This window comes from Coenobita brevimanus, chromosome 13 (assembly GCF_032717465.1).
Source record: "Coenobita brevimanus isolate Jiangsu-jjx chromosome 13, ASM3271746v2, whole genome shotgun sequence".
Lineage (NCBI taxonomy): Eukaryota > Metazoa > Arthropoda > Malacostraca > Decapoda > Coenobitidae > Coenobita > Coenobita brevimanus.
Window position 1 is genome coordinate 53,681,244 of NC_136966.1, and position 72,089 is coordinate 53,753,332.

At 42.1% G+C, this 72,089-nt stretch overlaps 1 protein-coding gene across 1 annotated transcript; it reads right to left on the reverse strand.

The window, feature by feature from the left end:
- Positions 1 to 34,611: 34,611 nt before the first annotated feature.
- Positions 34,612 to 56,574, reverse strand: LOC145415806 (uncharacterized). The gene is made up of 5 exons (XM_080285018.1): positions 56,512 to 56,574; positions 52,029 to 52,091; positions 49,676 to 49,998; positions 43,457 to 43,622; positions 34,612 to 34,715 (listed from the first exon to the last, which is right to left on the reverse strand). The coding sequence occupies exons 2-5, from the start codon at positions 52,087 to 52,089 to the stop codon at positions 34,612 to 34,614; spliced, it is 654 nt and encodes a 217-aa protein (XP_080141144.1). The 5' UTR covers positions 52,090 to 52,091; positions 56,512 to 56,574.
- Between the last annotated feature and the right edge of the window lie 15,515 nt (positions 56,575 to 72,089).

The following is a 72,089-nucleotide window of genomic DNA, read 5'->3' on the forward strand; positions in this document are numbered from 1 at the left end:
TGTGTGGCACAAGGTGTGGCCGGAGTGTGTGCACTCCTTCAGGGGGTTCCTGGCAGTTGAAAGCGTCTGTCAAAACATTCGCAACCTCTCTCATGAGGCTGGCTTCGAAGATGTGGATGAGGAGGATTTCCAAGATGTCCTGGACGGCCACAGCTATTGACAGAGAGCTCATTGAACTCAGGGAACGAGTGGTGGAAACACAGGAGGGTGATGAGGATGGCGGCAAGGACGGGCACATTCGTGTCCAGGACATAAACACTTTGAAGGAGCTCCATGCAATTATGGACAAGCATAAATTTCACAAGGATTAGGACCTGAATCTAGCAGTGTATGGAGTTGAGCAGCACCTGAGGGTGTACAGGGAGCTGCTGCTATCTAAGAAAAAGGCAGCATGCCAGACCACCACCACCTCCATCTCCCTTTCAAAGTGCACTGAGGAAGAGCCAGTGCCATCAGCAAGTGGCCTTCAAGAGGAATGTCGTGCATCACCTGCCTCTGTTATGTCTCTCTTCAGTGCAATTTGACACACCTGTATGCTACTCCACCACACTGCCACGCTTTCCCTCTCACCCACACCACCATGGTCTCCTTAACCCACATTGCTCTGTCCTTCCTCATCCTCACCACATCAATTAGCCCATCACTCATCACCTGCTGAGGTCCTGGAATGATCATACAGGTTCTCCGGCTGTCCCCTTGCCTGGGAGGGGATCCTTGGTGATGACTCAGAATGGCATAGGACAAGCTTCAGGTGGGTGGCAGAGGTATTTTTGGTCATTTTAGGCTTCATGGTCATGGTCACCCTCCCTAACCTCATTGAACCCATGCTATGTCTGCCTTGTTATGCGATAAATCGTTATGCGATAGGTCTTCACTTGATGCAACCCTTTCACATAACGAGGCTGCACTGTAACATGTTGGACAGTACCATTGTGTGTATTTTTTGTGCTACCTGGTCTTATTAATAATGCTAGATTGCAATTTTACATCCTTACTTGTCATTGTTAACAGTGTTCTAGGGAGTCACGTGCCTTAGATTAGTCTTGTCTGATCTAAATAATTTTCCCCATTCAGTTTATTATTTGTCCAGCTTGGCAGTGTTGTCTGTCTAATTACCATACTGGATCCGTCGTCACGGTATAAAGAACATACTAATCAAGTTTCCAGAGGTTGTAATCCGCACATCAGAAACCTGTACTCTTTTAGACAGCTGCTGAATAGACGTTGCCTCATAACAATTGGCCCATGATACATCATATTATTTATATAGGTTCCAGTATGCATGCATTGGCCTTGGTTATCTGATGGTGGCTGTCCATGCTGCTCAGTCTCTGGCAACCTTCCTCTTCAGTCCCTTATTGTTGATACACTAATTGACCTTGTTCCAGGTCTTTCTCAGTTTGCCTCTCACATCTGTATCCCCTGTGTGCCCCACCTCTCACCTTCTGCACCTAGTAGCTATCCTCCCTCTTCTCAGCATACCCAAACCATCTCAGTTTACCCTGCATCATCACAACACCAATACATTCCTAGCCCATCCTTCCTCTCAACTCTTCACTCGCAATTCTAGCCCCTCCAGTCCTCACATTCAAGGATGCACTACATATCCATCTAATTATTGTCATTTCTGTACATTGGAGTCTACAGATATCATCTTCATTTATAGCCCAGGTCTCACTATGTTACATTATAATACTCCTAACATGCTGCATCCAAAGATTGCTTAGCACAGAGGGAGAGCTGTCTCAGTGCTAGGAGAGACAAAATCTCCCTGATTCTAACTGGCCACTCCTCGATCTCAAACATTCTCATTGCCCTCATTACCACTTCCCAATCTCAAACATTCTCATTGTCCTCATCACCACTTCCCAAGGAACTCTGTCAGTGGCCTTGCCCAGTTCAACTAATTCCGTACAAAGTGCAGCTCCCTTTTCTTTCCCATGTGTTTTCCCAGAAACTGTCTTACAGTGAATACGGCATCAGTGGTCCCCTTGCCTGGCATAAATCCAAACTGCACCTTCATTTCCATAATCCTGCCTTCTAGGACTCTCCATTACCTTCATTATCTGGACCAAAAGTTTTATGCCTCTATAACTTCCTCTTTCCAGGGCATCACTCTTCCCCTTATGCACAGTTACAGTCACACTCTTCTGCCAGTCATCTGGGACAACACACTAATATATAGTCAAATTGATAAAATCAGTAACTAAACCCACTTGTGTATCTCCTGAGGCCATCAACATTTCAGCAGTCTTCCCAGACACACCCACTGCATTATCCAACTGCATGCTACCTGTTGCCCTGCTCACAGTAGCAGCATCAATCAAAGGCCACTGGCCAAACACTAGATCCACTGACTCTAAACCTTCCCTGTTCCAGAGAAACTCCTCATTCAACAGTCAGTTATAATGCTCTCTCCAGGCACCTTTAGTATCCGTACTGTCAGCCACTACTTTTGTTTCACACACTTCTCACTTGTGGTATCCTTATTTCCCTCTTCTTCCTATTTTCCACCTTAAATACCATTTTCTACCTTTCAGCACTCTTTCAGTTATCCAGTAAAAGTTTCAGAGCCTCAGATTTTGCCTTGTATGCTTCCATTGTAGCCCTTTGGCAGACAAGTATTCTTCTCTGTTAGCATCCCTTTTCCATTCTTGAAAAAGTCTTCTTTTCTCTTTAATTGCAGCAACTACACCCTCATCTCACCATATTACCTTGTGTCTTGGAGGGCTCCTTGTCATTCCAAACACTGAATCAATAACCCTCATGAGATCTTTGTTGTGTGCTGTACTGTTCAACACTTATATCAACAGCTCCCTGTTCAACCACCACTCACCTTATCTTGCTATGGAAGGCATCCCTTACTACTTGGTTTTTCATACATACATGCATACATACTTACATCATCTAATCCTGTATTGCCCAATAAGGAGCATAGGAGCCCAGGGCTAGGCAAGTTGATCCTGACAATTATGATGAGAGTGACCAGCCTTGCTCATCCCAGAGTGGCATTACGTAAGCAATAAACCCCAACCACCCGTTGGATATAAACCTGCACTGGCCCAGTCCAGTTGGAGTGCCATAATTACCCACTAAACCACCAGGCTTCATAATTTTGTTTTATGGTTACCACCCACCATGGGAAATGGTTTCCTGGTGTATAGGAAATGATTTGTCATGTCACTCAGTGTAGAGTCACCCGTAGACAGAAGGAAGAGGAGAGAAAGAAGGAAAGAAGGACATATGAAGAAGGAGGGAAAGAAGGAAGAAAGAGAGGAAAGGGCAGTCACCCAAGAGCAGTACTGCATGGAGTGAGTGGATGATGAGCACCTTGACTGTTGTTCAACTTCCGTATTTTCCTCCTGGGTGAATAGATCTACTTCTCCACCCACACCTTAAGCACTGTGTCATGTGTCGGTAATTGTTGTGGCATGCAGTCTTTGCTCCCTATAACTTTTACATCATTCACCAACCTCCCATCAGCCTTTCTGATCAGGAAATAGTCAATCTGGTTACTATTTCCCCTAGACAGGTATGTAATCAGCCTACTAATTCTTTTCTTAAAATGCATGTTGCACACAGTCATGTTCATTGCCTCCCCAAATTCAGGTATCCTTTCCCCTTCTGCATCCCCCATGTACCCCTTCATATCGTTGAGGTGCTTCACCCACATGACCATTTAAATCCCCACCCAAAGCTACAATTTTATCATCTCCCATACCACAAACCACACGTATCGTCATCCCAGAATTCCTGTTTTTCTACATCATCCAAGTCATCCTTTAGATTGTATGCCAATATAACTGAAATAGTTTGCCAAACAATTTTTTCACAGCTATAGTCCTTTCATTTACTCTCATTACATTCTTGATACATTACACTCATTTCTTCTCAAGCAGCACACCCACACCATCATATCCATGTACACTTCCCTGCCAAAATAGCTTATACCTGCTGTCTCTCCCAGCAATCATTCTAGCTGACCCTACCCTGAACCGAACTTCCTGTATGCAACCAACATGTACCGGCCGCCTGCCCAGCCTCTGCTACTTCCCCTGCTCTTCCCTTCAAACTGTCTACATTTCACTATGCTGCTATGAACCCCTTGGCTGCTTTGATTTCCACAGGCTTGCTATTATTGCCTTTTCTTCTCATTTTTGCCATAAGTCGCATAAATAAAGGAGGAGACAGATCACAGGCCTTGCCCACCTGCATAGTCCAAAGTCCAGACATGGGACCTAGGACCCATAGACCATCAGCCATGGCCAGTAGCCTCAGGGCAACCTGCCAGCACAGCTACAGGGACACACTCCAAGTACGCCTGGGCACTGTAAGTGCCCTGCCATTACACACCCCGTGGCAGGACAACCTCTTGGGATGCTACTGCAAGGTTTGGGTTCCTCTCTGTTCGACAGAAGCAGCAGCCTGGGAGCCTTAATGCCCTGTACTCTCTGGCACAGATCCAAGCCCCATCCCATCCTGGTCCCAAAACTGCTTTGGATGAGCCCACGCCATGCCTTCCCTGAGGTCCGTCACTCAGTAGCAAGGACAAAGTCTTCTGGCCACATGCCCTTGTATGTGTCAGCCCTTGTGATGGAGTGAGGTACATTGTGTGGTATGTAAAATGCATGTAGAGTATTTCATGAGATAGTTGGAGAAAAGTGTTTGGGAGAGTATGCTGGCCTATTGTGTTAGTGTTACACTGAAAAGAGTCAGCGAAGGGCAATGGCTAAGATATCATGATGGCTAGTGAAACAGGGGCTCCAACTGTCCTTATAACCGGCAGCGAGGGTCATCTTTGGCCTTTCCCTAAGAACCCTGCCCACCTCATTTCTAACTGAGTTGCACTGATTGCCAGTAAAGGCTAAAATAGAATTTAAGCTGTGTCATATTACTTTCAAGGTTTGTAAGTTTGGCCAAGCAAAATTTCTGCTGAACTGTTAAAACTTCAGTTGGCATGCCCAGGTGTGATGCTAAGAAATGAAGATGATTCCTTGTGCCTTGATAAACCTGCAGCTGTTTGTCAGTCATCTTTCTCTGATAGGCCTTTCTCCCATGTGGCCCCTAGGTTGCATACCGTAATGGATTGCCATTATTCATGAGGCAATTGATTTCTCTTGAAACTTTTAAAGGGTAGGTCAAAGTCTTTCTCTTTTCAAGATACTCTGATTTGGGAAGAGATGTTGAGATGGACAATTGCAAGGTGTACCGTAATTGTTGCTACTTTTATTTTTCTTCTTCTTTCTGATGAAATCTGTATTGTAAATGAGTAATGTCACAATTCGTGCAATTGTAAAAGTTTGAATATATCAAGCACTAGTGAATTCTGTACGAAGAACTGGCTCTTTTAAGAAACAAAAGATCAGATTATTATTATTATTATTATTATTATCACTTGTGGTAGGTGGGGGCGCTCACCATCCACTCACTCGATGTAGTGCTGCCCTCGGGTGTCTGCCCTTTCCTCTCTTCCATCCTTCTTTCCTTCCATCCTCTTCTGTCTTGCTTTTCTTCATTCTTTACTTGTCCATCTGCCTACGGGTGACTTTACACTCCCTCTTTTGTCTTTCTTTCCCTCATTCTCTCCTTTTCCTTCTGCCTGTGGGTGACCCTACACTGAGTGACAAGCCAAATGGTTTCCTGAACCGATTGAGGTTTATATCCAAGGGAGGGTTGGGGTTGATTGCTCATGTAATGCCACCCAGGGATGAAAGAGGCTGGTCACTCTCATCTTTAATGTCGAGACCAACTGCCTAGCCCCAGGCTCTTACACCCCTCCTGGGGCAGTGTAGGATTGGGTGATGGATGAATGGATGGATTATCATCAACATCATTATATGTGGGGACATTCACCATCCACTCACTTGATGTAGTGTTGCTCTGGGTGTCTGCTCATTCCTCTCTTCCATTCTTTCTCTTCTGCATTTCATTCTTTCCTCTTCTGTGTTTCACTCTTTCCTTTTTCTTCTGCCTACAGGTGACTTTGCACTCCCTCTTCTGCCTTTCTTTCCTTCAATCTTTCCTCTTCCTTCTGCATGTGGATGACTCAACACTGAATAACAATCCAAATTATTTCCTGTACACTAGGAAACCATTTACTAAGCTGGGTGGTAACCTTATAACCAAATTATGGTGCCTGGTAGTTTAGTGGGTAATTAAGGTGCTCCAGTCGGATTGAGCCTGTGTAGGTTTATATCCAAGAGGTGATTGGGGTTTATTGCTCACGTAGTGCCACACAGGGATGAGTGAGGTCGGTCACTCTCTTCTTAAATTTCAGGACCAACTTGCTTAGGCCCGAGTTCCTACGCTCCTCATGAGGCAACAAAGGATTGGATGATGGATGGATTATTATTATTATTATTTTTATTATTATAATTTCGATTATATTATTATTATTATTCTATCTATCTATCTATTGCCAGACGCCTCAATCCCGTGGGGTGGCCACAAACATATCGCCTCCACGTCGTCCTGTCCCCTGCCATTTCACTGCCCTGCTCCCAGCTAACACCCCACTCTCTCATATACCTCTCCACCCCATCCCTCCAACTCATCCTCGGCCTCCCCCTCCCTCTTACCCCCTCCACCTCACTCACATACACTCTTTTCGTCAGTCTTTCACCCTCCATCCTCTCCACATGGCCAAACCACCTCAGTGTGTTCCTCATAACACTTCCTATCACATCCACATCCACACCACAACGCTCCTTTATATCCTCTTTCGTCAGCCTGTCTCTCCATGTGACTCCACAGGCTCCTCTTAAATAACTCATTTCCACTGCTCTCACTCTTGACTTGTGTCCTTCCAACAATGTCCAAGCTTCACTTCCATACGTTAGAGTTGGTATCACAATACTGTCATGTAGTAACTTTTTCACTTCCATGCTCACTTCCCTGTTTCATATCACTGCTTTCAAAGAAACAGCAACCTTTCTTCCCTGCTGTACCCTTTCAAGCACTTCACCTTCCAAACCTCCATCCTTACTCATCACACTACCCAAGTACTTAAACGTACTCACATTTTCCAATCCCTCACCATCCAACCTCGCTCTACAATCACTGACTTCACCTCTCTCAAAGACCATCACTTTACTCTTCCCTACATTCACCTTTAGATTCCATTTCTTGCACACTCTCCCAAACTCATCCACCAAGCCTTGCAGCTCCCCTTCGTCTTCAGTCAACAACACAGTATCATCTGCAAACAACAGTACAGGGAGTTTCCAAACACTATCCTCTCTCATCAGGGCCACTCCAACATCCACTGCCCTACCTTGTACCTCTTTTATTACCCCATCCATGAACAGATTGAACAACCATGGAGACATGACACATCCCTGTTTCAATCCAACTTTCAAAGAGAAAAATTCACTTAGTTCACCATCCACACGCACTGCAGCCTTCGCACCATCGTACATACTCTTCACAGCATTCAACAACTTCCCATCTACTCCATATATTCTTAACACTTTCCACAATCCTTGTCTATCCACCCTGTCATGCTTTCTCCAAATCCATGAAAGCCGCATACAACTTCTTTCCCTTCTCTAGAAACTTTTCCACTAAAGATCTAAGAATGAATATCTGATCTACACAACCTCTTCCCTTCCTAAAGCCTCCCTGTTCTTCTCCAACTAATTACTCTGTTCTTTCTCTAACTTTGTCAATAAGTATCCTGCCATACACTTTTCCTATTATACTAAGAAGACAAATGCCCCTATGATTACCACACACTTCTTTTTCCCCTTTTCCTTTATACAAGGGAATAATTATACCTGACTTCCAATCCTCCAGGACTCTACCTTCCTCCCAGGCCAATCTGCACATCTTCCACATCCATTCTACTACTATCTCTCCCCCATGCTTCAGCTTTTCACCACACACTCCATCAATTCCTGGGGCTTTCCCCAATTTAACTTTCTTCATTGCTTCCACAACTTCTATCCTACTGATTTCTTCCTGTCTTCTCACCTCCCTCCTTCTCCCAGCCATTCCCCAGCCACTTATACCCGCATTACTTCCATCCTGTATGTTCAGCAATTCCTTAAAGTGTTCTCTCCATCTGCTCACTTTTTCTCCCATCTCCACTAGTAATCTACCATTTTTATCTTTCACTCCCCTGCTAACCTCACTTCCATCCTGTCTTACTCTCTTCACCTCTTTCCAGAACATATTCTTACAGTCCCTTCACTTTACACTCAAATTCCTTCCAAATTCCTCATCCACTCTCTTCTTGCTCTCTCTTACTAATCTTTTCACCTCTCTCTTTCTTTCTACATACAACTCTCTCTTCCGCCTCTCAACCTCTTCCATGCCCCTACTTCTCATCCACTCATTGTAAGCATTCTTCTTTTGTGCCGCAGTGTGTCTCACCTCTTCATTCCACCACACTGTTCCTTGCACCCCCCTCCGTCTTCTCTTCTTCCCACACACCACATCACATGCTGCACATATTTCTTCTGTAAATATCCTGCACACACCTTCCACGTCCCCCATCTGCTCCAATTCATATTTGCCCAATCGTTCCTCCACTTCTCTCTTATACTCTGCCTTTTTCTCATCCTCTTGTAACCTTTCCACTCTCCTTGCAACTACTCCTTCCTCTCGTCTTTCCCTTCCTTCTATTCCTCCATCTTATTTGTATCCTAATTCTGGCCACCACCAAGTAGTGGTCAGAAAGTCCACTCCCCCAACCTCTATAAGCTCTTGCATCCATTACACATCTTCGCATCCTTTCATCCGCACACACATAATCAATCATTGCCTTCCTTTCGTTCAGTTCACCACCCACCCTTCTCATCACTCGCCATGTATACCTGTGGATCATCTTATGCCTGAAGAGGGTATTGGCTGTCACCAACCCCATCCCAGCACAAATGTCCACTAACGCACTGCCATTCTCATCTGTCGCAGCAGGCACACCCCACTCACCAACTATTCCATCCACCTTCACATTCCCTACTTTACCATTCATATCGCCGATCAAAAACACTCTCTCATTCCTTCCAAACTTTTCCATGCACACTTCCACATTACAGTATTATTATTATTATTATTATTATTTTTATTACTTTAATATTATTACCTTCATACCCACAGAAGCTTCTTTACATTATTAGAGGAAATAATTAATTGCTGTGTAGTTTTTTGTTGTTTTGGTGAATCTTCTCAGTCACCAGGATGGAGTTGGGTTTCAAGATATACTGTTTTAGTATGTTTGAAGTGATGGCTTGGCTGGAGAGTTATGCTTTGTTGCCATGTCCATGCAGTGACACTTCTCCCAAGAATAAAAACATACTTGTACAAGTAGTCTTCATTATATATCAGGGATGCATCCAAAAGATCATTATTACTGTAGTTCCTTATATTTGGTGATATAAAGTGTGAGAAGTGGCAGTCATCTTGGTACAGCCAGGTCTCGTTATGCAACTATTGGTTATTTGATAAATCACCAGAACGATAATTGTAAAGTTATATCCTTTTTTGGCATAATGTTAAAAAATTGGTAGCGATTTCGCTAAAATATTTTTGATGGTCCCCTCCAAGAATCTTGTGGGGACGCCGTGATGCACACAAGCCAAGATGGCCCCCTAGCGTTTTCATTCACTGTGATTGTCTGCCTTTTGTTCTGTCTTGTGCATGAAAGACCACAGAAACACTATTGCTATTGCCAGAAAACAGTGCAGATGCATAACAAACAGTGCAGTGTGCAATATTAAGTGAAGTGACACCTTTTCTGTTTGAAATACTAGTACTTGTGACTTGGAAATCATGTCAGCCTTTTGTACCCACCTTCTCCACAATGGGCCTCCAGTCAACTGACTGAGGCTAGATGGCTACCCAGTGTGTAAATTGGCTGTGATCATCTGCCTTTTGCTTCATTTTGTGCATGAAAGGTCACTGAAACACCATTGCTATCACCAGATAACAGTGTAAGTGCTTAACCCCTAAAGACTGCAGATCTCCCATCCTGACTCTTCCCCCAGCTCCATTTCGGGTCTGATTATTCAACTTTCACCGTAGTAAATTGTGGTGTTATAGATTTCAGGAGCTTGAATTTACACACCTGAAAGTAAATATTTTACTCATATGTCTTATGGCTACTGCACTATCAACCGTCAAAGATAAAAAAAAAAAGTCACCCCTCGCGTAAGAATGAAAATAGGAAAATATATAATTTTTCCCAAATAACCTTACAGAAGTCACTAAAATCAGTATGAATTATGGGCATAGGCATGAAACAAGTAGAAGTAATGAGCATGAAGGTAAAAGAAAAAAATCATGCGAGATAAATCTATATCTATCTATCTATTGCCAGACGCCTCAATCCCGTTTGAGGTGGCCACAAACAAATCGCCTCCAAGTCGCCCTCTCCCCCGCCATTTCACTGCCTTGCTGTCAGCTCACACCTCCCTCTCTCGTGTACCTCTCCACCCCATCCCTCCATCTCATCCTCGGCCTCCCCCTCCCTCTTCCCCCCTCCACCTCACTCACATACACTCTCTTCGTCAGTCTTTCACCCTCCATCCTCTCCACATGGCCAAACCACCTCAGTGTGTTCCTCATAACGCTTCCTATCACATCCACATCCACACCACAACGCTCCTTTGTATCCTCATTCTTCAGCCTGTCTCTCCATGTGACTCCACAGGCTCCTCTTAAATAACTCATTTCCACTGCTCTCACTCTTGACTTGTGTCCTTCCAACAACGTCCAAGCTTCACTTCCGTACGTTAGAGTTGGTATCACAATACTGTCATGTAGTAACTTTTTCACGTCCATGCTCACTTCCCTGTTTCTTGTCACTGCTTTCAAAGAACCAGCAACCTTTCTTCCCTGCTGTACCCTTTCATGCACTTCACCCTCCAAACCTCCATCCTTACTCATCACACTACCCAAGTACTTAAACATACTCACATTTTCCAATTCCTCACCATCCAACCTCGCTGTACATTCACTGACTTCACCTCTCTCAAAGACCATCACTTTACTCTTCCCTACATTCACCTTTAGATTCCGTTTCTTACACACACTCCCAAACTCATCCACCAAGCCTTGCAAGATAAATACTGTAGCTATGTGTACTCAGTCTGTCTATGATTGCCTGTATTAGGACTTCATGTAGCAGGACCCCAAGCTGACAACCATCAGACATTGGTCTTTAGGGTTTAATAAATTCAATAGTGCAGTGTGTGATATTAAGTGAAATGATACCTTTTTATGTGTGTGAAATACAGAAACTTATGATTTAGAAATTGTGCCAACCTTACATACCCAGCTTCCCCTTAACAGACCTCGAGTCATCCAATTGAGGCAAGACAACTGCCCAGTGTGTACAGTACATTTGATGTGATTTTTTGCCTTTTGTTCCATCGTGTGCATGGAATGCTACTTAGCCCGTACCGCTCTAGCAACGTAGATCTACGTCCCCCTCTAAAACTCCAATGATGTAGATCTACGTCCTGCAGCATTGAAAGTCATTGCTAGCGGCCAAAGTAAAATTGAAGGGAATAACGTGTCTCGCTAACTTCACACATTTCTCCACTACATTTACAACACTGATTTAGGGACACGAGAGGCAAGTGACAGTCTTCACAGGTTCACAGCCGCTCTGCTCTCTCAGTAACTTTGAAGTTTTCAGTGGTCGACTTGATTCAACCAACTTTCTGGCTGTGATGATTACTTTTTTTTAGTGCCAGGGATCTTATGTTGATGATTAAGCCCTTTTAGCCAGAGAAAAACAAAAATCATAATCGGTTCATAAGCTCACAGCCGCTATGCTCTCTAAGTAACCATGAAGATTTCAAAGGTAGAGTGTCATCAACCCAACTCGATTCAACCTACTTTGTGGCTTTTGTGATTACTTTTATTTCAAAGGTAGAGTGTCATCAACCCAACTCGATTCAACCTACTTTGTGGCTTTTGTGATTACTTTTATTAGTCTAGGGATCTTGTACAGTATTGATGTATCAATCCCATTTAGCGAGGGGAAAAAAAAAAATCCAAAATCAGTCGGCTTAGAGGGATATCATTATTCCCCATTATTCCCCCCCCCCCCTCCCCAGCATTTTATGGGTTAAGCCTCATTGCTATCACCAAATGCCAGTGCAAGTGCTTGACAAATAGTGCAGTGTGTGATGTTAAGTGAAGTGATACCTTTTTGTGTGTGAAATACTGATACTTGTGACTTGGAAATAGTGTCAACCTTATGTACCCAGCTTCCCCATGACGGGCCTCCAGTCAGCTGACTGAGGCAAGATGGCCGCCCACTGTTTACATTTGCTGTGATCATCAGCCATTTGCTTCATTTTGTGCATGAAAGGTCACTGAAACACCATTGCAGTCACCAAATGTCAGTGCAGGTGCTTAACAAATAGTGCAGTGTGGAATATTAAGTGAAGTGATACCTTTTTTGTGTGTGTATAATATACTGAAACTTGTGATTTGGAAATTGTGCCAGCCTTATGTACCCAGCTTCACCTTGACAGACCTCCAGTCAGCTGACTGAGGCAGATGGCTGTCCAGTGCATACATTTGCTGTGGTCGGCTGCCTTTTGTGCATGAGAGGCTACTTAAGCCTCATTGCTATTACCACATGTCAGTGCAAGTGGTTAACAAATAGTGCATTGGTTAACAAATAGTGTAATGTGTGATATTAAGAGAAGTGATACCTTTTTGTGTGGAGTGATCATCCACTCCATCCAGCAGTCCCCCAGCCTCAGGAGGGCACCACCCTTGGTAACTTGTACCAGCATAAGACAAACATCAGGTCGGTGGCAAAGGTTTTTTGGGGCATTTTAGGTTTTGCAGTTGAGGTCACCCTCCCTAACCCCATTGAACCCATGTTATATTGACCACTATGCAGTAAATCATTATGTGATAGGTCTTCTCTTGACACAACCCTATCACATAATGAGACTGGACTGTAGTTGTCGATAAAGCATTAAATGGCATTATTCATATGACAGCAAAAAAATATATAAAAATGACATCATGCAGTGAAGATGTACTTTACTGATGTGGACCAGAATTGTTACATGTCATGTGTGGTGGTTCTCTATTGTGTGTCAGTTGAAAGAAGTGTTGCTTGTATGATGATGTCTTTACCATATGTTTGTTGGTAGGCTCAGACCTGGGAACGTGCTCAACTGCAACAGAAGGAGGAGGAGGTACGGCGAGCCATACAAAAGCTCCATGCCTTCATCCACACCTTCCAGCAGCCACATCCGCCATCCACTGCTGAGCCACTGCCAACCACCTCACCACTGCCGCTCTCCACATCACCTCAGCCAAAACCCGCATCACCTTTGCAGACCCCATCCATTCAGCTAGGATCCACCACAGGTGGAGAGGAAGCAACCTCCTCAATATGTCCAGAACAAACATCCTCACCTCAGCCTTCTCCCAGCAGTACCATGGAGGCAGGCACTTATCCTGCACCACCATCTTATGACTCATTTTCTCCTCCTCCTTCCCCCTCATCATCCAATCAAGTTTCCTCAGGAATGTCACCTTCATATCAGGCATCCCCTTCATGTACATATTCAGATAACATAGCTTCCCCTGCTCACACAGCACAAGACAGCGATCATAATGATCCTGTATCCACTTTCTACCCTCATTCATCCTCACCCACTTATGCCCCATCTCCTGCTTGTGCTCCTACTTACACATCTACCTACACCTGCTCCCCTACATCTACATCAAAATCATCAACTACTACCTCCTCTCTCTGCCATCAGTCCAGTCCAGCTGCCTCACAGTTCATGGTTTCAAGCTCTGCATCCCGACACTACAGGCCCTCAGATCAGCCCTCCCCTGACCCCCATAGTAATGCACCACAGGCTTGCCTACCATATGTTGGTATTTCAACCTTGCCCTCAACCAAGTGTGGTGTCTCCAGCCCCCTCACTTTAGAAAGAGAAGATCCGAGTCCGGAAAGTGCAGCTGACCTTAGTATTGGTAGACACAGAGAAGAGCACAGTGAAGCTGACATAGAGATGCAGCCCACAGACTTATCAGCAACTGCATTTGGGTCACAGGGTGGGATTGTGGGTATAAGAAGGGGGGAGAGGGAAGCAGTTGTTGCTTCATTTTAACCTGTTTAATCTGGGTGAAGTTCTTTTCAGTTTATTCTTCATACTTCCTGATGATTGCATTCAGCTCACAAAAAGCGTCTTGCATGGGAAGAGTTTATTTAGCTTATGGCGCCTGGTGGTTTAGTGGGTAAGTAAGGCGCTCCAACTGGATTGAGCCTGTGTCAGTTTGTATCCAAGGGGTGGTTGGGGGGTTATTGCTAATGTAATGCCACTCAGGGATGAGTGAGGCTGGTCACTCTCATCTTAAATGTCAGGACCAGCCTGCCTAGCCCCAGGCTCCTACGCACCTCATAGGGCAACACAGGATTAGATGATATATGTATGTATGTATATCTAATCCATCCATGTTAGTGTTTCTCCTAAATTGAATAAAATTGTGTTGCCAGCAAGAATATAGTTGAAAAATATCACATTAGATTGAAGGGTTAATCACTCCATATTCAATTTTTGCTACCCCCAGATTATTTTATTTTGTAAAGCTTTGAAGAAACTTTATGAATGGAAAGGGCTAAATAAAGCCTTCATTAACATCTTTCTAAGGTGAATAAAATAATTTGGAAGTAGCAGGAATTATTCAAATACTCTGTTACATCACTAGAGTCAGGGGATTAACATCTCTTTCCAGTGACATAATTTTTAGATTATCTACCGATACTAGATAATTTTATCTTCAGGGAGCACCTGTGTAGTAAAAGGGTTATTGAAGGAGCTCTTAACCCTAGCAGTGTGAAAAGTCTCCCCTAAACTGACTAAAATCATCTGGAGGTAACAAGAGCAAACTGAAAAGTATATCACTTTGCTGAACAGTTAAATATTTACTGATGCTGTAAGGTAATCAAATAGGCAAACTTTCATGTCTTTCACCTCTCTTCCAGTATTAAGATTCTTTTTTTGTTTTGATGCAGTGTACAAGATTTTCTCCAAGTATACAGATGTTAGATATATGCTTCATCCCTTCATTTTGATGATGTGTTGCTTGTTTTACTCTTGCTGTTACCAAGATAATTATTCAGATTAAGAGAGTTTGTGGACAGCAGAGGTTAATGAAGGCTATATCTAACCCCTCCAATTTGAAGACTCTCTCCTAAGGTGAAGACAGTAGTCTAGAGTTAGCAGGAATAGAGTACACATTATCAGTTGAAGGGGTTCAGATGTCCAGAAGATACTACCAAACTCATTGAATGTTAGTGCAATAATTGTAATCAATGTAAGATGGTTAATTGTTGCTAAATATATGTATTCTATTTACCATTGAATAGACTTCAAATTATTTTAATACAGTATATGGCTAGTAGTTTTTGCCATGTATTTAGTATAAGCTTACAGAAATACAATATCACATTCTCCTTAGCTGCACTGATGCAGGATTTTATTCTTGTTAATGTGATGAAATTTCTTTTTTGGCATATCAGAGAGAGCCAGGATTCCAGGGGCTTGAATGATAAGTGAATGGAAATGTGGCCTGTTGGCATGGGCAGACTTTGGTTGTCTGGACATTGCTACTCCTCACCCTGCCCTAGGGTGGGAAAGGAGGTCCGAATGATGATGATGATACCAAACAGTTTTATTCAACTTAGGAGGAATCTCTGGTAGTGGAGAGGTTACTGGGACTTTTTCTCAGGACTGCTGGTAGTGAGGGCTTAACGGTTATTACCATGGGTCTTTCCCAAGCTGAATGAGATAATCCGGCAGTATCAAAAATACTGTAAAATACAAAAAGTCATCATACCAAAGGGAGTAAGTTGGTACATGATATGTAGAGTAGATATTTTTTTAGCTTTGAGGTTCAGGAATTTTAACTCAGAATATTGTTATGTTGGCAGCTTTTTCTAGATGATATGATTTATGATCACAGGTATTCCTTATTTAGTACCATATTATGAACTAGAGATATTAATATACCTTTTTTTAGCATTATGCTGAGCAATGTGATATGTTCATGAATGTGGTGGTTTCATGAATGCAGTGCTGTAACAGTGAAGAACTAAGCATTTTGTAAAACAAACAGGATATGAATCAGTAATTTTTTGTATTACTTTTGACAGTGTTTCATGGTGCTAGAGAGGGATGCCATTATGCAGTGGCAGTGGTATAACCTTCAGTTCCCTCCCTGTTTACTGGGAAAAAAGATGATGGCTGCAGGAAAAGGGCAGCTTATATCTTGCAGTGTTTGCAGTTCACATCTAGTTGGGCATGGGACCATAGCAATAGCAACAATGCTTGATCCAGTCAGTGTTGTTTAACTATTTTTCATGGTAGTGAGTGCAGGAGTCTTCACGTATATACAGTACAGGCATACCCCGGTTTAACGATGCAGTTGGTTAAGTAAAAATCCATTGCAAGGAGGGATATTGTATCTTGGGGTAGATTTAACATGTAAAGTATAGGGATGCATTTTTGAGCCTTGGTTTTACCCCCCAGCCAACTCCTAAACCCAACCAAATGAGTCCAAAAACAAGTTTCTAGCTAACCTAAACCCCCAGTAGCTTTAAAACAAGCTAAGCCTAAAAGCAGTGTATAACTCACCTAAACCCAAAAATAAAATCTGAAAATCATCAAAAATAAGTCTGGTAAAAATCAAACTTAGTAAACTGTACCCCAAAATGACAATGTTCACACCACCTGTGACTAAAACACATTAATCTAAGTCTAAAAATTGTTTATAAATCAACCTAAACTCAAAATTTAAGTCTGAAATATCAAAATCGGTTTAAAATAACAAAACCCATTGTTATAGCTGGGTTTGGCCATCGTTCAGTGGGGTATGGTGGTATTTCTATCCCCATCGCTATGCCGGGATATCACATCTAGGGGTATCATATCTCAGGGTCTGCCTGTCCCTGTATATTGGAAATTTGCAGGTAGTCTTCATCTAATATGCAAAGGTAAATTGAAAACTTCTGAGCCTAACTAGGTCAGCTGTAAGGCCATGTTGTTAAAAGTGAAAGCATGAAGATGTGGACAAGTTCCCATTTTTTTATGGTAATTTCTGAAGCATGTGACAATGATCAAATATATCAGCCCAATTTGTATTGTTGTAGACAACAGTTTGTAATGTGGGATACAAGCTGATCACATATAACATTACAGTTGTTTCAGAAGCTAGTCATAAATTAGGGGCAGCTTAATTCTTTACATGTTCAGTTTTGATAATACTGCTATTAGTCAACAGAGTTAGCTCTCTTCTGTTCTTTACATAGTTTCCTTTGAGGTTTACACACTTCAGCCAGTGATTCTGCAGTGTTTTGATCCTGCTGGTGAAGAAAGTTTCCTCTTGGTCCAAAAACTCCTCGACAGCAGAAGTTATATAAATTGCATAGTGCTAGCCAGCCAATTCCTATTTCATGTTAGGGAAGAGATGAAAGTCAGCCATTGCCAAATCTGGCCTGAGATACACAGAAATATTGATTAATTCCATGTTGTAACCTTGTTTTGTAACCATGTTGTAAGAAGGACAAGAATAGAAGAGTGCTAAATGTTCCTATTTGTGCACTGTAGTTCTTTTTGCTAAAACAAAACTATGACAGGGAATAAATTGTAAATATGTTTGAGAATCCCACCCTTGAGGAGGAAGATGAGTCACCTGTGAGTTCAGGGTTAGCCATGCAGTGCAGCAATGGGCACCACCATCTTGTAAACCAGTGCATTGTCATCTCATAACATCATGCTTTTCACGAGTTTTATATAACTTTTTTCTTGATGTTCACATGCACTAATGAATTAGTATAGTTGGTCCAGATGAATTCTGTAAACATCAGAATTTGTGAACTTAATATATACAGAGATTTAATGTATCCATCATCCAATCCTGTGTTGCCCCGTGAGGAGCGTGGGAGCCCGAGGTAGGGCAGGTTGGTCCTGGCATTTAGGATGAGAGTGACCAGCCTCACTCATCCCCGAGTGGCTTTGCATGAGCAATGAACCCCAACCACCCCTTGGATATAAACCTGCACCGGCTCAATCTGATTGGAGCGCCTTAATTGCCCACCAAACCACCAGGTGCCATAATTTGGTTATATGGTTACCACCCAGCATAGTAAATTGTTTCCTGGTGTACAGGAAACCATTTGGCTTGTCACTCAGTGTAGAATCACCCACAGGCAGATAGAAGAGGAAAGAATGAAGCAAAAAAGACAGAAGAGGAAGAAAGAGAGGAAAGGACAGACACCCAAAGCAGTGCTACATCGAGTGAGTGGATGATGAACACCCCCACAAAGCTAATATTATAATTCTCTTCCTGATTAGGCTCAGCCCTATCATCTGACCCTTAAAGTGTTTTACTGCTCTTCCAGTACATTTTCTGTATTTAGCCGGGTATTGTTTGGATTAAACTGAAGCCTGGGAATGAGGAAGAATGTTAAAGTCAGTGATGATTATTTGTATTGGGCATAAAATAAGTAATCATAGTAAAGCGAATGTAGGTTTCGTTGAACTGGACATATAATGGTGAGGACTATACTGTATATGGAAAGAATGCTTAGGGAAAATGGTACAAAGTACAGGATATTTGATATTATTATATATTTTCATATTGTTGTTGAAGTTTATTAGTTACATTTTTGTGGAAGCTTTCAGTATTAAGAAGACAGCCAATCTTTGCAGTATGTTATTTTTGCCAACCAGGATATAGTTTCATGTTATATCAGTGAAAGACACCCACTGTGTACAGTAACCTGAGGGCTGGTGGCATGGCTGGCTATATAAGTACAATGGTCCCATAGTTGCTGCTTATAATTGGTACCGAGCCTACTGTATGGTAATGAAATTGCATGATAATGAAAGCACAGAACCTATTGGGCACCCCAGTCATAAACCCAAAGTTTCCTAGTTACAACCACTTATACCCACTAAATTGATGCATATTGTTAGGCAAGTATCAGAAGCACACACAGGCTTGGTTAGATTAGTAGAAATTGAAGAAAAGGGCACAGTAAGGAAAAAACACATACCATAGAGAGACCTGAGATGGGCTTGAGGTAAGAGGTTCTGAGGCTAAGATTATCTCCTCAAGTAGGGCCTCATCTTTGAATCCGTCAAAGGAGGTACAGTAATTGGTTCTGAGGCTAGATGGTGGAGATTAACTCCCGGGATTAACTCCTCTAGTAGGGCCTTATCTTTGCATCCCTCAGAGCCATCAGAAACCACAGATACTGCACCATCATTGCCGGCAGAACCCAGCTCAGGTGTGAGATAATGGCATGAGTGCAGATTTTCATCCTGAGGTGATAATGAAAACCGCTATAACAAAGTGCGCGATAACCAAGGAATCACTTTACATCAGTTGTTTATGTAAGGGAAAGTATCCATGTAGTTTTTTGTTTAAGGGTGTGGGTATTGAAGGCAATGGAGGTGGGTTAAAAAAAAAAAAAAAACAAAAACAAACTTTGGGGTGAAGCCAGGATTCTACGGGCTTGAATGATTTGTGGATGAATGATCTGTTTCACTGGACCTAGTGTTGATACTTCTCCCAGTGTCGATATTTCTCCATCTTTTTTGCTTTCCCTCAGTGTTTTTGGAATCTTTTCTCACCCCATCCTTGGGTGGAACAGTAAATCATTATGATGATATGATAGCTTTTGAGGCCTTGTTTTTGTGTTTTAGGAGTATAAGACTGTAAGATTGATGAAGTAGGAGTAGCAAGATGGTTTGATGGTATAGGATTGGATGCATTGATGCCAATATAGCACTTTTGGCATCAGATTTAAGGAATTTAACATTGATTTAACACTAATTTTTATCAACAATTTTTATCAGTATGATGAGACTAGCATTTTTCATGCCATTTCTGGATTTCCATGCACCTGGCAACATTCTAATGCCCTGTGATTTTGGCAGCTCTAAATAGGTGATACTGTGCATGAGAGGTTGCTTTGAGTTAGAGATGATTTGAGAGGCTAGGTTAGGGTTAGATATGTGCTTGTGTGTGAAGCAGGGATGATGCAAAAACAGTTTAGGTGTGTAAGATAGTGAGCATGTTAAGGCAGGTTGAGAAAGTGTGATTGAGATTGTGAGATAGTAGGCATAGTTAAGGTAGGTAGTCTGTGGGTGTGTGTATGTGTGGGGTCAGAAGAGGAGGAGGATATTCGCTGTGAGAAGAGTCATCCACAGGTGAAGGTCACCAGTTTGTTCCTCTAACCCGTTAACTGCTGTGTGCAGCTGCAGCCACTCTAGGGTGCACTGCGAAGTGCAGCTGCAGCTGCATATTTGCTGGAGTCCCACCTTCAAAATAAAGAGCTTGGATATTTTCTTTGTTTTGAAGGTGGGACTTGGGGCAGATGTGCATCAGAGGCTGTACATTGCGGTGCACCTTGGAGTGGCTGTGGCTGCATGCTGCTGTTAATGGGTTAGAAGGCCTGTGGATGACAGTTCTCAAATCTGAACATAATCCCCCTCTTCTGACCCTCAACTTTTCCGCCAAGAGTGGTTTACACTGGATCTAACGAGTTGACCATGTCCTTTATCTGTGACATAGGATTTTTTTATTTTTTTTTTTTTTTTTTTTTTCCCCAACAATATCCTTAATCAGTATTCCCAAATTGGGAATTTTTAATTTCCATAATGTTTCTACAAGAGAGGCAAACTGACCAAATGCATAACCGTCTCGCATTACATGTGCAGGTTTAAAAAAGGAAGATATGGACACCCTGGAACATCCCCCCCCCCCCAACCCACATGGCATGTGCCATTGTGTATTATAGATAAACATCCACTCACTTGATGTAGTGCTGCCTACTTCTTCCTTAGCCTTTATCATTCTTTTTCTGTGCCTGCCCTCCTCTCGTCCTGTTTCTCCCATCTCTCCTGTCACTTCTTATTGATTTTCTTTCCATTACAGGTGGCTTTACATTGAGTGACAAGCCAAATGGTTTCCTATAAGCCAAGAAACCATTTACAACGCTGGGCGGTAACCATATAACTAAACCATACGTGCTCCCTGCGTGTCAGCAAGTAGGTTGATGGAGGGTTAGTGCCCCTCCCTGTAAAACAAACAACTCAAAGTCAAATGGCCACCCCTTACGGGATTATGGCGTCTGGCAATAGATAGATGACTGGATAGGAAATATGTGTGAATGAGACAGTGGGTGCAAGAGTCAGTTTGTGGGTGAGAGAAAGTGAAGCAGTGTAGATGTGGTTTGCAGTGTAGGGAATGCATACATTTTTCAGATTTTGATAGAGTACTGTACTGTAGGTTCAGTTTTAGTATTTGGCAGTTTATTGTTGAAGTATAATTAAAGATTTTTTGTTGTATGAATATATTGCAGAGAAGAGTCATATGTTTGTGAAAGTATGTAACAGTTGCCATATAAGTGCAGTTGTTAATATATTCAGATCTAACATTATCAGTTAACTTATGATTTTAGGCTATGAGTTTTATTAGCTGACAGGCCGACACATGCAAGCATGTTGGAGCCTTTAAACATGATACTTTTAGTATTGCATAGCTAAATGTTCAGTTAAAGCACATAAATACCCAGACATAATGATGAAGTATCGACTGTTTACAAGCATATTTTAACTGCTGATGGTTGAAAACAGGAAGGTACGCTAAATGTTTTGTGTAGATGGTGTGTTTAAATTAGGCAAGTACCCGTAGGTATTCTTTCTTTTATAAATGAAGTGGATTCAGAATTCAAGACTTCTGTATGCTGTGCTGGAGAACTTTTGATAAATTTTTTTCACAAGGAGTGTACAGTTTTATGAATGCTTCGAGTTATAATTTTATACTAGACTGTTACAGTATGGGAATGTTTCTAATGCAATTTTGTTTTGTATCATTGCATAATGATTTGTGTTATCCCACCCTTGGCAGTCCCTGTTACAATAAATGAATGTTCATTCTCATGGATTAAATATAAGACACCTCTGTTATAATATACTTCCCTACTTGAAAGGACCAGAATAAAGATTGTTTTCAGTATATCAGCTTGTATATGTTTATTTAGTATGTCTACAGTAACTTGGCAAATTTTTAACCTGTTCCAGTCTATTTCCAGCAGCTCAGCTGAAGACCATCTAATGACCTTTAATCCTTTTATGTGCTTCTTTGGGACAAACACCTTGTTAAAGTGTTAATCTCATATTACACTAATTGGCTTTCAAAATGGAGAGAGGGCAGTTTTAGGCTAAGTTAAAGTGGACAGAGTATAATGCATTCAGTCCAGCCAGTATGTTGGTCTCCACTTTACTGATGCCTTATTTCCTCGTGGCAGCTTCACAAAGGATGCTGTTGTGTAAATCTCTGGCTGATCTGTCATTACAACCTCTTTTTCTCTCTCTACATGGTATTCCCTTGTCAGTGCACTCTTATAGGGTTTCATTTGATAGGCATTTCACTGGCTTGCATGAATTAGGTTTGTTTACCTGTTGGTAACTCTCTGTGCTATGCAATCGTTGGCAGCATCTCTCTTAGCCCTAAAACTTGTTGTTGTTGTTGTTACCTGCATCTCATCCGGGCATGAATCAAGTGGACTGCCAGAAACCAGCCACTTCAGCTGGACATTTCCAGAGACCTTTTTTTTTTTTTTATTGAAGATTATCTGTGTTGTGAGTGGCTAACCTCATACGAAGCCTTATATTTTCCTCGTGGTGCCCAGCCATTCATATACTCACTGTCAGATCTTTTCGCTTATTTTCATCCTTCATTTTAACGTGTCCAGACCATCTCCCTCTCCTGTGCATCACATCCAGCCCTCTTGAGTTATCAGAAGAGGCTGGTTGACTCCGTCGCTGATGCCTGTCTAGGATGCAGCACAGCATCCCATACAATTAAGCACATTATGGAAGATTGCATTGTACACAACTGTCTGCGCTAACAACACAATATGCGCTTCTTTGAGAGCTGTGGGAAAGCCCAGTCTCGGCCATGACCTTCCTCAAGGACTCGGGGCTGTTTGGCCAGACTGCCTAGGGAACAACAACCACTACTACTACTAGTAGCTACCATCAACAATCCCAATTTCGGCCTTTTTTTTTTTTTTTTTAGAACTCCGATGTTACAACTCGCATGACTAGGCTGTACGCTCTGGCTGGGCAACAGGTTCATATGGTGTTTTAATGATATAAATTAAACCTTCCGTAATCCTAATTTTGGCCCTTTTTTTTTTTTTTTTTTTTTTTTTTTTTTTTTTTTTTTTATATAGCTCGGATGATACAACCCGCAGATCAATGTTGATAAAGATTGTTAATGTTACTTTCCTTTTCAGGTAGATAGTGTAGAATAAGATATCCTTTACCACATTCCAATGAAATTCAAATGACTTTTTCCATGCTGCATGGTGGTCCTTCTCACTATTTCCTGCCAGCTTTGGCAGAATTTGGTGGGTGTGGGGGGAGCTTTCCTGCTTTTCTGTCCTTGTGTTTAACTGTTAGAATCATTTTGTTAGTTACATAGCCACGAAAGGACCAACGAGTCTGTTAGTGTTTGCTTTCTTTTGTGGTCTTTTGTAATGAAATTTTAAATTTCCAGCCAGGTGAAGCAAGAACAGTCTTCCATCAGCAGAGATTTGAACATATGGAACTAATTGCCTAGAAATGTGTCAGACTGCTGTACTGTATAGAAATAATACAGTATTTAAAAGTTCCTTGGACAAGCTTTGAATATTTAGCTAAATACCTCTAAGCCCTTGGCCACCCCGTTTGGGATACATGGCGTCTGGCAATGAATGAATGATGAACGTTCATGGCAGGATTATGTGAAAATCTGGCTAGACTGTTTTCATCTCTTTCAGAGAATACAGCAGTGCAGTATTATGGCACTAATGTTACTTTTGCAGACTAAAGTAGTGTAGAATATAGTTTCTCTTTTCAGTTTTTACTATGAAGTATCTGTGGCAGTATTTCTACACTATATTGCACGGTGATCCTTGTCACTAGGCTATTTCCTGCCATCTTTGGCCGAAGTGTTTGGTGGAAGGTGGGGCGGGGGAAGCCCTCTTGCTTTACTATCCATATCCTCAAAATCGTGCTGTTAGAAATGACAGACAAAATCTTTTCAGAAATAAATAACGCCCGAAAGGACTATCAGATCTGTTGCTATATTTTCCTTTGCATTCCTTTGTACATCACTGTTATGACATTGTTGCTTTGATTTGTTGCATTCTATTTATGTCCAAACATTTTCAGAATGCTTTTGTTCACTACAGCACACTGTACTGTATATGTTCTTTCAGCATGCCGAAACTTTTATGTACCGATATCTGAATACTAGCTGTAATTCTTTACATATACAGTGTCTATGAATTGTAACCAAATTACTATTCCTTGAAAGCCCAACTCACTTATTTCAACTATTGATATTTCTTCTGGTGGCAAGTGGTGGCGACCATCATCCACTCACGATGTAGTGCTGCCTACTTCTTCCTTCACCTTTATCATCTTTCTGTGTCTGCCCTCCTCTCTTCCTATTTTTCCCAACTTTCCTGTCACTTTTTATTACTCCACTGTCATTTTCAGGTGGCTTTACATTGAATGATGAGCCTGATGGTTTCCTGTAAGCCAGGAAACCATTTACAACGCTAGGTGGTAACCATATCAATATCCATAGAATACAATGTCTACTCACGGGCCGCCCGGGAGCGAAAGAAAACGCGACCGCTCATGAGTGATGACGTCACTCTCCCTTCGCCCCCTGCGGCCCTCACTCGGCTCCTCAGCCTGTCAACATTCATAAAGTGTGGTGTGCCCATTTGTAATTGACATTTTATCTGCCACCTTTCCACGATTGTTTCGATACACAAGGGGGAGAAAAATGCCCAATTACTGTTCAGTATAGTGATGCTTCTTGTGCCACACACAGACGAAACGTCACATTTCACAATATCCCGCAAATTGGAGAAATGAGGAGATGGTAAAGAAGGACTACTACAGGACAGATATTGGGAAAGTACAAGTAAGTTCATTTATCTGGTTCATATTTGGTTGGTATATTCAATTTCTGCATTCCACGGGATGTAAAGTCTTCTAGAAATGCTTAAGGGTTAGATTTAGAAACCCATGACAACACCGAAGTACATGATAAACACAGCAAAATCAGTGTGAATATATGGGAGTAAAGAGCTTTACCAGTTTCAGAAAGGACTGATCATTTCATCAAAGTCGTTGCCTAAGTTACAGGAAATGGTAAAGGGTTAGTTCAGTATATCTTACATATTAACATACTGATTGGATCAAGATAGGCTGGAGCACTTTGCTTGCCTTAGACAAATGGGAGTCTGTTATCAGCCTCCATCTCTTGTCGCTGTTAAACATCGAGTTAAGTCACAGCTCAGAAAAAATAGTCCACATGTGGGGTCAAAGTACAATGTAGAGGAAAAAAATTGATGATGTGAACATGTCAGCAGGATCATTTTCCAGCTTCAATGATGAGCATGCTCCACTGTCTGAGGATAATGAATAAAATCTCCAGCTTGAACTGACCCTGTCTGCAGTGGTGTTCTGCTTGTCAGACGAAAACGATGAACCAGAGGCAGAGGGTATGGGCTAGGAAAGTATTTCAGAGAACTTGGATTTAGAAGTAAAGGAGTTAAAAGAAGTTATTGAGCAAGAGGGCCTAGCGTATTCTGATGGATTCTTACCTCATAAATTTTCTCAATTTGGCTACTTCGTTCAAAGGCATCAAACAAAGAAGACACATGGATTGATGTAATTAGCAGTGGAAATGAAAATTTGATGAAACCTAGCTTTGAATTCCTGGAGAAATTAAAAACAATGGAAAAGTTATTTGTCATCATGGAGCTAAAGCCCTGCAAACTGGAAAAGCCACTGCCCAGAATCTATGCCAGTAAAATAGCTAGATTTGTTTCTCTGCCTTATGAAGTAATTATTTATTTTGTTCACTGTCGTATATTTCTTAAAATGCTGACCCTCAACGATTCCACCAAGTTTGGTTAAAATCGGATAAAAACTATTTAGGTCTATTTTGGCAAAATCATAAACACAGGTCGAACTTTGGCTTGCTAGCGACATTGACCTTTGGTTGTGTTCAAAATTGAATAATTTTTTATTCTTGGCTTACATTCATTCCATTCCCGAAATTTGGTCTACATTGTACAAAAACTGTTTACCTTGATTTTCTTAGGTCAGCGTTTGGCCTAGCCCTGTGTCCTTGACCTCTGACCTATTGTTCTAAAAAAATAGATTTGCTCTTTGGCTACCCTTCAGCCCACCTTTTCACCAAATTTGGATAAAACTGAATAAATACTTTTTGAGTTATCGCGTTCACACACACACACACACACACACACACACACACACACACACACACACACACACACACACACACACACACACACACATAAAACATAACACCAGCTCTCGCACCGCAGGCGTTTGTGTAAAAATGGGTCCACAAAAGAACAGTACTGTTAGAGGCATACTGCTGAATGTGAAAAAATAAACAAATAAATAAATTCGGAGTATGTAGGGGTGTTCGGAATGTTGACAGCAAAATGAAAAGTGCTGTTCTGAAATGCGTTGAGTTTTGTTACTTCGGAGACATGCTGGGTGCTGGAGAAGGAGCAGAAACCACTTCCATTACTTGAATGGAAAATGGGTGGAAGAAGTTTAGGAAAGTTTCCTCTCCTGACTATGAAAAGGTTTTCCTTTAGTGCTGTAAAGTACTCTGTACAAAACGCGAGAGAAACTTACGTTGTATAACAGTGGGATGACCAGGGAGAGAAGATACACGCAGGCTGAATAACAACTGAGAATAGTGTATAAGAGATCTGGCATCCGAAATGCTAGGGAAATGATGTGAACCGGCAGATTAAGATGATATGGACATGTTGAAAGGAAGAGTTGGGGGTGTGAATTGGTGAGGAGGGTCACACATACGAAAGTGGAGGGGAAAAAATGTCCTGAGGTTGACGAAGGAATAAGGTGACCAGATTTATTGGAGGTAAAAGCGGGACACTAGCGCGCGCGCGTGCGTGCGTGCGTGCGTGCGTGCGTGCGTGTGTGTGTGTGTGTGTGTGTGTGTGTGTGTGTGTGTGTGTGTGTGTGTGTGTGTGTGTGTGTGTGTGTGTGTGTGTGTGTCTGTGTCTGTGTGTCTGTGTGTGTGTGTGTGTGTGTGTGTGTGTGTGTGTGTGTGTGTGTGTGTATTGACTAATGTGACAGAGACCGCTGCTGCGCTACACCTCAACCTGAGGCTGCTATTCAAACACTAACGTCTTATAAGAACTCCGAACATACCGTACGGTGCAGTGAATGGGTTGACCAAAGCTACCAGCTAGTGAGTATTACAGATTTTATATTAATAATTCCGTATTTCATATGGTTAGGATTATGCATAATTTTATTAATTCATCCTAATTTCATAAAAGAAGGTCATGTTATATCTAATGCAACAGTAATTTTCTAAAAGCAGGACAATTAAGATAATTTGCTCAAAAAGGGGGACATTCTAGTTACAATTAAGAAAGCGGGACGGAAGTCCAAAAAGCAGGACTGTCCCGCCTAAACGCGAGACTGTGGTCACCTTACGAAGGAAAAGCGTGGGATGAGTCCAGTTAGGAGACCGGGTTAGGGCAGTGAGGAGGGAAATGGCTCAAGTAATGAGATACTTGGAGAACTGCCACCAAGTGACAATATTTAGACATGCCAGTATGGTCCACAGTCTATAAACCAAGTATAATGTAACGAAAAGAGGATATGATTAGCTATGGTCGTGGTGCAGAAGGTACAGTAGTAGTAGCTGCAAGAGCCAGAAATTGTTGGAAGTAGTTTAGAGGACTGTTGTCCCTAGTAAGAATGAGACTTTGTATTTGAAAGGGAGACAGTGTTAAGGTGTGATGCTGTATCGTATCAAAACATTAGCAATGAAAGAGGAAGATATTAGTATAATAATTTAACATACTGAAATGAGAATGAGCAGATGGATATGTAATGCCATTCTGAGTGTCAGATATGCGTGTGCTGATTTAAGAGAATATTTACTCGTACGAGTTTTGAGTGTTGGTGAGATGATGCATACGGGTAGGCTAAGGTGGTTTAGAATGTAATTAGTTGAGGTGCTTTACAGACACGGTGATGGAGCCTCTGTGTCAGGCCACGGAGAGTGGGACAATATTCTGGGAGGAGACCTCATACTTATGAGACATAACTATAGTTATTTTAACTTAACTTGGCACAGATGTTTGTCCTTTTCAAGCTTGTTTCACGTAGCTCAGTGGCAGCATTAGACAGTACTATAACTCTGCCTTCTTTTCGTAACACTTCGTGAGTTGCCTCTCGTCAGTGTTAATCTGTTGTTACAACTCGGCATTTAAGATGGAGAGGTAGCAATTTCAAGCCAGATTAGAGTAAAGGAAACTTTACGTCTTGAAATGTAGCCATCAAGGCTGACCCATGTAAACTTGGAACAGTGCTTTAAAAATGTATGAATGCGTGTAGGCCTGTGTATATATTTCTGTTTTTATGTTGAATGTTTCAAGTTAATGACGCAAGATTCTGGCCTCTTCTATTTTTATTTGTATATTTTAGGGGCGCCAGTTCATTTTTTTGATTGAAAATGAAATTATGAATCAATTTACATGAAATTTTACTGGATTATAGCTATATTTGGCAAAACTAATGCCTGAGCTTTATTTGTTAATGATTAATTTAATCACTGACATTTTTAAAATGATTATATGTTTACTCACTTAGGAGCAGTGGTCAGTGAAAGTTAGGTAAAATATATTAAGATTATACTGAATAGTTTTTCTCTTTTTTTCCTGTATCGTCCTGAAACTTTCTACACGCTTAAGTAGGTATCATAGCTATTATCCAGTAAAGTTTCATGTAGATTGATGCATAATTTCATTTTCAACCAAAAATCTGAACTGACGCCCCTTAAAAATATCTGTTGGATCTAGCACTGATTCCTAGATTGTAAAGAAATGTTTGAGATCTGTATCTGTGGATTGAGAGATTATTAGGCTTCAAAATTTCATATTTATGACAGTTAGTGATGATGGTTGTAGCCTATGGAGAGGGAATGACATGTTAAATGTAAATAGGAATGGGATGTGGGTATGTGGGTTCATATTTATAATACAGAACTTTCTTTCGCTTGGTTTTGGAGAACGGCCACCATCTGATTCTTGCGGTGCTGCGTTCAGCGTCCTCCATTCTATGTCCTGTGGTGTCTGCTGCCCCAGCCTGTGATGAGTGTCCTTCATCCAGGTGACTGAGCTGAATGTTGTCTCTTTCTTGGTCGTCCACGGATTGCTTTGCCAGTAACGCTGAGTGAATAAAGAAGTTAAAATATATCTGAATGTTAAATCTGGCTAGATCTTGGGTAGATATGTTACCTCACTGAATGTGTGTGTGATCCTGATGGGTATATTCTTATGCCATAAGAATGTATGCAAAACCCATGATTCTGACAACAATTTGTGAAACAGGTTTGCTTGCTAAATGTGACTGTTGACATAGTGTCCCTGGGCTCATCTCAACGTGAACCCGGTGAACAGTAGGCTGAAGTTGCCCTTCTACAATGAACAATCCTTCATCTGGTCTTCAACCTGGTGGACTGCAGGCTGAAATCGCCCTTCCGCAGTGCACAATCCTCCTTGAGGGGGCTCAGGAAGGAGCTGAGAGATGTATGCCCACTTACTTTGGTGTCAGTATGTGAAAGTGTCCCTCTACACAACTGACACTGTTATATGAGATACTTCTGCATTATATGTTACAGAGTGAATGCAGGGTGAAGGTAGAGTTGCCAAAGTTTCTTTTACTTTCATCATGGTTACACAAATTATTGTCAGAAACTGAGCATTTGTTCATGATACAGACAGCCCTCGTTATAGATTAGGGATAGGCATGTATTCAGAAATATCAAAAAAGAAAAAAAAAATGCACACAGTTAATACTGAAAACTGAGAAAAGCTTCATGGGTAGCAATGAAATTAATTGGAATTTTTTCGATTAGCTGAGGCTTAAACTCCTTAAATCTGACAACGTATATATATATATATATATATATATATATATATATATATATATATATATATATATATATATATATATATATATATATATATAAGCGCTCACCATCCACTCACTCGATGTAGTGCTGCTTTGGGTGTCTGCCCTTTCCTCTCTTCCTTCATTCCTCTTGTCTTTCTTTCCTTCATTCTTTCCTCTTCTACCTGCGGGTGACTACACTCCCTCTTTTGTCTGTCTTTCCTTCATTCTTTCCTCGTCTGCCTGCGGGTGGCTACATTCCCTCTTTTGTCTGTCTTTCCTTCATTCTTTCCTCTTCCATCTGCCTATGGGTGACTCTACACTGAGTGACAAGCCAAAGACCATTTACTACTCTGGTTGGTAACCATATAACCAAATTTTGGCGCCTGGTGGTTTAGTGGGTAACTATTGCGCTCCAATCGGATTGAGCTGGTGAAGGTTTATATCCAAGGGGTGGTGGGGTTTATTGCTCACGTAATGCCACTCAGGGATGAGTGAGGCTGGTCATTCTCATCGTGAAAGTCAGGACCAACTGCCTAGCCCCGGGCTCCTACGCTTCTCATGGGGTAACGTAGGATTGGATGATGGATGGATATTATTTAATATAATATATATATAATAGAGAGAGAGTGATGAGTTTAGCAGCACTTTCTTCACGCGAACAAATTTCTCTAAGCACAATGAAATTATCTGTTGGGACTAGAATAAAATAGGAATATGACAGCGTATGGCAGGACTTCTTAAAGAAAACCGGACATAACGTAACGAGGACTTATTTTACTATGATGAGCAAATGTTTGTTGACATCCCTGTTGGCGATGGAAGATGTTATTTGGGATATTTTTGTGACAGCAATGTGATAGACACACAACAGTAGGGTATGAAGAAACAAAATACTTTCCGATGTTCAAGGAGGAGTGAGAATTATGGAAGGAATGCACTAAATGTTGGCAGGGTATTGTCAGTGAATTCATGCTTGTAATAGTATACTTTAGAGTAACCTGTGCCTACCTGGTCTTAGGGCTCTTATGCAGTAAGAAATCGCAGCCACACCACCACATAGGCCGAGTATGAGCACCACAAGAACAATGGGCCACGAAGTTGTTATACCGGCTGTTGGTGTAGACGGTGCAGAATCTGAGACTGTGGGTTCAGTCACTGGGATCGTGGTTTTTGAATCAGAATCTTGAGATGAAGTTGTTGAGTCGTCTTGGGGTAAGGTGGTGTATAAAGCTAATGGGTCTGTGGGAAAAAATTACTTTGATAGTGGTTATTTATTCAAAAAATGGCGGTGCAGTTGTTGGGGTATGTGTAAAAAATTGCTTTGGGGTTGCTGATTCAGGAGTTTGAGGCCTAAGCTATAATAGTCGTGAGTCTTTAAGAGTGACTGTGAAGAAAGGTAATGAGTCTGGGGAAATGTTACATGTAAATACTGACTGCTAAAACAGAAACCCGTTATGCAGAAAGGAAGTGGATATTGGAACTATATTGACAAACAGTCTTAGGATCAGTTCTCTTCTGTAAGTCATTTTTTTTTTTTTTCCGCAGGAAGGACGAAGAAGGAAATACCAAAATCTTCCCATGCCACTTGTTCTACTGCATCAACCACTCGCAGCCACAACTGGGAAGGTAATGTAAATTTGTGTATCAATGTCTTCGCTGTTTCAGCCCTGCTGTGATTCTTTCCTTATTCTTCCTTCTAACACAGGTCACAGCCAAGAGAGATACTGTAGCTCATTGTTAAGTCTATTAATGAATCCGGGCCCTGACGATCAGGGATTAGTAATCCATGACTGAGAGGAAAGTTTTGATTTCCCTCAGTCGGCGGTGCTTTTATTATTTATTTATTTATCTATTTCTATTTCTTAAGTGTGGTGGTTGGAGTTCATTGCTCACATGCTGCTCAGGGATGACGGGCGATTCACCCCTCTTAAATGTCTGGACTCAGTGGTCTAGTTCCAGGCTCTTATGCTTCCAATGGACAATAAGAGAGTAGGTGCAAGTGGTTGTTCCTGTACCGTTAACACGTGCAGTTACACGGAAGAGAGAGAGAGAGAGAAAGAGACAGAGACAGAGACAGAGAGAATGCCAACTCTATATCACGAGCTGTACTCCTCTCAAGATGTGGGGACCTGAGACAGAACTCCCACAGTCCACTCCATTTAAGGATAAATGACCATCGTACTTCTCTTGCTGGTATTGCATAATCAGTAATGGGGTATGCGGCTGGAGCATGTGCCCGGCTCAGGGAAGATGGACGTCCCTGCCGTGCATAGTTCTGGGTCAAAATTGGGCAAGGTGTAGCACCCGTTAGACCGCAAAAAGGTAGTAGATGTATGGTTAACATCGTTCCGAGAGGTACTACCACAGGCGTGAGGTTGGGCCAAGGCCCGGTAGTTGCCCGAGTCTTTACCAAGTAGTCAAAGTTCGGGCTAAAGCCACAACACATACATATTATTTCCTATACACAGCTCATCCTCTTGGGGGCTATGTCTCCTCCATATTCCATGCTCCTCGCCGTGTGGAAGGATCCTGTTCCGACCCTAGCGAGGCACTGTCTGCCACTGGAAGACGACTGCTTGCTTGTGCTAGATGAATCTGCTCGGCCAGACAAACCGGGATACAAATACAACAGCAACAACATGGTCAATAAACCTTAAGTCACTTCTTGGGAACTGAACCTATGTGCATGGCTGGTCTGTCATTCCGACTGGAGAATTCCAACCACGAGAGCACCGAAAGAGGCTTTTGCCACATTTCACATCCCTGCCCTCACCTGTGCAGAAACTAGAGCAGGCATCTATTCAGCTTTTTTATAGAAGCCTGTGAAAATTAAACTACACCTATAGTTCATTCACCTTAACTAGGCGAAGATTTTCTTTCGTTTCCAGCTTATTTACCGTAGCATTGTAACAGAATACGACAATATTAACTTCTGAACTAGTATCATATTATAGAATTCATCTTTTGATACAGATCTGCACTTGTCTAAATGAGAGCTGTTTCTAAACCGTGCTTCACTTATCAACACGTCCTTTACGGCTTGACAGGGTCACAAAACGCTTTTGTCGAGGTGCATGAAACCCTACAAAAATGCCCCGCCGCATTTCCCACGCACCCGTAAAGCAACACCAATGGAGACAGTTATTAAGGGCCAGCACACACCTTCAGAAAATTTGAAACAAATTGAAAATGGCTCACTTAGGACAATTCCAACCATCCCGCCAAATTTCATCAAAATCCTATTTCCAGTTTTGGCCTCACTAAACGCGCGCGCGCGCGCGCGCACACACACACACACACACACACACACACACACACACACACACACACACACACACACACACATAATGATCTGGACACACACCCACATCCCCACTTACTCACACACCTGCATATGATCTGGACGCACTGACAGCTACACCCACGTACGGTCTGGGGACACCAACACATGACTTGGACACATCTCGAAATGAACGGATGTTGAATTTGGGTGTCTGTTATTTTGTTTTTATTTTTTTCTTAGAGGGAACAATTTGCGGGCTCCTGGCCCTAGGTTCCTTCTTCCTTGCATGAAAAAAGCATGACGTGGACACATCCACAGCCATACCTGCGCATGACCTAAACACACCCACGCATGACCTGGAGACACCAACACCCACACCCACGCAAGACCTGGACACTCCCACACCCACGCATGACCTGGACACACCATCACCCACATCCACGTATGACCTGGACTCACCCACACATGGCCTCGATACACCAAAACCCACACCCACACATGACCTCGACACACCAAAACCCACACCCACACATGACCCCGATACACTAAAACCGACACTCACACATGGCCTCGATACTGTAAAACCGACACCCACACATGAACTCGATACACCAAAACCCACACCCACACATGGCCTCGATACACTAATACCCACACCCACGCATGGCCTCATTACACTAATACTCACACCCACACATGGCCTCATTACACTAATACCCACACCCACACATGACCTCATTACACTAATACCAACACCCACACATGGTCTCGATACACCAAAACCCACACCCACATAGGAACTGGACACACCCACACCCACACACAGCCTGGACACATCCACACCTGGGTGTGTCTAGGCTGTACACCTACACTCACACATGACTCGGACACACTCACACCCACACACGACCTGGACGCACTCACACCTACGCATGACCTGGACACACCCACATCCACACATGACCCGGACACACCCACATCCACACATGACCTGGACATTTCCCCTGCTACACCCACACATGATCTGGACATACTCACATCCACACATGACCTGGACACACCCACACCTCCACCCACGCATGATCTGGACACACCTACACCCATACATTGCTGGATGCATCCACAAACCCGGGCCTGCCTTGGACACATCCACACCTACCTAAACGCATCCATATCCAAACCCACACTCAGAATTACACTAACACCCAAACCCATTCGTACATCTTCCCTAGACCCACACCCACACCCACACGTGCCATAGACCGCCACCCACATCCACCCTCACACCTGCCTTAGACCCGCACCTGCTCTAGATCCCCGCACACCCACACCTACATTCAAACCCACATCCACATCTGCTATAGCTGGTGTAGTTAGGGATGAAGCTGTAACACGACACAGGGCGGGCCTACCGAGTTGACAAGGAGATCCGAGGTTCCAGTTCCACCAGTTTTCGGGATCTAACTTTTGACTATCTTTCTCTGTTGACCTTCAGCATTTCCATAACACAGAGAGGAGGTCAGCATACTCTTCTGAACATTTTCCTGTAATAGCTACATGAAAACGAGCTTTGGAGTCCGTAGGTCGGGGGACGAGTGTGTGTTGGAAATTTAATTGGCTCCATCTTGGGCCTCTACCCTGTTCATGACAAATCAATTTGTCTTGGTCTACAATCGGACTGTTTCTGTCCATTTTTCATCTTTTTTGTTGAACATCACATCTTATCCAAACCTCTCACTGTTTTCTTCACCATACTGCCGGTACCTACACCAAACCGAGGCCCATGACAGCAGCCAATATCCTGTTGCCGCCTGCTTACTCCATACTCATATTAATGTCAAAGGTGGTTGCTGCGAGCACATTACCAACAACCTAACTTATTCTCACGTTTCCGAACTTGAATCTTTTGAACTCTCGGCATTGTGGCTACAGCCAACCCGTCAGTCACTCTCTCACTATATCTGTGATATTCACTTATTATCAAACTCTACTGACTGTCGAAATTTCTTTGAAAAATATTCTGCTAAAGTGGAACGAAATCTTTCCATATCCCTTTCCGCTAACGCTCCATTTTAGGAGGTTTCAATGATCATCACCACATTTGATTCTGCTGTTCAGACGCAGATCCACGTAATGAACAAGCTTATATATATCATATATAGCCTTAATGACAAAGAACAGTTTGTACAGCACCCAGCCCATTTCCTTGACATCTTACAGAGAATTCGAGCATATCTGACCTATTTATCACAACGAATCCCTTTTCTTACGCTGGCAGTCTTAGTTCTCCACAGGACAAAAGCTCTCTACTTTAACGTGTCCTATTGCTCCAAGAAACAGCCACATGGCGTCTGTGGCATTTTGGTACTGCAGACTGGTAGACCCTTAGGCAGTACATCTCTGGCTTTTCCTGAAATGTTCTGTTGACACCATGGCTGAGAACCAATAAAATGTGCAGTTTATGAAGGTTATCTTTTTGGAATAAGAACATAAATTCCCTTTTCTTACATTACCAAAATGACTTGGTTTAATCATACTTATTGTAATGCTGTCCAGAACAAGGAGATGGTTTTCAAGAGGTACTGCATGAGTAATAAATAAAAGTGTTTGTGTGGGGATGGGTAAATTGGGAGCGTGTCGTCCTGTTTCCGCTACTCCCCTTTCTTTGGGGGAAGCAGGCTTGATATTTATATAGACTACATTAGTTCATTCCTGGATCACGAATATTTTGTGTGTCTCGCCAGAATAATGCCAATCTGTTCTTCATTTTGATTAATTCAATTTTATCCGTTCTTCAGAACATAAAGATGATCTGCTCTTACTCAGGTCCAGCCTAACTAACTTAACCTACCCGTGCAGTGATATAGCGGTGATGTGACCCTGTTGAAAATGATATTTACTGCCCAAACAGTTTCTTCCTCGTTTTGTGAAAAGTGTACGGAGATGTGGCGTTGATAGTCTTATGCAGCAGAAAGCCTAGCATGCAGTTTAGGACTGAACTCTCCTTCCTGAAAACTAAGTCGTGGCTGATAATGTTAGTACCGGTACACCCACAGCGGCTTGCCTGAGTTGTCAGACGAAGCAGTGCTTTAACTAGAACCCTATTGTCAAACAGTATCAGAAAGCATAGGACGTCGAGAAATGTCACTTCGGCCCTTCGTCATGGGCACTGAACAATGTTATCAGGATGCTGTAGTTACATAAGTGTTCCTTGTTTCCATTTTAATACCGATACATTCGCTAATCCTTTAAATTACTTTCCCTATTCTATTGTTTTTTTCATCATTGAGATGACGTCTCTTTATTATCTTATTTGCACTGCCATGTGAATACAGTCAACTTCTGGGAGATCCCATGTAGTGAAGGAGAGGGTCACTGGGTGAGTCAGTGATAGGCAGAATATTCACGGTGAGGAAGGGGGAGGTGGGCACTTTTTCAGATATTCAGCCACTGCATGTAGCTTCATAATACCCCCTGGTCGTAGGTTTCCAGCCGTGAGTGTAGCCTACGTTCATAATGCTTATGAAGTTTTACATATTTTTCCAGTATCTCTTGCAAATGACATGCTGTCATATAGATACTTATCAGTACACAGGGCATACTGCAGTGTAAGGTAGGATTATATGTTATTAATCGTGATGGACATTTATTATTAAATATACACTGCACATTCTGGAGAGTTAAGGGTGCCTTAAAGGTGGTATGAAGACGAGACATGTTATCCGTACAGTAAGTTTTGGTTATGATGTCGAATATTTTCCAGAATATCGAAACTTTTCATAAAACCAGTACCGTAAATTGAGGAAAATGGCTGAATCAGATTTACAGATAGTAACAGAATTTTAATAAGCATTCTTTGGGGAAGAAGAGGGTTATTTTCTTTGGACTTATTTGAAAAAAAAAAAAAAGGCACATGCCTTACCGTAGCCTATATCTGTGTATGTATGGAATGTACGTATGAATTAAATGTGCTTATTTTTGCAACAGTTAGTAACCATTTCATTACAGCGTATTTTTTTCTTAATTACTGTTTTCCTGCTATCACATGACGATTTATTTCAGTTTGGGAGACCATGCTTGGAGTGAAATTGTTAGAAACACTTCCTGTAAATTCCCTAGAGTGTGTTGACTTCTTTTCTAATTTCTTCTTGCTGCTTATATTCAGCTTGGGACTGACTTCTTTGACTGAAGGGGTTAAACTTCCATGGCATCTGGTTTATCCCGTTGCAATCAGAAGGAGTCCTGAAGAGAAAGTACTTAACGTCAGAATATACTGATATTTTTATAGTTATAGGACACACATTGTGTGTGTGTGTGTGTGTGTGTGTGTGTGTGTGTGTGTGTGTGTGTGTGTGTGTGTGTGTGTGTGTGTGTGTGTGTGTGTGTGTGTGTGTGTGTGTGTGTGTGTGTGTGTGTGTGTGTGTAGCTGACAAAGAATGCACCATACAATACTCCTTCAGACTAGAACACACAACCGTCGATTTACATATTCAGGTTCATCATCCAGTTGTAGGTGCGAACAGAATGGGAAAACAGTCCATGCCCAAAGGTCTCATGTTGGCCCGGGAATAGAACCCAGGCTCTTACGATTGGTGGCCGTGTGTGCGTCTGTCTAAACTGTGTTGATGGTTTTAGCATTTTATGCGTCTGTACCCCTACATTTGTATTTTTGTATTCTTTCCACCCTATTCATATACGAGTATTATTGAGAAGTTAAGGTTTGATGGTGATGAAAATGGTGATGATGGAGATGATGATTTTTAATAAAAAATCTTCAGCCTACATTATTGGAATTCGATTTTCCACCTAGTATTTGAATTCTGTGCCGTGTTCTCTTCATTTGAGGAGTTTCCCAGTGCCTCATCCATACGCGTTAATTACTATATATGGCATGTTTACATTGTGTGCCACTGATGCATGCTGTGCCCATATTACAAAGGTGTGAATAGCATGAAGGTATAATATGCAACGTACGGCGGTAAGGAGCGGATATTAGCCTCATAACCCCTTCAACGTCACCTTGCGTTTTATTCTTGCTACCAACAAACGATTTTATTGAGCTTAGGAGGAACTTTTTGCTTCAGGAATGTTACAGTAGATATTGCCTTCATTACCTTCTTCAGTAAATGGGGACAGTCCTAAGTGGAATAAATTAATCAGTATGTTGTAACAATAAACAAATAAAATAGCTACTTCACCTGACTGAAGGGAATAAACCCACAAGCCTCGCGGTTTAGTCAAGCCCTCTCCCCTAAGCTGAACAAACCATCGCCATGGGTAGAATGAAGTAAAACTATGGTCATAGCCCCTGTAAAAATGCCTTCCAGACTAGTGATAATGTGCCCCATTGGTCATTTTTACCTCTGGGTAACTGTGTACCAGGCGCTGTGGTAACACGAAATACAGAGGGCATGTTAGTAAACCATTTTTGTACTTGAGATACAGAGTTAAAGTGGTGACAGTGAGCTTGCCATCTTGTATGTTTAATGTGTTCTTTAAACCGGTTTCACTCAAAAAAGTGTTATTTATTACCCTCTGGGATAGGGTATTTCCCCTGGGAATCCTCAGGCTCAACTGGGGACAAGGGAAAAAGAACACTACCTTCGTATGCTCAGAGTTTCGTAGGAGGATACTAAAAGGGTTTGTGATGGACTGAGGACCCATCCTATAAAATCGCTTGACTAAAAAAAAAAAAGTCCCAAAACCGAAATGGTTAACAGTTGACAACCTGGGCTGGACCAAGGATTGTCTTCGCATGGCAAAATGGAATGTAAGAGGCTCGAATTATGAAAATAAATGGATGGGAGATTGTGCCGGTGCTTAAGATGCAACAGTGCGTATACGAGCTTTATGCGGGCTGAGACCAAAATTGGAACAGTAAATGTGGAAGGACTGAAGTAGCCTATGGATTGGGAGTGTTTGCTGGAGAGGATACGATTAACAAAACAGATGAGGGTGTATGCCTCGCTGTAGCCTGTGCAAGAAATGAAAGGAGGGTATAAGGAAGGAAAAGTCTGTTGGATCGAGGGTCCTAGTAATAATACTGAAAGTTCGAATACGTGTACAAATACGAGTGATTGTCTGCGCATATGCACCAATTGAGAATTGAATGACTGGAGTGATTTTATTTTTACAATGTTGAAACATGCATGGAGAAGTATAACAGGAGTGAGAATGTTTCTGACTGACTTTAGTAATGCTAGGAATGTTGGGATGGTTGGCCGCTACGGTGTACCCACTGAAGTGGATGTAAAATGTTAGTGCTTGATTGGACATCTGTCGTGGGAGAGGGTTAGTGATTTCATACACCTTCTTCAGACACACGCGGTGAAATGTGGTCAATAAACAGGAGGAGAGAAGGGGATTATGGGTCTGTGCATGAACGAAATAGATCTGACGTTAATCTAAATATTACCGGTAATTTGCGTTGTCTGTGCTTTCACTTAGTTTGGCACTTTCTTAGTCGTATAAAGTCATCTGATGTTAAGCTGAATATTAACACACAACTAGTAGGAAAGGCGGCCTCCACCCACTCACTCGATTTATAGTCTTAGGAGTGGCTGGGGTTTTTGCTTACATAGCCTACTGCTGCTTAACCCATTTGAGCCCAGTGTCCTCAATATAGGACGGAACTGGGAATTTTCAAAAGTTAATAAAGTAGGGAACCCCTAGGTAGGGACTTATGATCTTTGCGACTACGAGCCGATAGGCAGAGGGCGGTATGCTTAGTACCCTGCCACCACAGTCTCTACCCCAGGAGCTCTGGGAGCCAGTGGGTTATGAGCGACTTACTGGTTACCGGTACCCGCGCCTGTACGAGTATGTGTGAATTTGATAGCCTAGTCCTGGGCATTCACGCATCATATTTCGGGGGTAGCAAAGGACTGGATGATGTATGGTTGGATAGATGATAATATTTGTGTAAAATCAGGTGTCTGTCATCAACAGACAAGACTCTAAGCTATATAGGATCGTTTGAAGACAGTGTGAATATTAACTCGTTCAGTATAAGGATGTCTTTTTATTTCATCTTTGCCATTTTCAGACGAGTTTACTCAGTTCATGAGAGACTTTTCGAATTGGACGGGTTAGATGTAGTTTTCACTAACCCATCCAATACGAAAAGTCTTTCCTAAGCTGAATAAAATCATCAGGAGGTAGCACGAGCAAACCTAACTAATGCTTCATCTGACTGATAAGATTAATACTAAGGCGGGGACAAAAGTTCGCCTAATATTTCATCTCTTCAACCTCTCACTTACCTATGTAGGCTAATATTAAGCTACGATAGGTTTGGACGGGTAACAAAGTGGACACTGATAAATTTGGTTAAATATTATTTTTAGAACCCTTACAGACAAACTGGGAAAGAGGTCGAATTGCCGCCTTTGGTTTGGGTTTCGATTCTGACTTCCCGTGGCATGCGAGTGGGAAATGATGCCCCACCTCAGCGAGCTGGACGCCCCTTCCGTACTGTACATGGTCTCAGTTCTCCTTTGAGTAGGGAGTAGCATCCTTTATCCTCCCACACAACCAGGGTTACGAATATGTCAGGTCAAAGAGGCTTGTTTATCTTGGTTGGCATTCCTCTCAGGGGAAGGGTAACCCTAAATACTAACCGGGGTAGAAGGAACATGTAGCCTTGGAAGGCAGCTCACCGAGGGAAGGGACAAAACGCAGTAACACAGAAAGCAAGGGCAGCTTGTGTAACCAGCTATTTAATCGACCCATTTAATTTAATATGCTGTTGCACAGCGAAAGGCAGTATTGGGATACCATGTATGGGTTAACCGATGCGCCGGCTTAGTCCCCGAGCAACAAGAAACGGGCGAAACCCCAGCAGAACTATTATGTACAGGGTAGCTGACCATAGTCGCGGCGCACGACTCTGATGTTGTCATTATCGTACCCTGGCAACCTACCATTCAAAAGTGCGTCCGATTTCGTATCATATTATACACGAATCATACTATCATGCACGAATATATTATACACGAACATTATTATACACGAACATATTATACACGAAACACATGCGTCTCATGTTACACACGAAATCAGACGCACAAATGAGGGTAGGTTGCCAGGGCACGATAATAACCTCAGAGTCTCGCGCTTGGCCCAGCTGCAGCGAGGTAAAGGTGAGACCGGGTGGAGGGAGTAGGAGTAGGAAGTGAGAGGCGGTTGACGAGCAGTGTACGGAGAGTGGGCAGCCGCTAGAAGAAGCAGAGGGAAGTGGTAGAAATAAGGAGCACGTTGGATACATTATGTGCACAGGAGACGAAGTGGAAATACGATAGAGCATGAGTGTTACCAGGAGGATAAAAAATGTTTCATGCTGCAGGCAGTGGATTGTCCAGAGTAGGAGTTATTGTTAAAAATGAGCCTCGAGAAAAGGTTATCAGGGTGGGTGAGGAAATGAAATGGATACTAATAGAGTGACTGATGATAGTGAAAGAATCGGTATACTGTACATAGCCATTGTTTGTGCACCACAGTCAGGAAGAACAGAAGTGGAGAAAGAGGAAGTCATGGATAATTTGAAAGAAAGGGTGACATCGGTTGATGATTATTTGGTGTTGGTTGTTGAGGAAGTTAAGGCAAATGTTGGCACAAGATTACCCGGTCAGGATGAGTACTTGTGAAGAATAGGGAAGGATCGGAGCTGGGAGAATTGATGGCTATAAATGAGTTAGTGATTGCTGATCCTATATTCCAGAAAATAGAATGCAATCGAACAAACAGAAGTGGTGAATATAAAGCAAAAACTGACTTGGTGAGGAAGGGATATAGGAGGAAAGTAAGGGATGTAAAGATGATATTCAAGAAGCATGTAGTAACCCAACATAAATCTTTTGTTGCAAGTTTGGAATGATGGCAGTGGAAAGAGGGAATAATCAGGTGGAAAAATAAGTAGAATAGTTATAATATGGCAGACATAAAGAGATGACCATGAAGAAAAATAATCAGATGGTGGACATGTGTGGATTAAAAGCTGCACAGGTAAAAAGTAAAGATTAAGGAAGCCTGTGGATACTTCAGAGATGACTAAAAATCACTTGATGAAGGGTGGAAAAAAAATTCAAGCATGGTGTTGTGGGAAGGACGGAAGTGTTTGGGAGAACATCAGGCAAGGTAGGAAGGAAGGGCAAGCAGCAGTGGTGATGGAACGAGAAGATGAAAGCTGTCGTAAGGACGAAACAAAAATGCTGAAAGACGATAGAGACCATGCCCAGACGAGGGGAGATCGGTGCAACGATCTTACGTGAGTACGGTTAGAGGAATAAAAAAGAAAGAAATAGCTTGGAAGAAGTTCAGAAGACGAGAGAACGAACTGAAGAACTGTATAAAAACCATGGCTGTGGCAAGATTATGATATTCAGAACAGCATGGGACAGAGAAAAGCAAAAGAGACGTTATAGTTGGAGAAATATAAAGAATGAGTAAAGTGGGCTGTGTACAGAGAAGAAGAAAGTACTGCAAGTATGAAAAAAAAAAAAGTGTTATTTAATGAGAAGACTTTGCAGGAAACTGAATTACCAAGACCACTTTGAACAAATGTGGATATTGCAGAGATCAGTAGATATGAAATGGAAAGGACAATGGAGAAAATGAAAATGGTTAAGGTTGTGGAACTAGATGAGTTTAAGACAGATTATAGAGGTAGAGGGAGAGATTGGCAATGAGTGGATGAAACTGTTAATTTAAGTATGCTCACAAGAAAGATCCCGGAGGAGTAGCGAATATGTGAGAAGGTATGATAGTGTCGATATGGAAGGAAAAGGAGGAATGTATAAGACCCTGCGAAATATAGAAGTATAGGATTCTGGGCCAAGCATGAAACTATAAGAAAAGATACTAGACCAAAAAAATCCGGATGGATACCACTGAAAGGATGTAAAAAAAAAAAAAATCAGGTGTGTTGCAGGGACTGCTTAGTGTTACCAGTGTCTGCACAATGTTCTACTTTCATAACACTTTGCATGCTCTACATTGCAGCTTTATGTTCAGTGGCTGCATGGTTAAATGCTTGTTTCTTGAAGTAGCTAAAATGTCTGCGCCTTTCACACCAGCAGTTTAATTAGAGCTCACTATACGGACCTCTCTGTATTTTCCCAGCACTAACCTTTCTGACAGCGTGGACCAATATTGCCACACCCAGCGTCGCCAAGACAGAAGACACTCAGCCCCAGCCCCGGATATCCCGGCATGTCCTGAGCGCATGTGTGTCGCACCACCTCTCTCTTACTAACGCCCACCACTTCCACCATCCTCACCCAGTTACGTCCTGCCTGCAATTACAACCAATATGTTACCCAAATGTCAAGCGTGTGCAAGCTGGCCGCTACAATATTCGTGCATACTTACTGTATACAATCGTCGCTATAAGTTATGTGTTCTATAATATCATACCACCTCCAGCAGCCTCACCTAGTGACGCCCTACCTCCACATAGCTACAACTATCTATTATACGTCACTCAGATATTAGGCTTGTACAAGCCGGTCCCTACAGTATACTATATGCATGCATACTTCACTCATTATAGGCAGTTCTTGTTGTAAGACTTATTTTTTTCCCAAAGAATATCACAACTTTTTCCATGCAAGCAGTTGCGCCAGTATACGACACTCAATGTCGGCAGTCGTCACAGTAAATGAGGAACGTGATTTAGAACTTCATACCACCATCAGCATCTTCACCCAGTCATATCCTTTCTACAGTTATACGTTATTCATTTTCAGCCGTAATGATACTATATATTTATAAAACTGTTTGTCCGCTAGTGTCAAGGTTCGAGTCATGCACGGGCAGCTGGAGCCACTCAACTCAAGTGCCCATTTACTCTTGTGGACTGGTAAGTAAATGAGTATCTAGGGTAACACCTAGAGGAGGTAAAGGTGGTAACCTGGATGGTGCAGCGGCCTTGCATCCATGGACAGTGGGTAAGTAACCCGCCACAGGAATCAGAGATCAAAGTTATGAAGATAAGCATTTTGAGTAAGCTCCTTAAGGCGTCTGCGGCAACCATTACCTTTCATTTCATGCAGTCCCTTTTGTAAGACGGGCATGGCTTCAACGATATTACAAATTTTTCCATTCAGTTCGCACTCTGAATTGGAAATGGCATACCAACATTACTGGTAGTAATGTATCATTCAGGGATAATTTTTCTGTGATTTGCTGTGTATGTAACATACGCTGTCAGCATATTTTTTAGCGCAATATACGAACCCCTAGGATAGGAAGATCTCCCCTAGGAACTCTTAGGCTCAACTGTGAGCAGGGGGTAGAGAATACTGTCTCCGTATTCCCTGCGTGTCGTAGGAGGGTTTGTGATCCACCATGTAAAATTACATTAAAAAAAAAAAAAAAAAAAAAAACGAACACACGGCCCCTGTCTCGAACGGACCGACAGTGACAACCTTAGACTGGACAAAGAACCGTTTTTGGATGGCATCATGGAATCTATGAACACTGATTTTAAAAAGTGAGATTTTGAAGGTGCACAAGATAAAAAAGTAAAATCAGTTCACTATATGCAGGATGATTGAAGCCAAGTGAAAAGGTAGAAGCATGAGATGGGAGGATGGAATGGGTGTGTGTCAGGAGTGGATGAGAGAGAAAGAACAAAGGAGGGTGTATGCACTGATGTTAGTAAGCGATGGAAGGAAAATATGAAAGAGTATGGCTCAGCTGGAATAAAGACTATATGGATTAAACTGAAATCATCATCATCATCATCATGGGGGGGGGGGAATGCCATGGGGTAACTCATCCCCCTCTAAGTATCTCTCGAGATGAATGATCATCCTACTCCAACCATGAGTTCCATAACCTTCCCCTTGGTCTCCTCCATCCCAGGTTAACACTCTCAAAGATCATCCTGTGGGCGAGGTCAGCCTAAGGAAAACGGGCCACGTGCCCGTACAACTGGAGCTGGCGCTGACGTACTCGTATTTGTAGGTAATATGCCTCGACTCAGTCTCATGGAATAGTCGTTTGATATGTACCCGGTCGTACGAGTGATATTCCATGATCCTGCTGGCACTTAGTAGCAAAGGAGTCAATTTTGCCGCTTAAAGTCACTATTTAGTGTCCATGTCTCACAACCATAGAGTAAGACAGGGAGCACGAGTGACTTGAAGATGCTAATTTTCGTCCTTCTAAATAAATACTGGCAACGCCAAGTACCATTGCTGAGTGAATTCATGATCTTGTAGGCCAGACTGATGCGATGAAAAATCTCAATGTCTGACAGGCTGTCATTATTTACCACACTACCATAAGTGAATCTTTCCAAGACTTCCACATTGGTACCACATGCTTGTATTGCATGACCCAGCAAGCCACCAAATGCCTGGACCTTGGTCTTGGCCTAAGTGACTTAATCTCAGTGGTTTCGCATTCTCGTGAAATTCCTCAAGGGCACTCAGTAGTATCTCCAGTGACTGCTGGGCTAACTGCATCATCAGTGGAGTCTAGGTCAGTAACCCAGATACTGCTGATACTCCACAGTGACTACAACTTACAGCCCAGCCAAGTACTCAACCCATGCACATGATGAAAATCATCAGAGCAAGGACACATCCCTGTCTTACTTCAGTACCTACTGGGATGAGGTCAGGTGTTCCTCCTACACACCTGACAGTACTCTGTTTGACTATAGGCCATCAATCAGTCAGATTATCCCTGCACGAATCCCACAGAATCACAGGAGTTCCCACATTACCTCCTAATTTACTGAATCAAGTGCATTCTTGAGATCCACACAGGCTGCAAGCAGATCTTGTCGATACTCAAGGTGGCGTTCCATGAGAACTTGAAGAGCTAGGATACGGTCAACTGTAGACTTCTTGGGTGTGAATCCGAATTGCTCAGGCCTCTAAATCTTTAACAAATGGTCCCAGATACGCATCAGAAGGTGTGCAAGAACCTTGCCTGGCATACTACACACTGTAATACCGAGGTAGTCATTACAGTCACTCTGGCCTCCTTTCCCTTTCCAGGCAGGAGTGACCAGACCCTTTTTCAAGTCGGGAGGAATGATACCAGTTCACTAAATGGCTTCTGTGACTGCATGTAATGCCTTGATCATGCCTTCACCTCCATCTTTGATCATTTCAACTGGGATGCCACAAACACTAGCTTCTCTACCACTTTTCAACCTATCACCGACTTCTTGATTTCCTCTAGAGAAGGCAAAGTATCATCAGTTGGCGGGAGAGCAGTCAATAGTTGTACAGCAGCCGATGGAAGCTCTACCCTGGGAGGTTCAGCCTTACACAGCTGCTCAAAGTACTCAGCCCAAGGAGCTCTATAGTCAATCATCCCTGATGCGAGCCGTCTATCTGCTGTCCAAACAAGTAACCTGAGAGGGGGATTTGAAGTTGAACTTCCTCAGAGCTCGGTACACAAAGGTCATTTGCATGAAAATCTCCCCAGCAATTTCCCTTACACACCTCTCCTTGTCCCTTCTCATCAGAACTAGTGCCCATCGAGACAGAATTCTATAACTGATCCCGATCTCCAGCCAGTCTGGCAGTACAGCTGTCTTCCATTTTGGTCAGTTTCCCTAGTGAGACAAAACTCCATGATCTTGGGTGCTGTCAACCACACTTATCAAGTACTGTCAGAGTAGCACATTTAAAGAGTCCTCGACAGTACTGAGTACTTCAGAACGATCTGAGACTGTCACTGCATACTCATAAGCACACTGCTCATCCCTGAGTTTCTCAAGATGGAACTGTTTTTGGTAGTATCTTGAGCTTCTCCCAGTTTTGATTTGTAGCCTTAGAGTAGCAACAACAAGTCTGTATAATCAGCAGCAAAGAACTCTGTACTCCTAAAAATCCTGCATTCTTCCAACGAATACTAACAAGGATATGGTCAGTCTCCATCGCAGTCCCTTCGGTATTGGTGTACCAAGTCAAGTGGTGAAGAGCTGGCCTCTGGAAGCAGGATCCACCAATTCTCAGCTTAAGGGACTTTGAGAATTCCAGAAGGCAAGAACTATTGGAATTCTTGGTTCCAGAGCCTTGGGAACCTAAACTTTCCTCAAAACCTTTCCTGTTAGTGCCAGTAACCGCACTGAAGTCACCCAGGACCAAGAGTATATCCTGTGAGGGGCACTGTTCCATTGCTGAATAAAGCCTAGCACAGAACAACTCCTCTTCAAGATCACTCATCTCGGTTGGAGCATACAGAGTAGTAGCCTATGGAGTGCTTCAATTTCATCAGCATTATACATTCATCAACCGGAGTAAACCGGTTAACACAAGAGACAAAGCGATCAGCAATTGCCACAGCAACATTTCATGCTGAACACGACCATCACAGCCACACCAATAATATATATAACCATCGTTACTGATCTCCCTATGCCGGGTCGCCTCACTTCAGATAGCACAGCTATGCCAGCTCCCAGTCGCTCCTATTTTCGTGGCAACAAACGCAGCCAGTCAACCTTTGAAAGGCTTATAATGCTCCAAGCTTCCATTCGGAGTGCCTTACCGAGGCTAAACCAGTGCATGTTTTGACGAGTTCGTGTGTGCTTTGCACCTCCACTACATGAATCAAAAACGGCATTGGAGCTAGGAGGTCCGTCCCCCCCTCCCCCCCGTCATCCAATTGCTGGGGTCCTGCAGGCTTACCCGGCAACCATTATAATTGGTGCCAGCATGGCAGGGCTCCAAAAGCCCCTTCAGGTTGGCATCCAAGGAGGGACTCCCGTCTAGACTGAGTCAGGGCCAGGCAACCCACACTGACCTGATTCCTGTTCCTCTTCCTAAGTCGAGTGAGATTTAAGTTTTACAGGGAGGGGACGCAAACCCTACCCAAGCCTCCCAAGTCGGAGGAGGACAGACCACAGGAGCATGAGATCCCTGACAAGGGTTATCCAGGTTTGCCTCAAAGTTTTCTTTTTCCTAGGTGGAGTGCCAACCAGGGCTAACGAGTTCCACCCATGCTGCTAGATAGCAGCAGGCTTGAGTAGCTCATCTGCCCTTTGAGAGGTATTGTTTTTAGTCCTGCGGGGTATCTAATCACCCTCCTTACTGGCCCAGGCCAGTGAGGTCGCAGGATTAATCACAGACGATCTGACCATGAAATAAGTATTACTGAATTACCTGTTACCATTTTCGGAACAATATCTGATCTGACAGCAGTGTCCGACCTGAAAGTAGTAATAGAAACTGGGCATTTGTAAGAGCGTATACAGCAGTTAAGGATCCAGTGGCCAGGGAGAAACTGGATTTTAAGGAAAATGTTGAAATACGCACGGATTTTTTACTTACTTGTGGCTGACGGACCTGCTTGATTAGATGGACCGGGACTGAGCAGCAGCAGCAGCAGCAGCAACAACAACAACAACAACAACAACAACAACAACATCAACAACGACGACGACGACGACGATGACAACGACAACGACTGTTCCACTAACCCTTCTTTCAGTGTCCATCCCCACACTGTTACAACTTACACGTCTCCCAAGTTTTATAGCATTCCGTGACACACCATTATGTTCTTCCTCAAGTATTGCTTCCCTAAGACCTAGCTTTCCTGATCCTATACTCCATCCACTATAAGTTGTCTTCAAATGTCCATCTCTCCATCTAAAATGTTGAACTGTGACAGGAGATTATCACTAGAATATAATGCTAGTCACGAAGTAGTTCTGAAAGGGTACCATTGAACTACGAGAAATGTGCAGGACGAAATTTCGGCCAAGTGGTTCCATTTAGTCCGATGACGGGTGTGTGTTTTAATATATTATTATTACTCTTGCACTTTTTTTTTTTTTTTTTATAGCTTATTAGAGTCTTTTGGTACTGAAGGGGTTAATGAAAGTTGGGCACAATTCCATCCACTTCGGAAAGTCTGTCCTGAACTGAATAACTCCTTGGTAATGGCAAAGAATGAGCCAAATTATATGGCATCAGAGTGAAGGGGATGAAGTGGACGAACTAATTCCCTCGCCTTGGTTCAACTGTCCTCCCCGCAACCCACGTCCAGACCGATAGCTAGTCAGTCTTTCTACTTTCAAGCATCCTGTGATAACCCTCTCATACTCTTCCTCTCACACTGTTCATACACACCCTTTAACCTCGCAGATATTATTGCAGACGAACCTTTCCTGACTTAGCACAATCTAACCTAACTCTTCCAACCTAACGTAATCTAATCAAACTATATAACACTTTCCTAACCTGACAATCTAACCTGACCTAACGCAACCCTCCTACACCCGCCTAAGCTAACCCAGTCCATCTCACTTCTATCGCAGCTTTATCTAACCTAACCTAAACTAACCCCTCTAGCACCATCTTAACGTAAATCTAACCTGTAACGTGATGTGGCGGTGCTTGACTCGTGTTTTGGCGAGAGGCCTCCAGGGGCGACTTGTATAATCCAGATTCCTCTCCTGTCCACACCACACCTTCACCTGCCACTCCACGTCATTCCCAGAGCGGTGGAAGATGACTGCCGTAGCTTCTTGAGAACTAGGCGTCGACAGGAATAAATTTAGGGCCCAGTCACTGTCTAGAGGGGCGTAGTGGAGGGACAGTTCCGCCTCTAGGATGGGGTGTGGTGCGCCCTCTACAGTCTTGTTAATTAGGTCTAGTGAAGCCGGGAGGTAGGACGGGATATCCATCATCTTGCAATCTGAGGATATGTCATAATAATAATGATAATAATAATAATAATAATAATAATAATATTGTTATAATAATAATAATAATAATAATAATGATAATAATAATGTAGTAATAATAATAATGATGATGATAATATAATTTTAATAATTACTACTGCTGTCATTAGTACTACTACTACTACTACTACTACCACCACTACTACCAGGAAAGTGCGCTTTGTGAACGCGTGACGAGCGAACGAACTTTTATACAAAAGCCTATCATCATAATTTCATTTTGATGTAAATTTTCAACGTTTTTGGTGAGGTAGTTGAACAATAACAGATGAATAATTGAGCTAAAATATTTACTTTCTCACGTTTTCTCTTTATCACGTTTTCTCTGTGGATGTGCATATAGCGAGGCGCCGTAGCATTTAGTACAAGCGCAATGTTCAGGTCTCTGCTCCCAACTTGTGTCAAAGAACCGCACCGGTAAATGCTTGGCTGCTGATCGTATGATAAAACCCCAAAATGGGGGGATTACCGTTGCTGATTTCACCTCCTGGACATAGAAATCTATCTATCTATCTATTGCCAGACGCCTCAATCCCGTTTGGGGTGGCCACAAACAAATTGCCTCCAAGTCGCCCTGTCCCCCCCCCTATTTCACTGCCCTGCTCCCAACTCACACCCCCCTCTCTCATATACCTCTCCACCCCATCCCTCCGTCTCATCCTCGGCCTCCCCCTCCCTCTTCCCCCCTCCACCTCACTCACATACACTCTTCGTCAGTCTTTCACCCTCCATCCTCTCCACATGGCCAAACCACCTCAGTGTGTTCCTCATAACGCTACCTATCACATCCACATCCACACCACAACGCTCCTTTTTGTCCTCATTCGTCAGCCTGTCTCTCCGTGTGGCTCCACAGGCTCCTTTTAATTAACTCATTTCCACTGCTCTCACTCATGACTTGTGTCCTTCCAACAACGTCCAAGCTTCACTTCCATACGTTAGAGTTGGTATCACAATACTGTCATGTAGTAACTTTTTCACTTCCATGCTCACTTCCCTGTTTCTTATCACTGCTTTCAAAGAACCAGCAACCTTTCTTCCCTGCTGTACCCTTTCAAGCACTTCATCCTCCAAACCTCCATCCTTGCTCATCACATGTCCCAAATACTTAAACGTACTCACATTTTCCAATTCCTCACCATCCAGCCTCGCTGTACATTCACTGACTTCACCTCTCTCAAAGACCATCACTTTACTCTTCCCTACATTCACCTTTAGATTCCATTTCTTGCACACTCTGCCAAACTCATCCACCAGGCCTTGCAGCTCCCCTTCGTTTGGATGAATTTTGTACGAAGGAGCACATAACAAGGGTTTGGCGCCGCTTATTTGACTAGATAGTTGAAAGATTGGCTCTATCTAGTAGATAATGTAAAGCGCATCTATAAAGAAAATATCCCCCCCAAGAAGGTAAGAAAGAAAGAAAAGTGGCGATGGTCAGGCCTGTGAGGGAGAGACAAGATTCCGAGGACTTGAATCGTGAGTGAATGAATGTCTTGCCTATTTCACTGGATTTGGTATTCAAAGGTATAATTCTTTCGAGCCCTTTTTTCTTTGTTATCTGGACCATACCTTAGCCCATCCTTAGGTAGGAAAAAAGATGATGGTGATGATAATGATGGTTATTACTAGGCTATTATTATCATCATCTTAACGCCATCAACATCTCTGTCATGATCATTATTTTTGTCATATTTTCAGCACCGGGATCACCTTCACTGCCATCATCATCGTCGTCGCCGTCGTCATCATCATCATTGGCAACACTAGAAATAACGTCCTACCATCAAATCATCAGTTCATCGTTATTAGCTATTGTTGCCATATCATTTTATCATCATCATCGTCACTGTCCTCCTCACCTCCTCCTGCCACTACCCTTCCCCTTCCTCCCTCTTACTCCTTCCCTTCCTGCTTCCTTCTTCCCCTTCTCTCCTCCCCCCTTTCCCATCCTTTCGGTCACCCCTACTCATCGACGTACCTAATGCAGATGAGGGAAGAAAGAAGAGAAAGATGACCAGGTAGAGTACCGCAGCAGCCATATCTGAAAATACAAAGAGACATTACGCAGCCCTTCATCATCATCATTGACTTTATGATCACCACCATCGTCATCCCCATCACCATCATCATCAGCAACAACAATATCCTCCTCCTCCTCCTCCTCCTCTTCGTTCTCCTCCTCCTCCTCCTCCTCCTCCCTTCTTCTCCTCCTCCTGTCGTGTTGTGCTCAGGTTGTGAGCTGGATCGACATAGGTTTGAATGTCTTGTGGGGAAGGGAGGTTTTAGCAGGTTTTCTCCCACATCCTCAACGAATATGCTCTCTCTCTCTCTCTCTCTCTCTCTCTCTCTCTCTCTCTCTCTCTCTCTCTCTCTCTCTCTCTCTCTCTCTTTCTCTCTCTCTCACCACCTCGTAGGGACCGTAAGATCTGTGTGGTCTGTGTATCTATGTATCTATGTAACTCTCTCTCTCTCTCTCTCTCTCTCTCTCACACACACACACACACACACACACACACACACACACACACACGTCTAAACCACAAAGCAACATCACACACACTTTACGTTTTCCGTGTGCCTCCAGGGGACGTGGCAGTGACTCACCTAATTTTTTTCCCTTTCCTCAGCAGAGCATGGCATATTCATTTTCATCTTTGACCAGCGTGATGCAAGTTTCTTCTTATTTTTTGTTCTTGTTCTTCCCCTTGTTTCTTCTTATTCTTCTTCCCCCTCTTCATGTACAACTTGCCATGGACAGAGTTCTTCACTTGGCTAACAGGATGTTTTCATTGGGTCTGTTGCCTGTCCTGGAAAGAGAGAATACCTATAGTACTTTGAATAACTCCCTCTCCACAAAATATATACTCGTATAATCGTGCATGCATAAGAGTGACTCAGTGTTTTCTTTCAAGGAATCCTCAGTGTGACTAGCTGAATAAAAGAGTCAGGCGTTAGCAGCATGGAGGTAACGTGTTCCACAACTAGAGATCCGAGTGTCGAATATCCCCTTCACTATTAGGCGTCCTCCCTGAGCTAGCCGGAAGAAAGTCGTCCTTGGGCATAATGAAGGCTTTAGAGATTTGATTTGCCGCCAGAAATGTGAATCTCAATCTTAGCGTGTATTATACATACATATATATATATATATATATATATATATATATATATATATATATATATATATATATATATATATATATATATATATATATATATATCATATTCTGATTTGTACGTCAGATGACCCTTTCAGCACGGGACGTCCTTCCTGAGCATCATAAAGTACGTCTGGTGTCAGCAGAAATATAGATGGTCTTGGGCTGAAGATGTACGATAGTCATGAGATCCAGTATTCCAATTAAAAATGTGAAATCTTAAGCTTAATATGGTTGTAAATATTTTTCGTGTACGCCGATTCATGGTCGTTTAACCCCCTTACTAGCACAAGTCTTTAAAGCTTACGAGAGTAAAATTGAAATATCATGTAGCTGTGAAGGTCGACAAGTTCTAACTAGCGCACTTCGATAGACAGGAGGAGGAGGAGGATGCAAGAAGAATCATTCAGAGTGCAACACCCTCGCCCTGCAGTCGATCCAAAGCCAAACCTTTGATCTTGTCCTGTAATTTTGACCTTCGATTGTTCTTAGAATCAAATTACTTCTTATTTCCTGACCTTCAGCCCTTCTACCAAGTTTCTTCCAGACTGGAAGAAAAGTGTTCAAGTTGACCTTGTCCTGTGGCCTTGATCTCTGACGTGTTGTTCTCTAAATAATCACTTCATCCTTTGCAGACCTTAAATCCCATTACCAAGTCTGATCCAAATCAGATTAAACCTATCTGAGTTAAAGAGCCAAACCTTTGACCTTGCTGAGTGACTTTTACCTTTGACTGTTCTCTGAAATGAACCACATTACCCATTCCTTATCCTCAGCCCTTCTGCCAAAATTAGATCAACACTTTATTTTGACCTTGTCCTGCGACCCTGACCTAAGAGCTTTTTCAGTCAAAATCTAATATTTTGTTCCTCTGAAGATTCTCAATAATTATTCTTGTTTTGGTGCAATTCCATCCAATTGTTTTTCCATATATTGCTAACAGACAGATACGAGTAGACAGAAAGGCAGACAGACAAAAAAGCCGAACCAAGCACACATTCTCCTTACTTTACTCGCGTAAATGGAAAGAAGAAGATGATGATTATGAGGATGATGATGATAAAAAAAGACCGAGAACAACGTGAATCGGAGTATATAACAGAGAGAGAGAGAGAGAGAGAGAGAGAGAGAGAGAGAGAGAGAGAGAGAGAGAGGCAGTGTTTGTCAACTTATTTCCTGTAATTTGATAGTTGACATCCGCGTGGTATATTTTGCTATTATTGTGTAACTTTTTTAAACCTAACCTAACGTATCCTAGCCATACCTAATTTAATCTAAACTTACCAAACCTAAACTAAGCCGTTCCAGCTAAATCTAACTTAACCTGTTCAAACACAATAGTCATGTATTCAGCTATCTTGATCTAGTTTAAGCCAACCTAAACTAAACCAACTAACTTTACCTAGTCAGATTTAACCCGGTCTATCTCAGGCCTAGTATGATCCCTAACCTAGTCTGGTCTTACCTAGGGCGCATTTCATTTGGTCGCACTGACATTTCATTTGAGTGAATATATATATATATATATCTTGGGCGCCACATTGAACTTTCTTTGGGCACCGAGTTAAAACACAGTAGAGGGCGCCGAATTAAGATAAATTATCTTAAAACCTTGTCTATAATCAACTAGAACGGGTCATGACCATTCTGAATAATAGTTTGCTAACATATGAGTAATATAAATTACAGAAAAAAACAGTACTGAGCAATTTATTATATGTGCCAGTTAGAATACATAAAATACATAAAAATCTGAGTAAAATCAAAATTGAGAACCTTCTTACTGCACAAACAATCTGTTTATATATCCAGTCTGGGTTGAAATTTGCAGGTTAGGTTAGATTAGGTTAGGTCATACAGTAGCGGCCAAATGAAGGATAAGATGACGCGTAAGCAACGATAATGATGGCGCCCAAATGACGTGTATAGTGGCGCCCACATGAAATAATAGCATACTGGATCTTCCGGGCAAAAGTAATACGGCCGTAACTTAAGGTGGCAGTCTACTTTATTTTAGCCTAACTTAATCTGTCAATCTACCCTAAACTAAGCTAAAATAATTAACAACGTAATCTAGTCTAATATAAATTAAACTAAGCTGACCGAAATCTAGTTTAACCTAACCTGTCTAACCTATTTAAACTCAACTCCAACAGTTTAATTAAACGTAGGCGAACTAATCTATCCTTCAGTAACATCACCTTGATTAATTTTACCAAAGCCTTACCTAAAATACCCTAACGTAACCCACCCTACCACAACAAATCGCGGCTTAATTCAACCTGACAACCTAACCTAACCAGTAAAACCTAGCAGCCTAAAATATCAACCTAACCTCTCCTGACATAACCCAGCCTAGAGCTCAAGCGGCCTATTAGCGATTTTAAGCAGTTTAAGGAAGATGTAATGTGGAAATAAGAATGGCGACTCTTTCTTCATTTCGCTATGATTAGTTTCTCCTAATCTGAATAAAAACGATGGACGGTGGCAAGAATAAGCTGAAGTAAAACGTTATGGCAGTGAGAAGAGGGGTTATTGCAGTGAGGTGTTAAAACCAGTATTGCACCGTGTTTTGTCGTACGAGTGATTTCCCAGGCGTAAAGGAACACTGTGGCCTCCCTGTGGAAATGATACACCGCACAAGAACGTTCTGGCTTCAATTCCCGTATCCGTATTCATAAACTCTTCTAACCAAAACTTGCGTACAAATTTTCTCGTTTATATGGGTTAAATTTATGCTCAGTTATATAGCGGCAAAGCACTCATGTCCCAATTGGGGTAATAAAATGAAAAAATATGACAAAGCACTTTGATTTGTGATAATAATTAACCGTCACTGGGAAGACTGTCTAAAGTCCTTTATGAATTCGTCCCCGGAAGGCGGGTGAAGTCTGGTATTCCCTGTTTTTCGTATTTACCCATTGTGACCATCACGTACACAGTTGTCATCTGAGTATCGCTTGATGATTTTATTCAGATGTAGACTAACTTAACAAAATATGCCATAAGTCAGCGTAACCTGTAATGAGCTTAAATAATGTTCCCTATCAAACAGTATCCTAACCCTACACAATCCTACCCTACCTGCCCAACCTTACCCTACCGTAAACTTAACAACCTCTCCACACCTAGCTTACCGTACGGAAGCATAATCTACCCTGCGGTAACCTAACCCGACAAAACTTAATCAGCCAACCCTACTATAACCTACCTCACTTTATCCTGCTTTACCCAGTCCCAGCCTAGCCTACATTAAACTCTCCTACTCTAACCGCTACCCCAGTAAAGGGTGTGTGAATAACCTACCTTGTAACAGCGGTAATGTGCAGCAGTTGAGGACTCACCATGACTCTGTCCTTGCCCTGCACTCTATGTAAGCACACTGGTATACTGGTGGTGCGTGGTGGTGGATGTGTGCGTGTGGCCTTCATCTCCACTCCTAACCCCTCCCCCACTCCTCTGTCTGTCTGTCTGTCTGTCTGTCTGTCAATCTCTCTCTCTCTCTCTCTCTCTCTCTCTCTCTCTCTCTCTATGTCTGTGTGTGTGTGTTTCTTTTACTTCTATTGCTTCCCTCTCCGTTATTATCACTTTCAATCTCACGACGTTTTTTATTCCTTCTATCACGACAGTTATCTTATCAGCGCCGTAGGAGTTGCTGTTGTGACTGAGTTGGTTTCTGTGTACGTATGTATATATGTGTATATGTATCTAAATGAGTAACATACTCGGGACCAAACTGGGTACATACACTGGTTTCGGGTCTGGAAAGAAATGATTCGATGTTGGTATAGATCGGTCAGAGGTCAAGGGTCAAGGTCAAAGTTCGGTCTCGGGGTGGCTGTGCTCTCTGACTCTCCATTTTAGGTATGAGAAGATGTTTTATAGTGGATCATATGTAGACTCCTCATATTTTGTAGACCCCTCATCCGTAGGCCAATCATTTGTAGACCAATCATTTGTAGACCAATCATTTGTAGACCCTTCATTTGTAGACTTCATTTGTAGACCAATCATTTGTAGACCCCTCATTTCGAGAATTGTTCCTTTGATTTAAAAAAAATAAAGTATGGATGGTGCAAGAATAATGAAAAAAGAAGTCATCGCAGTGGAACAGTCAATTCTCTCTCTCTCTCTCTCTCTCTCTCTCTCTCTCTCTCGTTATGAGCGTGCTTTCTACTTCGCGATTTACCTTAATATTATGTGGTCCAAAGGTTTAACCCCTTCCCTGCGATGACTGTGACATTTTTACTACACCCGCACACGCGAAGTAAGAGCGGGTGTTAAGTTTTGATCGACGCAAGCGCTCGTGTGTGTTGTGAAAAATAACTCAGAAAGTTTTTATTCAGTTTTAGCCAAACTTGGTGGAAAGGTTGAGGGGCAGTCAATGATTTTCCTATTTTTTTTTTTTAGAACAATAGGTCGAAGGTCAGTGTCACAAGATCAGGTCAAACCTTGACCCTGCAAAATCAAATTAGCCTGTTAATGGCCAGTGTTGTTGCATGTGGGATTTTGCTGGAAGGGTTCTCAGTGTCCCGCCCTCTGCTCTATCAGCTCATGCCTGCAAAGCTCATAGGGCTAAATATTTTGGTTCCCTTCTTGATTAGCTTCTGAAGATGCCCAATTCAGTCCCTTTAAACGGGCACTGTGATTGAGGGTAATGTAAGAATCAAGGGATTCGGTTTTGATGGCAACCAGTCAAATGTTAAGGTCACAGGGCAATGTCAGTGTTCAACCCAAGTGTGTTTGTCAACAAAGTAACCGAAACAATTTTGATCTGATGTTAACCAACCTTTTCTGAAAAGGTTGAGAGTCGTTCAAGGAGTAAACCAATTGCTTTTGAGAACAGTAAGTCAAAGGTCAAAGCCACAGGGAAAGGACAAAGGTCAAGGTCAGTAGGCAAAGTCAACTCAGACAGTGTTGATGTGATATGAACCAAAGTTGGTGGAAGGGTTAAGGGCTGGTATGCATTGGATAAAACTTGTTTAAGGTGACCTTGCCATGTGTCCTTGACCTGTGGCCTGTTGTTTTCATGAACAATAGGTCAGAATCTTGGATGATCCTCAATTGAAGTACTTAGTCTGATTCAAGTCAGATCAAAATTGTTTGTTATTTTGTTCATATGCAGACTTATGGTTCTTAAATAAATCTTGCCCTGTGACCTTAACCTTTCAAGACTGAACCTCTTTGGTCTTGCCTGACCGTTAGCCAATCCACCAAGTCTGACTGAAATCTGATCGGAACTGTTTGTGTTGACCTTATCCTGAAGCCTTCATCTTTGACATTTTCCCCTGACGACCTACTAATTGTTAAAAATAAATTAATAATAAGCTGGAAGTAAGGTTGTGGAAAAGACAGACTGATGTACTGTATATGTTTCTCTTTTGTAGTGTCAATGAGTTTTGTTACTTGGAAGATATATTTAGCACTGGATGTGGTGCAGAAGCCAGTTCAGTTGCGAAAACAAGATGTGGCTGGGATAGATTTTAAAGAGCTAGTGCCTGTGCTAGCAGTGAGGATTTAACTTCTGGAAGGGGGCTTATGCTTAATGTGTGCTAAGTGTGGTGCTGTATGCTTACAAAATATTAGCAGTAAAAGAGGAGGATGTTCGCAGATTAAAGCACACCCAAATGAGAATGGTGAGATGGATGTGTACTATGTAATGCCACACTGAGAGACAGATCAGCAGGTGCAGATGTAAGAGGATGTTTAGGTATCGAGAGCGTTAGTTCGGGTAGACTAGGGTAGGTTGGACATGTGGAGAGAATGTAGCAGGATGAAGCGCTGTACAGACATGACAGTAGAGGTTAAGAGTCTCTGCGTCAGACCAAGGAAAAATATGAGATGATATTCCGGGAAGAGACCTGAGGGTTTTGGGACCTGACTGAATCCGCGTGAGACTTTTTTGTGTGGCGAGTAGCCATCATGTGAAAAAGGCAGACCCATATAAGCGTGGATCACTGGTTTTAAAATGTATTAATATACTTACATATGTTTGTACGTCTGAGGCTCTGAACAAATGAAGCAAGATTCGAACTTACATGTGCTTCTTTGCGTTTTATATATTTCTTTTTCAAAATATCAAGCAGGATCTCTTGATTTTGGCACAATTTTCCAGAATGTTGATAAGTTATTGCCCTTCACAATACTTACGGACTGAGGAAGTGCGGATCAAAATTTCATGTTCATGACCTTGATGATGATGAAATGGAAAGGGAATGCCAAAATAATTGTAAATAAGAAGAGAATGTGGGTATATGGGTTCATACCTTAATACAGGGCTTTCTTTCATCTGGTTTATTGAATGGCCACCACTTTAAGACTGCGGTTTGACATTATTGCTCTTTTTCACATGTTCTGTATTTAATTAAATGTAAATAGGAATGGGATGTGGGTATGTGGGTTCATATTTGTAGTACAGGACTTTCTTCCGTCTGGTTCTGGTGAATGGCCACCATGCAGAGTTTGTGGTGCTGCACTCAGCGTTCTCCATCCTATGGCCTGTGGTGTCTGTTGTCTCAGCCGGTGTTGAGGGTCCTACATCCAGGTGACTGAGCTGAATGCCGTCCCTTTCTTGGTCGTCCACTGATTGCATTGCCAATAACACTGAATGAATAAACATGTTAGCATAACTGGTCTGGAACAAGCTTCTTGTTATTATGATGGTTTGTAACCCTAATAATTGAATGACAAATAATATGCATACCCCTAAATTCTAGCAGCAATTTCGGGAACAGTTTTGAATGTCAAATGTAGCAAATTTTTATTATATATTATAAAGCGATTTCAGCTAATGTTAAAGAAGCAGACAAACTTTATTCTGACGAAGAAACGCGTTTCCAACTCCTTAATTCTTATTTATGAACAGCTTAAAGCATCAGGCCACGGCCACACAAGGGTGAGCGGGAACGAAGGTTGGCTGACGCGAGGAATTTCTGCAGTTGGAGGTTTTTCTCCAGTCATATTCAGTGCAGTGTAATAAATTTTCTCTCAGCTTTAAGCAGATCAGTATCCATTTTATGCCATACTGGTCGAACTCTGACCCAGCCCTGTGACCCTGATCTTTGATTGTTTTCAAAACTAAGTCACTTCATTCTTGGCTTACCTTCAACCATTTCTGCAAGTTAGGTCAAAACTGAAGTTAAAAAAAAAAAAAAATGCTTGATTGGTTTTGTTTGGTCAGCGTTTTAAATAACCCTGTGCCCTTGATCTTTGACTTATTGTTCTCCAAAGCAAAAAGCTCCTCATAGGCTGACCTTCAACACTTCCACTAAGTTTGGCTACAAGTGGAATAAAAATGCTTGAGTTTTAATGTGCTAACAGATGGACGAACAGACAGACAGGTACAGGCCATTCCAAACATATCACCGCTTCTCGCTCCGCAGGCGTAGGTGCAATAAGTGAATATCTTCACAACCTTCATGTCTTCAGCATATGCCTGAAGAGAATATACTGTTTCTTCCAGTCAGTCAACAACTACCTTGATTTTGGCCTTAGCCCAGGTGTGATCTTTAGTTCCAGTGACATCGATTTCCTGTGAAGTGCCTCGAGAGCACACAACAATGTCTCCAGTGACCCTGCTATGATAACTGCATCATCAACAGAATCATGTTCAGTAACCATAAAATTGCCAATTGATATTCCACAGAGACTTCGGTTCATGACCGGGCCCAGTACTCCGTCCATGCACATGTTGAAAGGCAAGGAGCCAAATACACATCCCTGTCTTATGCCAGAATTTACTGGAAAGAAATTGAATGTCCCCCCTCTACACTTGCCAGCCTTGTTAGTGCCTGAATACAAATTATTTAAGAGCTGGATAATCCCTGTGAGGACCACTTGGAGCCACAGAAGTTCTCATAGTGACTTCTAGTTTACCTAATCAAATGCTTTATTGAGACTAACATAGACTGTTAGCAGGTATAAGCCACACGGACAACAACATTCCATGAAAACTTAAAGGATAGGGTTCAGCCAACTGTAGAATTCGTAAGTTTAAATACTGACTGCTTAGGTCAATAAAATGTTAGCAAATGACAGATTCACATCAAAAGCACCTGAGCACGGACCTTGCTTGGCATACTGAGCTGTGTTACCCCTTGGTAATCGCTGCGGTCGCGTTGGTTTCCTTTCCTTTTCCAGACATGGATAACTAAACCTCTTGTCCAGTCAGGAGGAATGACACCAGCCCGACATACGGCTTCCATGACCACATGTAATCACTAAATCATGGCTTCGCCCCAGCTTTGGCAAATTCTGCAATGATGGCGCAAATACCAGCTGCGTTATAAATTATCTACATTGCCTTCTTGTTTTCGTCTACAGAAGGCAAGGCATCGCCGATTGGTGAGATAGCAGCTGGCAATTGCACTTCAGCCAACAGAAGCTCTTTACTTTGAAACTTTGCCATAAACAGCTGCTAAGAGTACTTAACTCAATGGACCTTATTCTCACCCTCCTCTATCACAGGAGCCGTCCATTTGCCATTTGAATGGAGTTATCCTGGGAGGTGAGTATGGAGTGGAGCTTCTTCAGGGCTCAGTAAGTTGGTCGAAAGTTGTTGTTACCTCCGCCAAGGAGGTTATGTTTTTGCCAGCGTTGGTTTGTTTGTCTGTTTGTCTGGTAGCAGGATTACTCTAAAAGTTATGAACGGATTTTGCTGAAAAATTTTGGAGGGGTAGGGTATGGCCCAGGGAACAATCCATTAGATTTTAGTGATGATCCGGATCATCATCCGCATCCAGGAATTAGTTAAAGGGTTCTTTGCCATTGTGGGATAGTGGCAATTTCAACATTTTTGCTAACTTGATAAACAGTGCCTACAATGCTTGTACAAAACTTACAAGATAACGTCTCCGCCACGGCAGAGGTTTGCAATCTCGGATTGCTCTTGTTATTGTTGTTGCCAAACCCCAGTCTGTCTGACCGAGAGAGCCGTCGACCATAGGTAAGCAACCGTTTCTATGGGGTCGTCCTACACGTACGATGCTGTACATAGACCGAGCACGGAACTGGCGCCTCCTTTTGCCTCTCCAGGGTTCTTCCTTACTGCTAGGTGCAGGAAGTATGAGGAGGTTTGCTTCGTGGGTGGACGCAGCAACTGCTTTGTATCCAGGGTACACAGCTCTTCCACGTATAGGCTCCCCGTCGACGCCTGGTCGAAGGTTATTTGCATGGAAGTGACCGTCTACCTCCTGAGCACTATCCCTGACATACCTCTCCTTGTCTCTTCTCAGCGAATCTCTTTCCCAAGCTCCACCCAGTTTGGTAATGATAGCCTACTTTCATCAGCTACAGTCAGCATCCCTGGTGAAACGAATTTCCTCATGGATCTTGGATGCTCTCCAACACATCCATTAAGTACTGCCAGAGCAATATGCTTGAAGGTATCCCATCGTTCAAAAGTGTTCTTAACAGAACTGAGATCCTCCAACCGATTCGAGACTGTCACTGCATATTCATGAACACACTCCTCATCCCGTTTCTCAAGATGGAGGAATTTTATATGATATTGTGGAAATCTTTCAGCTTTGATTTGCGGCCACAAAGCAGCAAAGAATTTTTCATTCCTGAAAATACTACATTTCTAAAGGATCCTCCACTAAGTACCAACGGGAATATGGTCAATCTCCACAGCAAATCGTCAGCATTGGTACGAGTATACCAAGTCCTGTAGTGGCAGTCAGAGTGCCTTAACCAAGATCCATCAGATTTCATCTTACAGGAGTTTGCAAAATCAAGAAGATAAGCTATTGAAATTCCTGCTTCAGAGCCAGGGGAAACTACATTTCTTGCAGACTGGGGGAAATGGCTTATTAGTTCATTGGTAGCAATGGTACTTTAAGAAGCAATTTTTCTTTAATGTATTGAGGAACACTAATTAACTTTTTGGCTGCAGCGAGTTTCTTAATTCTATGAATTTCATAAAATCGTCCCTCTAAAGGTGGAATATAATACGAAGTTCTTTACTCCCACCCGATTAATAAATAAAGAGTTTTAACATTTATGGCGCTGTAGGTTTCTTTTCAGCACGATAGAACTGTCTGACATCGGTTGAAATTTAATGCATTGCAGGTAATTCCCGGTTAAGGGGTTGATTGCGAAAACGGACTTGAAAGAAGGTGACTCATTACGAGGACTTCCTGCATACATGTACGTTAACCTGTGCCTACCTGGTGTCCTGGTTCTCTTGTAGTAATAAATCGCAACCACACCACCACAGAGGCCAAGTAAGAGCACCACTAGAACTGGGAGCCACACTGTCGTTATGTTGGTTGCTGGTGTGGACGGTGTAGAAGTTGGGATTGTCGGATGAACAACTGGGATCATGGTTGTTGATACAGAAACCTGAGGTGTAGTCGAAATTGATTTTATATTGGTCGTGGGTGTAAGCGATGATGATGAGACGGTCGGTTCCACAGCTGGAATCGTAGTTATTGATTCAGGAACTTGAGGTGTTGTTGTTAAGTCTTGATGTGTGGTTGTGAAGAAAACTGTTGGTTCTGTGAAAAAAAAAAAAAAAATACTCCTGAGTTGTGGCTGCTCACACACATTCCTTACATACAAAAAGGAATTGTTTCTGGGCCTATGTAAAAAAAAGTCTTGACCATTTCCTACAAAAATTATTCTTGCACATAAATTTCTTACTCTCAAAAATGATTTTATTTTCATGTTATAGTTCACTTCATAATTGTGTTTTAAGTGTTTGTTAAACTGCCTGAGTTAGGATATAAGCATAATCAAACGATCTACGTCACTTAACCCTTCCATCAGGTGGGGTGGGGGGGAAGGGCCGTACTTTGGGAACACGCGTATTTTGGAGTTTTGATACGATTCTTTGAAATTTGGTAGCTTCTGTTTTGGCAAGAGAAATTGCTTTGCTGTCTCTGGTAAGTTAGTTATTTTGCTCACGCGTAGACACGACCTGGTCGAACTTTAACTTTGCCCTGTGACCTTGGCCTTTGATTGATTTTTCTCAAAATCGACTCCATTTGTTTTTGCCACACGCTCAACACTTCCACCAAGTAATCCAAATCGGATCAAAACTGTTTAAGTTGGCCTTGCCATGTGACCTGACGTGTAACCAATCGCTAAAAAAAGGTAAACCCTTTAGCTGACCCTCATTCTTCCACTAAGTTTGGTTAAAATAAAATCAAAACTGCTTACGTCAGCACATAAACAAACAGATAGACTGACTCAGAGATGTAATTACAAAACGATTTGTGATAAAAGCTAACTATTATGGAGACATGTTTAGTCTGCAAACTGGTCAAAATCCTTTACAAATACTTTTCCAGCACTAACCTTCCTGACAGCGAGGACCAATTTTGCCACATCCAGCGTCGCCGTAACAAAGGACAGACAGTCTCACCTCCGGGTATCCCAGTATTGGGCACGTGCGTTCCGCCATCACCCACTCTGTTTGCCCCACCACCTCCAACATCCGCAACCAATTAATCCCCACCTGAAAATTAGACCATACGTAGGCAGGTCTCGTTGTAACTCGGCGATGTGTTCCATAATATCACAACTTTATCCATACAGCTAGTACTGTATGATTGTTAAAATATTTACTTTTTTATTTGCTGTGCACTCAGTACCAGATATGAATGCCAAACAGGCGACTTACAACGAATACAGCGTGTACTATCACTAACAACAACGTGTGCTAAGTCACTGAAGAACTGATGCATCTTCCGACACTTTCTAATCTGACCTAATTATTTTAGTTCAGCAAATTTGCAGATTTTCCCCTACAGACAGCTCCCTGGCTGCCTGTTTTTCTCATTTCATCTTTGGTTCGCCAGTCTGTTTACGTCCTGCTGACTACCACTGTCCATATTATCAAAATAAAGGACCAGAGGTAATCAGTTCTCTGGGATACATACGCAGTGCAAGATAAATATAAGCCTGAAACGTAACAAAGTGCCATCCCCATAATAATAGTCTAGCATAGTATACAGCACCACTAGGGTAGTGAGATTTCCTCTGGGAGTCTTCAGGTTTAACTGGGGACAGAGGAGAGAGAACACTACCTACGTATTCCCTGCGGGCCGTAAGAGGCGACCAATGAAGTTTGTGGTGGGTTTGCGGCCCACCCTGTAAAAATACACGACTAAAAAAAAAAAAAAAAAAAAAGTCTCGGACCCGAAAGGGCCAAAAGTGGACGACCTCTGCACCATGGGCTGTCTGTGGATGGTGACCTGGAATGTAAGAAGCTTGAATGATGAAATAAGTGAACAAGTGAAAGTGACGCTCTGATTGTGCTTGAAGATGCAATAGTGAATATATATTTACCAAGTGAAAGTGTAAGTATAGTGAGTGGGATTTTGATTTAGGCATGTGTGATGGACCTGATACTGAGAGAGGACGGGAGAGTGTACGCGCTGCTGTTTATAAGAGATGATAAGAAAATATAAGGGAGATGGGGGTCTTTGGGATCAAGGATTGTATGGATAATATGCATAAGACTGACTGAGAATCATGTAGTTAGAATGAAAGCAGATTTTTGGAAGAAATTTTAAACATGTATGAACAAGGCTGACAGAAATGGCAGTGTTTCATTTTGGAGATATGATTGGTTAAATGGGAAATGTGAAAATAGATGTAGTGGTTGGGCAGTGGGATGTACTCACAGAAATGAATGAAAATGGCTCTGTCTTCCTGGATGTTTGCGCTGAAAGAGGTTAAATGATTTATGCCTTCAGACACTAAATGATCCACAGAGAGTGGAGGGGAGGGAACGGGGTTGGTCGATAATGAGTCCTAATGAACGATTGAGGAGATCAGTGATTGTAACTAGGGTTTATATGGGAATACGAGTACAAAGAAGTACAAAGGAAAGCTAACAACAACAGACATACTGATCCTGTTGACGCCTCTTCCTCTGATGATCCTCAGTCATTATGCCAGATATAGTGCAATTCTATCCGGTAGTTTCTATAATCTTGCTAACAGACAGAATGACAGACCAACAAACCGAACCAAATACACAACCCCCCTCACGCTTACTTGTGTGTCTATAATGAAGGTATGGAGAGATGAAATATGGTGTTCTATGATGAGAAGAGAGAGGTGAAAAAACTGTTGAGAGAGTAATAAAAGAATAGATGAGGAGTTTGGAATCATTCTGAGTGTAACGTTAAGTTTCTTTAAGAACCTGTGTTGGAAGGAAGGCTAAAAAATTAGAGGGTGAATGTGGGGTTAGTAAAAAGGGTGAAATATTAAAATGACAGATTGATAAGGCATATGAGAGAGAACGTAAAGGCATGAAGACAGCATTAGTTGTTGAAAGTAGAACACGAAAGGTGTGCAACCGGATTATGAATGACTGGCAGAAGAAAGGCAAGAAAGGACGAGGGATCAGTGGGGTAGAAATATATGAGACGCAGACGAAATTCAGTATGGGGACGTAATAGGGATTGGTGGAGTCTGTGGCGAGATGATCCCAAGTGAGAGCAATTATGATTGCATGGATGTGTTAAAATGCGCATACTGTCGCAGGAAAATATTAGCGCTAACGGACTGGAAGCCAGGTATTAAAGTTCTTTTGCACAGAAGGAATGGGGAAACAGGACTGTGTGGCAGCCATCGGGGTATTTGTCTTGTTTACACAATGGGAGAGATAAATTGTAGGGTAATTGTTGACAGTGTATGGGAAAGAACCAACGGAATGGCAGGAGAGGATTATGGGGGTTTAAGGAAAGGGAAGGTATGTGCAGATCAGATCTCTTGAGACGTATAATAGCAAAGTATATTGAGAAAGAAAGAAGTTGGATACTTTTACCTTGTAATGCATTTTCTTTAATAACTACAAGACTTAATGGATCTAAAAATGCATATGACAGAATAGACAGGCAAGGAATGTGGAACATGAAGTGCATATGGAAGATAAAATTATCAAGTTCTATGATTAGAACATTCTTCTGTAACAAGTATGTATCATGGTCTCACACTGTATTAATTTGAAGATCATTTGTGACCTTCCTCCAATTTCTTTTCTGTTGAATACATCATCTTCTGGAAGCTTTATAGTTTTCCACTGAAGCTTAGTTGACTGAGAGCTCCGAGAGCTGTCCCATTTCTGTATCCTTCTACTTTCAGTACATTCATGAAAAAGCCAAAACTTACAGTTTGCGTGTGTGTGTGTGTGTGTGTGTGTGTGTGTGTGTGTGTGTGTGTGTGTGTGTGTGTAGGGAGGACTTAACCTAATCCTTTCATTTTCTTCAATTTCTCTATACCCTGAATTTGCCAACTTTACCTATCTTTAACTAAATACATCTGTTATGTTTAACCCGTGGACTGTGGCGTGGGTTTATCGCGAAATTTCTCATGGTACGGCAATTTGTCGATTTTACTGAGTCCTCACAAAACATATTTATGTACAGTTGCCTGCAAAAGTCCTATCCTTCTTTCTGCCCTTCCATTACTTGTAACATTTCATTAGTTTGGATGGTTTTGATTATCAGTTATAAGTATCTGTTTAACTGATCAAACTTGTAGTGGTTACATGCAACTTTACTGAACGAATATATCGTTATGAGTTACTGACGGTCAGAAGGAGGAATGAATTTTTGTACTTTGAAGTGGCATGGCACATCCACCAATAAAACATTTTTGCACAACTCAGCCGTTATAGAATTATTGTGGTTAAGAGTTTCACATATGGAGGGGAAACTGGCATCTACCTGAGCGGGACTGTCAGATCCTGAGTAAGGTGCCAGTTAGCCCAGTGCACCTTAATTTTTGCGTGACCTGCTAATTTCGATAATTCATTACAATCCTCCTCTTCTTGTCTTAGCCACTGTCGGCCTTGCTTTCGATGTTAGCATCAAGATTCGGTTTTTGTGAACAGGCCTGAGCCTTGGTCACGTGCGAAAGCCATGCCACTGCGAATGTGTCAGGAAGTGCGTGAAGTTTGTTCTTGGTAACTACTGTTCCCATGTTTCTTGGCCCAACCTTGGGGTTGGGAATGAAAGATAATAGCCTGTTATGACATAAAATTTGCATGTTACTGTTCCTTCCTGAAACTTTGTGGCATGATGTTGAAAATCTTACTCATAATAGATATGTCGTAATCCTCTGATGGAACCTCCTAAGAGGAATGTCACAGCCCAGGAGTTATTTAATTCTACTGACTACATTCTTTTTTTGCTATCATACGTCTACACTGAAATGCATTATTTTTATTTCCTGTTTCTGAAATCTCAGTACTAGCAAATTTCAGTATTATCACGTTTGACTCTCCTTTGTATTATTTATTTATCATCCTGATGGATTAAGCTTATATCTTTTCTCTCATTGACTTAGAGGTGGTTGTACAGCACGCTGCCCATATCACTGATCATTCTGGAAAAGACTTCCAGCATGTTTGACACTTTTCTTTCAGCTAATTCTTCTTCTTACTCTGACAGTCAATTTACCCTCTTGGGCACTTCCAGTCATAATCCAGTTTCAGTAAGCTTTCCTATTGCTCCAGTAAACCCTATGGATCCCCACACCTCAAGAACAGCATATGAGGTGTTATGGTGCTTTAGACTGCGAAACTGTCAGGCAGTATTTTGACGTCCCCTGGAATAATTATAGCCTTCATGACCGACAGCGATGTGTGTGCTTTATGCATTATGGAATCTCTCTGACTGTTTGTAAAAAATATGAAGATATTGTAACACATATTCTTTTCAAATTGATTCTGCATATTACGCATCAGAATTGTATCTGACTGATGAAAAGTATGTAAATACTAAGTCAATATAAATAACATACAAGAGAATATTAAAGTGTAGTCTTCAAAGTAAATTGTTACATGAGGTGCTATGAACCCGCCGATGCACCCAAGAATACATTCCCAATGCTAAACACCAAACTTGGTATTTTACCGGCACATGTCAGGCTTGGATCTAAGTACCAAACTGTTTTGTACCACTGTTTTAAGGTGATATTGTCTTTATATTAGACACGTTCAGAAGAGCAGCTTTCATAAGAAACATAAATACCACGTGACTTATTTTTTAAAGGCCTCTGCTATATGTTTTGTCCTGTATAATATGCTCTTAATATAATCTACCCAATCTAAATTTGAAGTCAACGAGAAAAAATACACACGTTTTATTATCAATGTTTGCATTTTGCAGTATACATCCCACTGACAGTGTCTATACTGGGTGGCAGTTCAGATTTTTGCATACTGATGAGGTGGTGTTTTTAAATGACTGATATATTCAAAATAATAAAATAAGCATAACTTATGACCAATATTATCCAGTTTCAATCGTGTTGGTGACAAGGGCCACAAAGCTCCACCATGTTGACTTGATTCAGTGATTTTAATGTTATAATATTAATGTGGTTGCAGATAAGTCAGATAAGTACAAACCTCCATGGTAACTGGCCACCAAGCTCCACAATGTTGACCTGATTAGTTCTACTTTTTGCCATCAGGGGCACCACTTTAGGAACCATAACCCATGCATTCACTTCCTCGTATAAAATTTTCTATGTTATACTGGTACCCCTTTGGAGCCCTCTGGATAGTTGCCCTTCAATTTGGTAGCAGACAATAGACAGATATATTCCATTATAAGTTATAATGCAACTGATCACTGCTTAAGTGTGTAAATTTGCCATTGGATCTCTCTGCCAGCTGAGTTGGAGATGAATGTGTACTGTGCAGGGAGGCCAAAATTAATGGTTAGTACACAAACACTGTAATGATTGCACTCATTATTTATATGGAACTAATCATGAGTTACTGAGCATCAATCGTTTAATTTGACAGAATTTTGATGAAGATAAATTCTTTTAAACGTTAAGTATCGTCATTTTGCGGAAATAAACGATTACGTTAATTAAAAGTCCCATGCGTGCTCAACACCTTACCGTGTGCCCTTCGATCTCTGTGTCTCTGACCTTAAACCTAAGGGTCTTGTCACACTGAGGTATGACCGTGTTATCTGAGGTCGAAGCTGGAATCAGAATACCATGTTTCACGTGTTCCCGTTCTGGGGATTACATTTTCAATGTTGCATGCATAATTTCTGGCACTTGGAAACGGAATGTTCAGGGCGTGGTACACCGAAAAAAGTTCTTCTTCAGCTTTATACTGACTACATGATCATAACCTAGCCTAAGTTTCAAGCCCAACCTGAAGTGTGATATGGCGATGCTCAGCTTGTGTGTTGGCAAGAGGGGTCCAGGAGTGACTTGTAAAATCACCTTCTATCAGCACTTCACAATACATCCTCAGCCGCCACTCCACTTCACCTTCAGCTATATGAGAGAGGAGTATCCAGGCATCGGATTTGGTGCCTTTGGATGTCAACAGGGAGAAAAACATTAGCCAGCCGGTGTCTAGAGGGGCGTAGTGGAGGGTCAGTTCTGCCTCGACGATATCCACTTGTACACCGTCTATTCGTACAGCCCTGCTGAGTAGGTCAAACTGAACCGACTTGTGCTGCTTGACATCCAACATCTTGCACTCTGTAGGTAAAAAAGAAGTGAAGTTGATGAGGCTGGGGTACTGACAGGGACTCTGGCAGGTAGGATAAATTTAATAACAGAATGTATGGATGAGCACATGACAGAGGTTTGGGACCATTATTTAAATTTGCTAGTCAATGAACTAACTTTATATGGCAGATGTGATTCGCATCTATAAAGACAAAACGGTAGCAACCAATTTCATTTTTCCTCCTTTGAAGTGTAGGGGTCTGAGGCAATGCTGCTTTTGTTCTGGTACACTGACGGCGGTACATGACCACCCTACTACTATGAGTGGCATTACGTAATCGAAAACCTCTAGTAACCTCATGGAGATCAGACTTACACAGGGACATCATTCCTACAAGGACGTTCTAACAACCAGACCAACAATCACTTTGCTGTACTTAATTACACAAGCACTTGCAGAGCAAGAGCGGATGTTTTGTGTTTAATGGTAGTTGTGTGTGTGTGTGTGTGTGTGTGTGTGTGTGTGTGTGTGTGTGTGTGTGTGTGTGTGTGTGTGTGTGTGTGTGTGTGTGTTTTATCAAAATAACTCAAACCGTTTTTATCCGAAACCAAACTTGGTGGAAAGGTTTCGGGGTAGACAGTATGGAAACCTGTTAATCTTGAAATCAGTAGGTCATTCAAGGTCACAGGACTAAGCGAAGCGGCGACTTAACATAATTAACTTAGTTTTCATCCAGTTTAGATCAAACTTGAAGAGGATGGTTGATAGTAAAGCAAGAATTAAGTGATTCAGTTTTGAGAACAATCGGTCAACATTCAGGGTCACAGGGCAAGGTGAAAGTTCGATTCATGTGTGTGGGTGTTGGCTGAATAACAATAGGCCAAAGATGAAAGTCACTGGAAAAGAACTTGAACGGTTTTTATCCATTTCCAATTAAACTTCTGGGAGGGTGGATGATAATGCAAGAATAAATGGGTTCAGGTTTAAGAACAATAAAAGGTCAAGAGCACAGGAAAAGGTCATTAGTTAAGGTCACTGGGCAAGGTCAACTTACATAGCTTTTTATCTGATTAGAACCAAACTTGTTGGAGGGGCTAAGAGTCGGGCAAAAACGACGGTATTCTGTTTTGAAAATCAGTCCAAGGGCAAGGTCACAGCAAGGCTAAAGAGATTCGAGTTTGAGAACAGTTAGTTAAAGATGAAGGCCACATAGAAAGGTTAAATGAAAAGGTCATTATACAAAGTCAGCTCATACAATTGTTATGTTTTAAACCAAATTAGATGGAATGGTTAAGGGTTAAGCAATAGTTAAATAATTAAATATTTGGGAGTAATCTGTTGTAGATCGAGGTCAAAGGGCTCTGTCAAATATTCGGCTCTTAGAGCAGATGGTGGGCGAGGGTGTTTCTCTCTCTGAGGGCTTGAGCTTGTTAGTATT

Excerpts from the sequence above, each read along its gene's own strand:
- LOC145415806 (XM_080285018.1), bottom strand. The coding sequence starts at position 52,089 with ATGGCTGCTGCGGTACTCTACCTGGTCATCTTTCTCTTCTTTCTTCCC. Across the intron at positions 43,623-49,675 it reads ACCGCCACATCACGTTACAG|GCAGGACGTAACTGGGTGAG; the intron begins GTTAGATTTACG and ends TTGTAATTGCAG. Across the intron at positions 34,716-43,456 it reads TGGTCCACGCTGTCAGAAAG|CTTCATCCCTAACTACACCA; the intron begins GTTAGTGCTGGG and ends GTCGTGTTACAG.